Raw genomic sequence first — 65,229 nt, 5'->3', positions numbered from 1 at the left:
CACCCAACATAAAGATGCACACTCCTCCATGTGAAATAGAAAGATTCATCTTCACTTTTTTGTAGTAGTCGTGACCAACAGCCATCAGCAGTCGGCTCGTTGGTAAGGCGAGAGCTTCAAGCCCGCTTTCTGGTGGCACACCCCCAAACAAGCACCACTCGACGAGGGGGGGGGGGGGAAGCTACAGGCCCAAAACCTTCGACCCTTCTTTCTATATGGGGATGCCCGGGGCACCTCATCTTGTCATTTTGTTGCTCATTCCCCTTAGGCCGAAGTGTTTGGCCTTTACTTCAGAGCGCCCGCTCACGCTTCGCTGACCTATCGCGTGGTAAAGAGAAGAGAGTACGAAAGAATTGTAAATAGAGCAGACCGCAGAAAGATTCTAAATATGACAAGTCCCCCATGGATTCGATAATAAGGAAATGAAGAACGGGAACGAAACAAAATAAAGCATTTCTAGCGGATGAGCTTCTCTCCATTTTGTCTGGTAATAGAATAGGGCGGCTTGCTTTAACCAACACTCCACTTTTTGCTCTGTCCATGGAGCGTATGAATTTCCTTAAATGTAGATAGACCAAAAAGGGAATAAAGGGATAGGAATAGGAATTATAGTACCATTGGAAGAAGAGGCACCAGTGGGAACATCTCTACTGACGAACCATTTCAATAGTACGGGTGCTGCCGTGCCACGGGGCATGACCATGGAAGTAATGAAAAAGAAGAAGTTCTGTAGTTGGACCATCTGCTCTATCCGTTCGATTTGAGCTTCTCCAGAGAAGATGAGACGCTAAAAATGAAAGTGTTCGCAACGCATACCGAAAAAGGTACCTATGTTGCCGACCATTAATGACTAGTTCGAAGACAAAGAGCAGGGGCACGTGCCAAGAAAGATTTGTTACTTTCCCTATGGTTTTTGAACGTTTTCAATAAAACCTTCTCATAGAAGTATTTTCACAAAGTTTTCGGTAATATTAGTAGATGCTATTCGAACCCTTCCTTTTATTAAGATTCGAATTCTTATTCTTATTATTATCTAATTATTCTTTTTTTTCATGTATATGCGTCAGACACAATCTACTAATTGATCTATATTCTGATACCCTACTATATCATAGTCTCTACTACTAGTATTTTTAATACCTCAGGAGCTCATGAGACTCTTTTAGTGAAATTCATAAGTCTCAATTCCCGAGCGATCGCACCAAAAACTCGAGTTCCTTTTGGATTTCCTTCTTGATCAATGACAACCGTCATCATATCGTATTATCATACCGTTGTCATGTTTGAGTTCTTTACATGTACGTACAATTACAGCTCGTCTTACTTCTGTCTGATCTTTCTAGAGGCATTTTGGGCACTGCTTCTTTGATTACAGCAACAATAACGTCACCAATATGAGCATATCAGTGATTACCAGCTCCTAAGATTCGAATACATATCAATTCGATAGCCCCACTCCGTTGTTATCCGCTACATTCAAAAGGGTCTGAGTGAGATGGATCTTGGAAGTCTGGTTTTTGATTGGATAGTGATCTCGGGCATGAGTGGTTGATCTTCGCGGGTCGTGAATGGCCATGGAAAGGAGTATTGATGTCAATATGTTCGATCGAGAAGATTGGACGATGAAAGACGGATCCTTTGTGGTTTGAATAATAGGTTGTGGTCTCAATATTGGGCTATGGGCTGATTGCTTTCTGTATGAGCCTCTTGTGATTGGGCTCTCGTGGGCGGATTACCCGATGTGTACTCATCTTCCAACAAAGAGGAGAAGACATAACCAGAAGAATTGTGAGAAATAAGTTAATTTATCAAGTTGAGGCATTTCGATTTGGATTTCAAATAAGAAAGAAAAGACTCCTGCGCCCTCGAGAGCATTCTCTTTCACTTGCATTTCTTCCTGAAGTTGGCTCGAAGACCTGTCCAGCCTTGATTTTCCCAGTTATTACTCGAGCGCGCTGAGGCAACTCTGAACTAAGCTCAAGGGAGGGGTAGTAGGTATGCTTCAAACCCTCCGGCACCTTGAAGAACAATGGCACTAGATCGGGAAAGATGAATGACCAATGAGGACAGGACAATGGGGGAAGTTGGTAATAGAGAATCCTCCCTTCTTCTTTGCTTTCTTGCCTGAAAAAATCCAAAACTAACCATTGGAACCTCATGGGCTACCGAGTTAGGAGATTCATTTTCTTTATTACTTTTACTTTTTTTACTAAGTTATTCTAAAAGATAAGAGCTAACCGACCATCCTGATTGAATGTTTGAGTACTCGGAGTCTCTCGTAAGTATGGAAAGAAAGTCTCTTCTTTCCACAACTCCTAAATTTCCCATCAGCCTATCCAATCTAATTCCAGACAGAGTCAGTAGACCTTACTTTAGTGTAGGTAGTGTCAGATAATTAGGAAGTCTTGATAGTCTTTCGTATAATCTCTTCTTCAATCCTAGGAGCAAAAAAGGAATGTCCTTTAGGGACCTTTGGATAAAAAGATTTCCGACCTCTTACTTTCGTAGTTATGAATTGCGGAATAGAATCAATTATGAAATTCATAAGTATATATCCCTCATCCCTATTGGTATCGGTTTGGGACACTACCCAGAACCCTGCCAGAGCCCTATTTTTAAGAAGAAATTGACAGTCTTTTCTAGAACTAGAACTATGGTAAAATCCAGTATCGACAGGCCTAGTTCTTTTCCTTTGCTTATGCAGGGCAAGAATTTGTCGAGTTCAATCAGTACAATAAGAAATCCTAAGTATTTTTTTGGTCAGGCGACACCCAGATTTGAACTGGGGATAAAGGATTTGCAGTCCCCTGCCTTACCGCTTGGCCATGCCGCCAAATCCGATCCAAAATAGAGCAAAATCTTATTCATCCACATTATTTTACTAATTTTTATTCGTAGGAGGGGATTATTAAACCCTTTTTGATTTTTTTAGATCGTTGAATCCCTTTGTACTTATCCCTTTCCAATCCCTTTTAATAAATTCATTCCTGTTTTTTATTGGACCCAGTTTTATTCTGTTCGATTGATTGTATCTCAAAACACACATTGCTTAAATACCTTCTCTTTCTATTGAAAAGAGAAAGGATTTCCAGTCACAGCAAATTTAGGGAAAATTGGAAGCATTAACTATATTATTTGTTATTTTTATAAATTCTATTTGTTAGTAGTGAACGGTTCTAAAATGGGTATTGTATCCCAAATAGTGTTTCCTTAATGGCATAACAAAATCAAATTGATTTACGGCTAATCAGTATCAATTAAAAAAAAGAGAATTATGATATTGATATAGTGTGACCTGACCCCTGTTGCTCCAAGTGAAATTCTTTCTAGGGTTCTTAAAGATATTCTCCATTTTTTCCCTTTCCCTACAATAAAGTATAGTCTAAAGGCTAGCACGCACCATTCCTCGCTTATGATAATCTAAGGCCAAAAAGAAAGAAGGCTCACACCATAATAATACATACCCTTTTTCCTCGATCGTCAAGGTCATGGATTTGGATCGATTTCGGTTTTACGGGCTTCATACATTGTTAAGAAAAGTACTCGGCATTGGAAAGCATCACGTTCTGGCCACACACAAAAGAAGTCGGTGGAAGGTATGGAATTTCTCGGCTGAAGGTCAGAAAGAAAGCAATCGCCAGTGCTCTCGGTTCTAGCAACGAGTCTTTTTTCTGAGAATTAAGGAAAACAAACTAACCTTGTCTGTCTATGTTCACCTTGACATGAAAGACTCTTTTCCTAACCTGACTGTTCTACCTGGCTAGTTCACTTCACTTTTCGAGGGATCCTGGATTGGAGTTCACTTGTCTATGAGTGTCCGAACAGCTTCAGATGCTTCCAAGGCGCAGGGGTTCTCTCTCCATTCACTTTGAGCTGGGTTTCTTGTGATCTTTTTAGTAGTTTTTCCGTCCCATTTTTTGGCAAATTAAGTCTTACACAGCTGTCCCCAAGGATGTCCATTCCATTCGGCAGGGACTCCATCTCGCATTCGATCTCCCTCCTTTCCCTGAAAGAGTCGAGGTCTCTCTAGACTTCTCTTTTGCCTCTCTACCAGATTCAGAAAAAGGGAGGAAGAGGGCCTCTCGACGGGAGTGATTCCCCGAAAAGAGATCATTCCCAGCATCCTCGAGTTCGTAGTCAAACTCACCTTCATCCACCTTTCATGGACTAGCGCGGGCAAGCGCCAATGTCTGGAGCAGGAGATGGAAGCTTGGGTTGAGGAGGCTGTCAACGAGTCATCAAAGGCGATAGATTGGTTATATTCGGATTCGTTTGATTTTGATTTTCTTTTTTTGGTTGTGAGAGGTCTGAGTCCACAGCTGGGGTAGAGGCGTCAGATGACAATTGAAGTAGGGGTCTGCCTCTTTCAAAGGGAAGCAAGAGTCTCATAGGGAAGGAGATCCTGCACAGACCAATCCCAATCAGGAAGAGAGTCTTGTTGTCAATGAAAGCAATTTTTCTATGTCACATATCTGCCTATCTCGTGTTGTGAGCTATAAAGTACCCACCAGGGGGGGGTGGACCAAGAAAGAGGCAGGCGATTGGGTCCTTCCCATCCTCTGTGATGTCAGTCTCTTTGTCATTCTTTCACCCTTGCTGAGTAGCGAAGTGAGCATACTCAAGATCCAATTCATCAATCATTTGAGTTGGTACGAACATAGGAATCCAGACTCCGCTTGATTCGATCTTCAGTTTCGACCTTCATCAGTCAGGAAAAAGAAGAAGGACCCACTTATTCCACTTGGAGAGACCGAACCAGGCAACAAAAAAAAAGAAAAACTGAAGGAAGTTCTCTTTCCATTCCAACTAAACTAAGTGAAAAAAGTGGGAGAGCAAAACAGAAACACAGGAACAAAGAAACTATGTCCAAACCAACGAGTCCTTTGGTCGATTCTAAAGAATGTATCAGGAGTTGGGAGTTAGCCGTCTCATAGGAGTGATAGCTGGGTTTTTCACGGAGTTTCTTCATACGATTGAAAAAAAGAATGCTCTAGGTCGGAGAAAACAAGAAGAAGATTGTTCACTAGTCTGTCTCCCAACCTCTTTAAAGCAGCTACCTACCGTGATCTGGTCTTGGGACAGCATTGGCACCCTCATTTGCTGGATCTTCTAGGCACTCTAAAGCGCTTCCACGAGAGACAGATGGACTTTGAGTTATAGACGGAGAAGAGCCTTTAGAGGATCAAGAGTGATTCCTCAATAAAACAAATGGGATTTTGAGGGAGGGCTGAACGCGATGTACTGAAGGGTTCACTTTCGCTGATCGGCGCCAGTCTTTCCTGCTGTGAATTTCCCAGGTCGGGAGGGGCCCTTTCCTTCTACCTCACTGAACCCATTCACCAATGATTGGATCACTAAAAGCTAAAGACCAATTCCTTCCTTTTAGGTGGTCTAGGTGGCTGGGATACTATGCCCTTCTTTTTAGAGGCTCAAAGACGAGTTCTTTGAAGGAAGCAAAAGAACCCATGTGTCTCGGATGAAGTCTACCCTCTTTTTGTGCTGGGAAGAAGAATGAGATCCAACTCAAAGTCAAGGAAAGCGGCCTAGACCACTGACTTTTGATGGAAGGCTTCTGAACATGGATTGGTCTGATAAAGCCAATTTGTCGGCGAATCAAATATTTTCTGAGAGCACTAGACCTTCTCTCTTTCAGGATTGATTCCCACTCACTGCCTGATAGCAGGCTTGGCCCATGAGACCTATTGTCTTATTGTACTGGCTCACTTCACTACTTTGGAGGATGGGTTTTTCCCCTTTTTGGTTTGCAAACGCTCTAACCCATCGAGAAGCTCCATCCAAATTGGAGTTGATGTGAGCACTTCCCCAGAGGCAGAGGCTTTTTCTACAAAAGGGTGGGAGCATAAAATGTAGGTGAGTCAATTGCGTGTGGCCTTCAAGTATTTCGTATTGTAACAATATTAGATCGGCATCCAAACAAAGGTGCATGTACGGTTCCTAAGGGATACAATTTTGTCCTAATCATCGAGAAAGATGAAATAAGTTGATAGCGCGATCTCGTACTAACACATACTCTCTAAATATTTTAGAACTTGCATGCGGCCTTCAAGCCACAACCGTGGTATGAGTTCTAATCTCAGACTTTGGTTTGGGGGCTGCTGGCCCCTTCGCGTCGACAAGGAAACTGTGGACGACAATGGGTTTAGAATTCGAATAAAACGAAGACCCTATCGAACAAATAGAGGAAAGGGCGGAAAGGGGAAAAAGTAAAGTCTAAGCGACATATGGCACGAAAAGGAAATCCAATTTCGGTAAGACTTGATCTGAATCGTAGTTCAGATCCAAGTCGGTTCAGTGAGGGCAACCGCGAAAGTCACCGAATGGGTTCGGTCCGTCTTTTCCTGATCTTTGTTTGTCCCCCCAAAAAAGGCGTGAGAGGACGTTGCAGATGTCCGGGACGGACACGACTTCTTCTAACGCTAGAAGACCACAGGAAGAAACCCGGGACCAGAGCATGTCGTGAAAGACGCACACGGGGCGGGCGTGCTTCGACCGTGTCTCCGGGGCACAGTTGAATGTAGATATCATGAACGCGAGGATAAGGATACCAGGCCGAGAAACCCGGGCAAGTACTCCCCTAATGTGCCGATCGCTAGCGCATCCAGGGCCCCGGCGCCCAGCTCTGCTGGAGAGGCCGTCACTGATCTGAAAAGTGCGTCTGCGGTTCGGATAGACTGATTCCACGAACGCCTAGCCCCAGGAATCAATAAAAAAACAAGTGCTAAGTTTCATTTCAGATCAGTGAATAAACCAAAAAAGAGACCTTTCTCGCTCGACGCCACACTATGCTCCGCTTCAACAAATGAGAGTTTTTGGTGGAACCGGTGAACCACGTGAGCTGGTTAGATGCGTGGGGCAGAGGGCTCGTAGTACCTGATAGCGCAGCTATGCAGTGGAATGGAAGGAGCCTAAATCGACCCCCTTCTTTCTTTTTATTCAAAGACACAAAAGCAAGCACAAAAGAGATTGGACTCTCGGATGAGACTAAGCAACTACCGTTCTGACGCGCCCCTTACCCTATCTTGATTCAAACCGAAAACCCTCTCTAAGGTGGAGCCTAGTTGAAGCTGTCATTCAAAGAATAAATGGGAATCCAAATCCACTTTTAGGGATATAGATGAAGTCTCGCTCAGTAAAGAGAGTTGTAGATTCGTAGAAGAGGATCAGAGTACGCGCGCTACAAAAGGCAGCTAGCCAATGAAAGTAAGTGGAAAGAATATAGTACTTTTGTACTGACCCCTCCGGGCCCCCCGGTTGTTTTGGCGCGCCCTACCCCAACGTTAGACTATTGCCTTTTTAGCCTACGCTTGCTGCTTGCAGCATGGATTCGATAGATCTATCGAATCCATGCTTCCCCCACCCCGAAGCGAGACTCTATCCATATCTCAAAGAATAACGAGCTAGGCGGCCGGCGGGCAAAGAAAGGGGGCGGGGCGTTTACTTGAAAATGACAACCGCCTGTTCCAGCAGCGGGGGCCTTGCACGAAAGCAAACCTACGATTAAGTAGCAGTTGCTTTCGCTGATGGGCCCAGTGAGGTGGGGCATTGTCCCTCAGTTCTTACCAACCTCAGGTGTGTACATCTAACTTATTATCTTCTTTTTTCATGCAAGCCTGACCTCAGCTGTCCATTTCTTATTCATTCAGGGCACCCCTAGTGGACTTGGCGGTGCTCCTTTCTCAAACCAGAACAACTCTGAACGTTAGGGAAAATAAGGGAAGACCACCTGAGCGAACCGACCGAAGGGACTTTACTTATCCGAACCAAACGTTAGCGGCTTAAGCTAAGCCTATCACGAGCTGCGTTGTTGCTTGATCGGCGGGGAGGAAGATCTCAAAGTATGGGGCAAAGGATCAAGCGCTTTGACTTTGCTTTGTCCCCCGGGATCCACCACAGGTTGGGTTTGAGAGCCGTGTGATGGCTGACTATCTAGCACGGTTCAGAGAGCACGTGTATGTAGTCTGCGCTGGTGAATGGAAGCCCCCGCCGCAAAAAAGAAGCGGCTCTTCCCACGGCTCTGTCACCATTGACTCTATTTATTATTATGGTAAATCATTGTATCAAGATGTCAATCTTAGATCTTATTTTAGTTCGATACGTCCACCTACGAAACTCGCCCTTGGCTTTTGTCTCGGTAGGTGTATTATTCTACATTTTCCCAAAAGGACATTCATTCATTTCTTTCTTCCCGGGCGACCACCACGACTAAAACGAAAACAAGACAAGAAATCAAGACCTGTACTACAGGAAAAGGGCTGGTGGCCGACATTTGGGAAAGTTGGGCCGATCGGGTGTCTTCATTCAAGCGAGGGTACAGAGGAAGAACGAAACGAAGTGAGAGGACGGGGGGAAGGGAAAAGAGTCGAGTCGATCGACCGGGAGAAGCAAAACGAAATCCGGATTTGGCCGAAAAAGATGAAACATTATGGATACCATGACCGATCACCATCGAGAAAGAAGAATTTTGATAAATCACTTCGGGTGAGCGGGGCCTTCAAGCGGCCTCAATACGCCGGGGTTGTAAATGACATACCTTTCCTTATGGGAAATGCCGCCTCCTTACTAAAAAGGAATAGAATCAAGTTATTTTTACCAAAGAAGTCCTGCTCTGACGGCCCGACGAGTCATCTACTAAAAAGGACCCTCCCCGCTGTGCGCCCCTCCTTGAATTATTCGGTCATGCAATACTTTTTTAATACTAAGAATAAAATGCATTTTGACCCCGTCCTAGTTCTCAATCATTTCGTGGCACCGGGTGTGGCTGAACCATCTACGATGGGGGGAGCGAAGGGAGGAAGCTTAGATAAGAGAATACGCTCTCGCATCGCTTTTTTTAGAAAGCTCTACCAGCGAGAAAAAGTGTTTGGCCCGAGCCAAAAAGAGGTTGATCCACTTCATTCGCCAATCGAATGATCTTCGCTTCGCGTGAACAACAAAAACCACCATATCGCTCTTTCCTTTCTTCGGTGCTACCTTCTTTTTTCCAAGGGATGGGGTTGGGGTGTATAATAACCCTTTTTTTGAGTATGCCCGGAAACAACTCCTAGCTCAATTTAGGATCAAATGTAGGAACCTCATGGGTAAGGATAAGGTAATGGAATTGATAGAGAAATTCATAGACCTAGGTAGGATAGGAAAATTGATAAAGGGAATAGAGATGATGATAGAGATCATACTGAGAAAGAGGATAATTCCGTACGGGTACAACTCTTATTTGAACGAAGTGCAAAAAATGCGATCTTTTTTGTCTAATAGAACAAACACAAATACCTTAATTGAGTCGGTAAAGATCAAATCTGTTTATCAAAGTGCTTCTCTGATTGCTCAAGACATCTCTTTTCAAGTGAGGAACAATCCAATCTCATTTCGTTCCATTTTTAGTAAAATAGTGAAGGATATTCCATTAATAATGCCAAAAGGGGTGGAGGGGATACGTATTTGTTGTTCTGGTCGATTAGGGGGTGCGGAAATAGCTAGAACTGAATGCGGAAAGTATGGAAAAACATCTTGTAATGTATTTAACCATAAAATCGATTATGCTCCTACGGAAGTATCTACTCGTAACGGAATTTCAGGTGTCAAAGTGCGGATCTCATATAGTCAAAATAAGAAGGGACGTGCTATATCCGAAACGTACGAAATATAGTAAATATTTTAAATGCAGATGTAGTAGGGGTCGCGAACCGGATGGTACACAACTTGGTTTTGGAAGATATGGCACCAAAAGTTGTAGAGCTGGTCGTCTTTCATATCGAGTCATTGAAGCAGCACGTCGGGCTACAATCGAACAATTCCATCGTGCTATGAGCGGACAATTCCGAAGAAATTGTAAGATATGGGTAAGAGTTCTCGCAGATCTTCCTATTATGGGGAAACCCGCAGAAGTTCGAATGGGAAGAGGAAAAGGAAATCCGACGGGTTGGATTTCTCGTGTGTCCACGGGACAAATCCCATTTGAAATGGATGGTGTGAGTTTGTCAAATGCTCGACAAGCCGCTAGATTAGCGACACATAAACCATGTTCGTCAACCAAGTTTGTTCAGTGGTCGTAACGTAATTGGTTAGTGGGGAAAAACCGGGCCGGGACTCAAAAGAATTTGGCGAAGTGTTTGTTCCTGAACGAGGGAAGTGGAAAGACAAAGAGGGATAGGGAGCTTGCCCCCTTCTTTTTTGTAATCGCCGAAATTGTACGACGACCCTTCTTGTTCCAGGCATACGACCCTGAGACGTGACGGTGTCACTTTTTCGGCCCGGTAAAGTGACAATGATATAAATAAGAATAATAAAGAGAAGCGTGATGTTGTCGTGTTGTCAGCAATCAAATTATCGTAAATAGATAGTATGGTTGCGTTGTTTCAATTTTTGTTCGTACTCTGGTTGCTGTGGCTGCAGCTCGATCTTGGCAAATCTCTCAAATGGATGTCAAAAATGCTTTCCTTCATGGTGATCTACATGAGTTTTTTCTATATGCAGCCACCTCTGGGTATTGAAGTTCCTGATGGTCATGTTTGTCGCCTTCGAAAGGCCCTCTATGGGAAAAAAGCAACCACCTCGTGCTTGGTTTGAGCGGTTCAGCTCTGTGGTTCAAGCTGCTGGTTTCTCTTCTAGTGAGCATGACCCTGCACTTTTCACTCATACATCTGACCGCGGTCGTACCTTGCTTCTTCTCTATGTTGATGATATGTTGATCACTGGAGATGATCAGAAGTACATTGCTTTTTTTAATAAAAAGTTGAGTGAGCAATTCAAGATGTCAGATTGATTTTCTCTCCGTTATTTTCTGGGAATTGAGGTTGATAAAACTAATGATGGTTACTATCTCTCTCAGCATCGCTATACTCAGGATTTGATCTCACGCTTAGGTCTTACCGATACACACACTGCCGCTACACCCATGGAGCTCCATCTCCAATTGCGCCCTAGTGATGGTACTCCTCTTGAGGGATACCACTCGCTATCGTCATCTTGTAGGCAGCCTTGTGTACCTCACTGTGACCCGGCCTGACATTGCTCATGCAGTCCACATTGTCAGTCAGTTTGTCAGTGGTTACTTGAGGGAGATGCAAATACTTCATTCTTCCATAGTGCTGCCAATGGAAGACACATAAAATGTAATATTGCTTCTTTGGAACATGAAGGAAATGTTATACAAGATGAGAAAGAGTTGCAAGAACACATTTCTAGTTACTATAAGAGACTATTTGGTTCAGAGGACAGGGGGGACATATCTCTTGGTGGAAGCCCCTTGGTCAACAGAGCACATGCTATCGGAACTAGACAATGAAGAGTTGACTAAGCCTTTCACTATGGAGGTTTTAGAGTTAGTAGTTAAAGAGATGAAAACCAATACAGCTCCTGGCCCAGATGGCTTACCAGTAATCTTTTAGAAACATTTTTGGGAGATGGTTAAAGAGATGGTCAAAAGAATGCTTGATAGCCCGCATGCTGAGGAGTTGCAACTTAGAAGACTTAATTATGGGGTGGTTACTCTGATTCCTAAAACGAAAGATGCTGCAACTATCAAGCAATATCGGCCAATATGTTTATATTATGTTTGTTATAAAATTGTGACTAAAGTACTGACAAATAGGCTTGAGAGAGTTGCAGATAAGGTGGTGAGTAAGAGTCAGACGACATTTATGAAAAACGGAAATATTTTAGATGGGGTGGTCACTATCCATGAGGTGTTTCATGAGCTTAGGAGGACTAAACAAGAGGGGTCATACTAAAGCTAGACTTTGAAAAAGCATATGACAGGGTGAATTGGGATTTTCTACAAGAGGTTTTGCTTAAAAAGGGTTTTCTTTAGTGAGAAGTGGAGAGGTTGGATTAAACAAGTGGTAGAAGGAGGTGCAGTGAGTATCAATATTAATGGAGAGGTTGGCCCATATTTTAAGAGCTACAAAGGATTTTTGTAGGGTGATCTCACCTCTTCTTTTGAATTTGGTGGTGGTCACAGAAAAGGGGGTCACTCAAGTGTACAGCATTCTTTGTTCGTCCAGATCGCGGTACATGTTCGGACTGCTCTGGATTGTAGAGGAACGAATTTCAGGCTACTTTAGATGGGGTGGGCTGCACCCATTCTCGGTACGTACAAGGTGGGCACCCATTTTCGGTTAAGATGGGAAATCCTATAGGGGTAGAAATGCTACATGAAAAAAATCCGCTCTTGCTGTATTAGGAATTGAAAGTAAGTCAACTCCTTCCTCTTAGAGCAACTTGTCGCAGCTGTGACTACTCTTTCTATTTGAATTGAATGTCAGGGAATCACTTGTTTCACTAATGTGACTAGTCTTGACTGCAGGTTTTTTCTTTCTATAGAGAAGTGACTGCGCTAGAGATGCTTATTAAAGGTTTGCTTGGTGGCTTCCTTGCTTGACAGGCTTTCCTTGTTGATTGGCTTGGTCTGCTAGTTCCCGGAAATCACTTCCTCTAAGTCTTAAATAGCAGAACCTACTCTTTCTTCAAAGAATGTAGCATACCTAAGAAATGATTTCTCTAACGAGTCAAATCCGTTGTGATATAAGGAAATGCGCGGATCGCTTCTTCTACCCTTCTCTTATTCGCATTTCCTGCTTACTATTGAAAGAAAAGCTGTTACTGCTGCATATCCCCTTTTTCCTCTAATTCGAGCGAGTAAAGGCGCAGCTTCCTCATCTTTGCTTTATAGTTTGATATAATATAGAATTGGATTTTGCTTTCCTTTAAGGAGCTCTAGCTATCTTGCTGATCCACCAGTTCATACTATTAATGAAAGCTCTTTCACCCTGCCCGCGGGTAATCCCTTACTGAGCCTACTCAAGCAATCTCCCATTAGCCGCTCTTTACTTTATAGTCAAGCGATTGTAAACTCCTTATTTAGGCTAGCGACTTTGCTGATTAACAAGATTATCGCATTGGAGCTGTGACAGTTATGTAAACTACTTCTCTAGCAAGTAATGAATCTGAGGTCAAAGCCAATGAGTACGCCGGATGTTGCATTTTCGCAGTGAGGGAAGGTTGGCTTGACAGGCTTCGTTCTGGATGTTGTAATCTCTTCTCATGGTCTTTGTTCGCTTTATTATCCCATTGTGAGAATGGCTAGGACTGTGGATCCACACGCCCCCCTCTAGTCAGTACTTTCCGAGTAGCGCAAGGCTTCTTCGTTGGCAAATAAACGAATTAATGAACTAATTTCCTAATATGACGTGAACTTGAACTAGCATTGATCAAGTCCATGAGCTCATAAGAAGGAGTTCTTCACGTGATAAAGTCCACGGCTTAGCTTAATTCAATAAAAAAGAAAGCATCCAATCGACTTTAGGAGCGCCATATGTTTCTATCTGAAACGGTAAAGCGAGGCTCGCTATAAGGGTCATAGCTAGTTCAGGATTGGTAGGAAAGTAATACAAATGATTGTAATATGACAACCCCCAGGGGAGCTAGCCTTTGTGTTAAGATTAAAAAGAAGAGCCCTCTTTTCATACGACTCGGTGATTCCATTGCTCTATCCGGCCGCAAGATTCGATCGCGTACAGCACGAGCACGAGATGGGTTGGGGACTTAGAAATGAGCTATGCTCCAAGAATTGACCCCTGAACTACCTTTGCCCGCCTTTTCTTGTAGAATCCATTCCCCCTCTTTTATATATTTAGAATGCTTTTAGGGCTAGTGGAATGAGGCTGGAACCCATCAATATCGCTAAACCGGGAGAGTTGCTTGTGTTGGGTTCAAAGTTTCGCTCTACCAAGGCAAGATATAATATGCATCCAGCTTTAGCTGAATATCGTGAGTGTTCCGTGAAGTCTGCTAGCCATTGGCCTTACGTTCAGGATACTCCTTTCTGTCTTTGCGATGTTTGGTTATAAGAGAATGTTGCTCTTCAGAAAACGCGTATAGTGGCCTTCGTCGATGGGACAAACGCTCCAGTGTATGCATTACAAGGCAACTAGCATTTTGTCATGGAAGTTCGTGAAAGAATGTTCTTGTTTTTCGTTGGAAAAACCAACGCCGACGTCAAGATCAATCTCCTTTCAAAAGTGAGCGAGCAGAGCTGAAAAAGATGGAGTTACCTGGAGATGAGATTTCTTTCTACGGATATGAAGGATAGAAATATGCTATTTGCTGCTATTACAACGAATCGACCAATTCGTAGTAAGTGTTCCCGTCTTCCCGATCTACATGATTTTTTCCCAACCAACATCTCTCAGAACTTTGCTATAACGCCAAACTTGGATATAACGCCAACGCCTGAGCGAATTGCCGGCGTCACAATAGTTTTACAAATAGAAGAGTATTTGGGCCAAAATGAGTCCGAACAGGGAGCAGTCAATTTAGCTAGAACAGTATTGGGAGCCCGCCACCGAAATGGCGAAACTTGGCAGGGCATATTAGAGGATATTCGGGCGGGTGGTGGTATGGATAATTTTATCCAGAATCTGCCTGGTGCCTACCCGGAAACCCCATTGGATCAATTTGCCATTATCCCAATAATTGATCTTCATGTGGGCAACTTTTATTTATCATTTACAAATGAAGTCTTGTATATGCTGCTCACTGTCGTTTTGGTCGTTTTTCTTTTTTTTGTTGTTACGAAAAAGGGAGGTGGAAAGTCAGTGCCAAATGCATGGAAATCCTTGGTCGAGCTTATTTATGATTTCGTGCTGAACCTGGTAAACAAACAAATAGGTGGTCTTTCCGGAAATGTGAAACAAAAGTTTTTCCCTCGCATCTCGGTCACTTTTACTTTTTCGTTATTTCGTAATCCCCAGGGTATGATACCCTTTAGCTTCACAGTGACAAGTCATTTTCTCATTACTTTGGCTCTTTCATTTTCCATTTTTATAGGCATTACGATCGTTGGATTTCAAAGACATGGGCTTCATTTTTGTAGCTTCTTATTACCTGCGGGAGTCCCACTGCCGTTAGCACCTTTCTTAGTACTCCTTGAGCTAATCTCTTATTGTTTTCGTGCATTAAGCTTAGGAATACGTTTATTTGCTAATATGATGGCCGGTCATAGTTTAGTAAAGATTTTAAGTGGGTTTGCTTGGACTATGCTATTTCTGAATAATATTTTCTATTTCATAGGAGATCTTGGTCCCTTATTTATAGTTCTAGCATTAACCGGTCTGGAATTAGGTGTAGCTATATCACAAGCTCATGTTTCTACGATCTCAATTTGTATTTACTTGAATGATGCTACAAATCTCCATCAAAATGAGTCATTTCATAATTGAATAAAAACGAGGAGCCGAAGATTCTAGGGGGCTACAGCTGCGCTTTTGCAGCATTGAACATGGTTCCGGGTACTCAAGATATTGCGTTTGTGTTTGGAGAGGTGTAGATTGTAGATTCCAGCCGAGAAGACCAGGAAAAGATAAGGATAAAGAATGTCATATATCTCAGGAGCTAGATCACTTCCCGATGAACAAGTAAGAATTGCCTCAACAAAAATGGATGGAATTGGACCGAAAAAGCCATTCAGCTTCGTTATCGGTTAGGTATCAGTGGGAACATCAAGATGAATGAGTTAACTAAGTATCAGATCGACCAAATTGAACAAATGATAGCTCAAGATCATGTTGTTCATTGGGAATTGAAGAGGGGAGAACGAGCAGACATCGAACGATTAATTTCTATTTCTCGTTATCGTGGAATTCGTCATCAAGATGGATCGCCCTTACGCGGTCAACGAACTCATACTAATGCAAGGACTGCTCGCAAGCAAATTCGGAAATGAAAGAAGGCTACCGAAAGAACAAGCAACGGATTTCGCGCTCATCCCTTGCTAAAGCGCATACGTTTTATTGCACCTTGGTACTTGTCTGATCAATCACACTGTTCATTAGTTCACTTGATTTTTCATTCGATGTCTTGAACCGCTTACTAATCACGTATACGTATAGTAGGCCCCCTTCGCCACTCCACGTCTGGCCCGTCTTGGTCTCGCTCACTTCGCCCGCCTATCGTATCGGCTCGGCTTCGTCCGTCAAGCGACAGCTTCTGCCTCAGACAGCTTCACTATCGCTCATGACTGGTAGTACTCTATGTAGTAGTCGGCCTTTGTTAAGCTTCGCCAGAAGCGACTAGTCGCTTCCCGAATGCCTCTTTCTTGTACTAATTAATGTGTATGGTCTAGTCTTTCCAATGCCTCCTTCCTTGCCGCCAACACACACTAGATGGAGAGTAAGCAAGCTACCTTGCTTGCATTGCATTCGTTAAACGGTAGCTTCCGCGCCCTTCCTGCCTGCTTCAATTGATGTGAATGATCGTGTCTTCGACATCAATTTCAGTCTGATTAGATATGTCATTGAAACAAATCTGTTTTGTCTATGTTTTCTTTTTGGATGATGAGGATGAGCCAGCCGATCCTAACATAATTTTGGAGGAGCCGGACGACGAAGCCTCAAAATCAGATAAAGATGTCTCCGACGCGACCGGACTTCCACTAGATTTTTATAGGGGTCAGGAGGGAAAAGATATGCTGTTTTCTATCAGTCCCAAGCGGATACTCCCCAGCTTCCATGGTCCGCTTACCGAGGAAGAGATGCGGGAGGACCCAGGGCCAAAGCAAGTTGGGTTGGGGTATAGAGCCGTAAGCGCGGTGGGGGTGACAGAGGATGTGCTCGTACAGTTCATAGTTGGGTATGATATTCTCGTGGATTGTTGGGAACGTCCTCTATATTCGAAATAAGCCTTTCTAGGAGCATTATGATCTGCAGCTCAAATGGTCCCTTATGAAGTCTCTATTGGTCTTATTCTTATTGTGCGCCTTGTGAGCATGTTTGGATCCGCGAAGGCAATCGCTCAGATCTTCCCCTAACCCAACCCGGGAACGGACCGGAGGGAACTGCAGCATGAGGAATGTCCGCGTCTCGTCGCAAGGCTCATTTTGAGTTTTGGGTCATAGGGCGGGCAGTGCAGTCTGGGGCACAAGGGTCCTGGTACTACCCAGGTGCGAAGAACCCCGGAGGCGACTGCAATGAGCAAAAATGTCACTCACTGGCCTAAACGACGAGCAAACACTCGAACGTGAGAGCAAGGGATCACCCACCGAATGGACGAGCTCCAAGGAGGGAGGAGAGAGGGAGGCAAGAACCATGCTTTCAGAGAAGTGGCGGTCCGAATCCACTCCGACAAAATAAAATAACAGACTAAGCCGTGCCGTAAGGGGGGCATTCTCCACACGGGACGGGGCCAAGGCCTTCATGTATGGGTGACAGATCGGCCATAGGAGTACTCCGGGATATACACCAGGGCAACTAATGTCGAGCATACGATGATGCCGCCCGTTTTCATTTCGTGAAAGTCCCCGGCAGAGGAAAGGGCTGTAGGTGATGGCGCGTTCTGCTTCTTAGGGCGATGAAATCATTCCTATGGGATCGTGCGTGGCAGCTGGTATAGATGATGATGAAAGGCGGGCCGCTTGAACCGGGACCTATTCTCATAATAGGCAGCAAGCAAAGCTAAATAGGAAAGGGGGCGACTGATGACTGCCTTTTTCGTTAGAAATCAAAAAGGGTGGAATGTGGAGCTAATATGGCTGGCTACAAGTATAGCCAAAGAAAGATGAGACGAGACGGACTGTCAGAGGACGCAGCGGGACTACCAGGGGAAAGCCCGCCCCCGCTAGCTAACATAGATATCTATTCTCGGTGCGCATATTCGAGATTTAGAATCTCTTTCCGACCAGGCCAGGCCGAATCGGGCCACCACTTGGGATGGGAATGGCTCAGCCCACATGCATCATTTGATGAAAGCACTCCAGTCCAGTCGCCTCCGATCAGTGGCTTGTCAACCACCGGACCGTAGCTCCTCACCAAATGCCCCTGGGTTGGGGCAACAGAGCACATGACTAGTTCGCTCAAGGACCACACCCTCTCGAGAGCAGGATGCCGGCCGAGATGGAGTGCCAACCTAGACTTTCCTTGGGCTTGCCTTGCCCCAACATCTAAATAAAGGGCGGGCGCCAAAAAGGAAGCAGTGACGCCTTTTCGACGAAAGCTTAGCTTGGTAGGCGCAGCTTACTCACCCTACTCCCTTAGACAATGCAATGCTCTGAACACGAAAGTTTGCAGTTCGGCCCTCTTCTCCCATGCAGAGTCGCAGGCAGCGCCTCGGATAAAAGCACGGACGAGCCACATGCAGGGAAACTTGCACGTGTGGTTCTGGCCGGGGACCCCGGTATACTGTACTAATATGTGTAGGTCCCTGTAATTCGAGTGAGATTGTCATGGCGCAAAAGCAGATATGGTCCGGTATTCCCTTGTTCCACGTATTGGTTATGTTCCTTATTCCTCGTCTAGCAGAAACTAATCGAGCTCCGTCTGATCTCCCAGAAGCGGAAGCTGAATTAGTTGCAGGCTATAATGTAGAATATGCGCGGGATGCGATCCTTAATAGTTCACTGTTGGTGGAAGCCAATGTCTCGGGGACTCATTCTGACTTAAACAAGGGGTGGGTCTTTACCAACTTCTAAATCCAAGATTTAGGGAAAAAAAGAGGGGCAGGGCACTCTTCATTCTTCATTCGAAACTCATGAATGTCGGGTCGGAGGTTTTTGCCTTGTTATCAAAAAGGGGAGTTGGGTAAAGCAAACTCCCTCCTTGGACGAGCACGGGGCTTAGTCAAGTAGAACCGGGTTGCGCTGCTTGATGCTCCGATCGAAAACAAATCAGTGGGGCCATGCCGGTACGACAGAATATGCGTTAGAAAGGTCAATCCCTCCCCCCCCCTTTTGATTTTTTAATGAAAAACCGGGCCGAACTTCTAAAAAGCAGCCCACCCGCTTCCATAGAACAATATCGCGGCAACGTAGACCTAAGTGGATTTATTGGATCCTGGGGAACCATCACAAGTACGGCCGGCCTATAGAACGAGAATGCCGTGTCGTCCAGCGGAGCTTAGAAGAAGGTGACTCGGAGCCTAAGGAAGGTGACTCGCGCAGACAGCTGACTCCTTTTCAATAGAAAGGAATAGCCAAACCTACCCAGCTGGCTGGTCAATCTCAGTGATCTTATCGGCCGGCAAAGCGGAGACGGACGACCACGGTCCCGACCTTACCAGCACCGTAGGTTTACTAATCAATGAAGCCCCTCAACCTACTATCTTTTCTTACAAACTCAACCAAGCCTAACCAAACCCCATGCTCACGACATGTTATTGATATTGATTGAGTTGGAGGGAGTCAGAGACTACCACGGAATCCTTCCATAGTCACCCCGGTGACCTTCGTCACCAAAGCGTCACGACAGTTTCCAAGACCCCTCATATAATCTCCAGTGGGGATCAGTCGGAGCACGTAGGAATGCCGACCACTACATAAGCCACGTCTGGCTGAGGCGAGCAGCAAGCGGGCGAGAGTATTTTGAAGTACACGAACGTTGGGGTGGGACGCTAGTACTTAAACTAGGGTTGCTTCTTAGCGCTAATCTTGCGTTTTTCAACAGTTAGTTGTAGCGCGCCTTCCCTCCTTCTCTCATTTCGGAAAGATTTGGCAGTATTTTCTTATGATGACCTGGTCGAGAGAGTACGAAATATTGGTGTAAAAGATTGAGTGGGATGGTTATAGTAAGGGGCGAACCAAGTGCTTGCGCGAAGAAGCGAATCAATCAGAATGGAGACAAGGAAAGGAATCAAGGCCCGACCCGGTAGCGATGCCTCTCACGCGGATGGGAGTTACTTTTCTTTATCACCGTAAGCATTACGAAATGGACCCGCATTCCCCTTTGCTTTTCTTTTGCAACTAAGCTTAAAAGAAACATAGTAGTCTTTCAAGCCATTAGAAAACTCATTAAGTGCTCTGTTGAGTGAATGCCTGTTGAGAAGCTTAGGTCATACATTTCCAGCTAATTAGAATACAACCATGAAGGTGGGGTTCGAATGCCATACAACTATGTATTCTGGTAAGTAGGATTGGAATGTAGTCCCTTTTTATTGGATCCGCCGCTCCGTTAAGTGAAATTCAAAGTAGGTGTGGGTCTAGGTAGAGGAAGTCATAAATCAAGTATCAAGTATTGTTATAAATATCATATATAGTAGTTGCCAAACTCACAAGCATCACACACTTCGATCTACTTTATTGAATAACTTAGCTAGATAGAACTGACTCAAGCTTTTAAATGAAAGAAGCAATAATGGCATAATTTCTGTCTCAAGACCTCTTGCAGCTACAGCCAATGCAGCACCTCCTTGATCAACATACAACACATCCCATTACGCCTTGCTCCAGTCGCAGTATAAAGAGAGACTAGAACCTACCGGGGAGCCCTCGGCAGAGTCCCTATCGTTGTTGCAACAATTACACACAGAGTTCCGGAATTTCACATTTGTGAGAAGAAAGGGTATGTGTGTTTGAAAGGAGTGGTGCAAGAACGTATTCTGAGCCTCAGTCAACACAACTTGTTTCGCCTTTTCCGAACAGCATTCTTATCAGGACCTTCCTTTATATAAACCACTCGTAGATATATACCTGCCTGTGGCCTCAGATGAATACATCGATAGATAAGAAGGGAAATGCATCATCTAGAAAGGCTTACTGAGGTTTAGGGACGTTTGTGTGATGGATCGTACGCTTACTCACGACGACTTGGCTATTCAATAAAGGACGGAGTCAACGTGAGCCTTAGGGTCCAAAAATATTCCATTGGTGTCAGCTATTAGCGATTATTCAAAGTCGTAATGGTATAAATTATTGGTCAATTCCACTGATTCTTCTTTCCCGTTCCTTCACTAGCTATAGCGCCTTACCTCTTCTGTGACTTGTCCTGAGATGAGAAGTATCAAAAGTGCCGGGGTTTGGGCCCAGAGCTGAGTGAATTCCCTCTGGGTGAGCGCTATGGAGATAGGCCAGGATCAATGAAAATAACCGAGATCGATAGGTATCCATCGCTCAGAGAGCTGCTTTCTCCCCGATATCTGTATCTGCTTTCGGATGGCCAAACAAGCAAGAAGAAGGAAACTTCCATTTCGCATAGCTGCTAAAGTAGTAGTCTTTGTCAAATCATACTTCTGACCAATAGTATCAGTGGCTTTATGCGTCCGCAACCTAGTTTTGTATCTGCATAGTGAAGGAAAGAAAGAAGCATGTTAAGGTGACTTGAGGGAAAGACTGATCCTGATAGACAAGAATGGTATGGTTGGATTGCCAGTGAATAAGCAGCAAGGCTAAAGCAGGGATTGGATTTACTTCTTCTATTGTCAGTAGCATCATTTGCCTTCCACCCTCTCAAGAACTTCCTGAAGCCCTGAGACACTTGTTGCCAATAGTCTGGAATGGAACATTTGCAACAGTTCTTGTAGGCCATTTCTGTAACAGCATATCTCTAAACCCTTCTTGCGGATGGTTCAAAACGAAACTTAGTGGCAGCCCCTATCTTCCCCATTTTCTAGAAGTAAAGGACAATGATCTGACCCAGCTTGCAAGAGGGATAGTAAAACTTAGGAAATAAATCCTCAGAAGTTGAAGAAACCAGAACTCTATCCAAAACTTCTCTCACTGGCCTGTCTTGTTTGTTAGTCCAGGCCACCAACCCTTCTCAGTTCCTGTAGTTCAGTTTCAGATATGAAAGCATTAAAAGCTTCCATCCTATTAATATGTATTCTGCCATTGTTTCATGAGCAAATCAGATCATGTCCCGCAAAGGTAGATCAACACTCTGCACAAAGTTAGTGAGCTCTGACAAAAACATAGCTCTTAAATTTGGTTGGACCATAAACATCCACCCAAGCAAAATTATCACAAAGCCTCTATACTCAAACACCATGGAGAAATTGACCCTCCCCAACGAGGTCTGCATCCATGACATCCAGATTGACTCCAATAAGCATTCCACCTTTACTGCCACTGGCTGGCTTGCAAAACCACTTGAAAAGCTTTCTGCCACCAATTGCCATTAACTCTTTATCTGAGAACTGTTCTCTCTTAGTTTCTTGCACACAAACTATGTCCACCCACTCTATCACTTCATAAGGTTGCCCCCTTCTGCCTGGCCAGGCCCCTCACATTCAAGATTAGTGTCTTCATGGCGGTATCTGTTTTTTGTTATGCCTCCTCTTAGCTCTGCTTGTAGTGTTCTTGTCACCAACTGGTATACAAGTACTATGATTATCTAACTCTTCAACAATCTGAGTAATATCCTCATTCTCTGAATCAAAGCTTAACTCGACACTGGAAGACTGCTCCTTCTCATGAGCAGCTAACTTCTTTTTCTGAGCAGCTTCACAAAGCAATGCTTGAGAAAGTTCTCTTGCTTTAATAGAATTTATAGACCTGTCAATTTCCTCCTGTGTACTGCCCAACACTAGACCACTATCTACAGCAGATTTTACTAGACTAGCAGAATCAATGGAATTGCAAATAGCATATCTGTTAGTAGAAGACATACCTGGTTCATCAAGATTCTTGCGTGAAGCCATCCTTTCTGCATGTTGCTGAATAGGCATGCCATCCTTCGGGATCCTATCCTAGCACTTGTCCTCGTTGCTTTAATTCTTGCGTTTGCACCTCATTGAACTTCTCTTGTTCTTTGGTCATTCCAGAAAAAACCTCCATACCTTAATAATAGGGGCTTGTGTATAAAGGAAAGCAGCAAACCGGTCAAAGGCGAAGCTGTTCTATCTCAACTCTCTGACTTGAGGAAGATGTGGCGGATCTCAAGGCTGGCTCTATTCCAAGTACAAGTTCCGAGGTGAAATGCGTTGATGTGGCCAATCGATATACAGTATAGTTGAATGGTTCGACAAGTTCATATGCCGGAGCTACCTGTTCTCCGCGATTCAATTGGTTCTTCTGCCTTGCCTTCTTATCTATCGGTCCCAAGGTCAAAGAAATAGGTTCAGTGGTTCGACCTCCCAAAGGTTAAAGAAAGACATCGGTATTAAGACCACTCCCTCCGGATGATGATATGTCCCAACCATCTATAGCCCATGGTTCGTTACTCGGGAATTCGGAGAGGTCAGATGAGATAGATGGGTGTGTTCAAAATGGAATGATCCCCTTTTCTCATGTTTGCATTTTTGTTGTCCACAAACAAATAAAGAGTCCGAAAAGACGTACGCATAACAGACTTGGTACCTAGGTCAATGGGTTCAGTGGAGAATTGCGTTACTGTAATAGCGAAGGTATCTATGAAATGTAGTACCAAGGTCAATGAAATTGAAAGGCACCTCTGACAACAGAATCAAAAGGGATTTGGCGGCTATAGACGACTCAGAGGGGTTTTCATAAAGAGAAGCTTTCGGGCAGTACACCTATTTTTCTATAGAAGTGAATGGCCCCTTAGTTGGCTAGTCTGATCAATCGGCAGGCTCAGCCTCTACGTCGTATTCTGATATAGGAAGAAAAGAACCGAACTCCTGGAGGGTGAAAGAAGAATCTCAAGTTGATACTCTGCCAAGGGATCTGTCCACAACTGGTACTTCACATGCCTTAGAAGTAGATTTGAATGAGAATGAATGAAATGAGCAAACGTTACTAGGAAGGTGAACTCGCTATCAAACTACTGCCTGCGCTAGGGGAAGCGCAAAAGAAAAACCTGTTTCAAGCAAGATCTGATACCCTTGAAGGACTCCCAGGAATGAGAGAGCAAGTACAAGGACAATCTTATTTTCTAAGGATAGGCGGTATTCCATAATTAACATAGTTCGGTTAGAGTGGATTTGAAAAGCTACAGCAGATCGATAAGTTGCTAATTTAGCTAAGTCAACTCCACTATGGAATCTAGCTCTCCATAAGAGGGTATTCCCAATGAGACAAGTAGTTTATCGAAGGGACCCTCTGTCTGAAGATTGTAGTCCGGATTTCTCGGAATAGAATAATTGAATGAGCAGGTGCAGATGGTCAATCTCCATCTTGAAGCCGAGTCTCTCTGTCTTCTTATTTTATATAAAGATATAGAGAATAACTTGATCAATCGTAGAATGATTTCGTGATCTGATCTTCATTTGGGCGGCTTTCGCTCAATCCGTGGCTGTAGTGATAAGGCAAATCAAAGGGGTCAAAAAAGAAGATATAGAATTGTAGCTAACGGGGTTCGCTCGCCCTCGCCTATCACTGTAGTGTGTCAAGTTTCTCTCTTTCCAATCGGGATTTTTTAGGTGTGAAGTGAAGTTCACCAGAAACGCTAGCTATATGCTTAACACAGGGTACAAGAATGAAGAAACCATGAAACCAACCTAAAATCACTGCCAGCACTTAGTTAGTTAAAGCCCAGGAACCACTTGTGTTACACCGGTGAAGCAGAAGCTCCGAAAGCTGTCCGAGGAGCCAGCCATAGGTGGGTTCTTTACTGGCCATAGGTAGGTCCCTTACTGCTGGATCCTCTAAGCAGGGAAAGATCGTAGCTAGTATAAATTGGAAGAACGATCATACCGAACCCAGGATCCTGCAACTATTCTTCCTTCGTTCAAGACTCACTTTTCTCGCGGGTTGAATGAGCCTTGGCCATACACTTTTCTCCCTTTGATTTGCCTTATCACTACAGCCATGGATTGAGCGAAAGCCGCCCAAATGAAGATCAGATCACGAAATCATTCTACGATTGATCAAGTTATTCTCTATATCTTTATATAAAATAAGAAGACAGAGAGACTCGGCTTCAAGATGGAGATTGACCATCTGCACCTGCTCATTCAATTATTCTATTCCGAGAAATCCGGACTACAATCTTCAGACAGAGGGTCCCTTCGATAAACTACTTGTCTCATTGGGAATACCCTCTTATGGAGAGCTAGATTCCTTAGTGGAGTTGACTTAGCTAAATTAGCAACTTATCGATCTGCTGTAGCTTTTCAAATCCACTCTAACCGAACTATGTTAATTATGGAATACCGCCTATCCTTAGAAAATAAGATTGTCCTTGTACTTGCTCTCTCATTCCTGGGAGTCCTTCAAGGGTATCAGATCTTGCTTGAAACAGGTTTTTCTTTCGCGCTTCCCCTAGCGCAGGCAGTAGTTTGATAGCGAGTTCACCTTCCTAGTAACGTTTTCTCATTTCATTCATTCTCATTCAAATCTACTTCTAAGGCATGTGAAGTACCAGTTGTGGACAGATCCCTTGGCAGAGTATCAACTTGAGATTCTTCTTTCACCCTCCAGGAGTTCGGTTCTTTTCTTTCTATATCAGAATACGACGTAGAGGCTGAGCCTGCCGATTGATCAGATTAGCCAACTAAGGGGCCATTCACTTCTATAGAAAAATAGGTGTACTGCGCGAAAGCTTCTCTTTATGAAAACCCCTCTGAGTCGTCTATAGCCGCCAAATCCCTTTTGATTCTGTTGTCAGAGGTGCCTTTCAATTTCATTGACCTTGGTACTGCATTTCATAGATACCTTCGCTATTACAGTAATGCAATTCTCCACTGAACCCATTGACCTAGGTACCGAGTCTGTTATGCGTACGTCTTTTCAGACTCTTTATTTGTTTGTGGACAACAAAAATGCAAACATGAGAAAAGGGGATCATTCCATTTTGAACACACCCATCTATCTCATCTGACCTCTCCGAATTCCCGAGTAACGAACCATGGGCTATAGATGGTTGGGACATATCATCATCCGGAGGGAGTGGTCTTAATACCGATGTCTTTCTTTAACCTTTGGGAGGTCGAACCACTGAACCTATTTCTTTGACCTTGGGACCGATAGATAAGAAGGCAAGGCAGAAGAACCAATTGAATCGCGGAGAACAGGTAGCTCCGGCATGTGAACTTGTCGAACCATTCAACTATACTGTATATCGATTGGCCACATCAACGCATTTCACCTCGGAACTTGTACTTGGAATAGAGCCAGCCTTGAGATCCGCCACATCTTCCTCAAGTCAGAGAGTTGAGATAGAACAGCTTCGCCTTTGACCGGTTTGCTGCTTTCCTTTATACACAAGCCCCTATTATTAAGGTATGGAGGTTTTTTCTGGAATGACCAAAGAACAAGAGAAGTTCAATGAGGTGCAAACGCAAGAATTAAAGCAACGAGGACAAGTGCTAGGATAGGATCCCGAAGGATGGCATGCCTATTCAGCAACGTGCAGAAAGGATGGCTTCACGCAAGAATCTTGATGAACCAGGTATGTCTTCTACTAACAGATATGCTATTTGCAATTCCATTGATTCTGCTAGTCTAGTAAAATCTGCTGTAGATAGTGGTCTAGTGTTGGGCAGTACACAGGAGGAAATTGACAGGTCTATAAATTCTATTAAAGCAAGAGAACTTGCTCAAGCATTTCTTTATGAAGCTGCTCAGAAAAAGAAGTTAGCTGCTCATGAGAAGGAGCAGTCTTCCAGTGTCGAGTTAAGCTCTGATTCAGAGAATGAGGATATTACTCAGATTGTTGAAGAGTTAGATAATCACAGTACTTGTATACCAGTTGGTGACAAGAACACTACGAGCAGAGCTAAGAGGAGGCATAACAAAAAACAGATACCGCCATGAAGACACTAATCTTGAATGTGAGGGGCCTGGCCAGGCAGAAGGGGGCAACCTTCTGAAGTGATAGAGTGGGTGGACATAGTTTGTGTGCAAGAAACTAAGAGAGAACAGTTCTCAGATAAAGAGTTAATGGCAATTGGTGGCAGAAAGCTTTTCAAGTGGTTTTGCAAGCCAGCCAGTGGCAGTAAAGGTGGAATGCTTATTGGAGTCAATCTGGATGTCATGGATGCAGACCTCATTGGGGAGGGTCAATTTCTCCATGGTGTTTGAGTATAGAGGCTTTGTGATAATTTTGCTTGGGTGGATGTTTATGGTCCAACCAAATTTAAGAGCTATGTTTTTGTCAGAGCTCACTAACTTTGTGCAGAGTCTTGATCTACCTTTGCGGGTCATGATCTGATTTGCTCATGAAACAATGGCAGAATACATATTAATAGGATGGAAGCTTTTAATGCTTTCATATTTGAAACTGAACTACAGGAACTAAGAAGGGTTGGTGGCCTGGACTAACAAACAAGACAGGCCAGTGAGAGAAGTTTTGGATAGAGTTCTGGTTTCTTCAACTTCTGAGGATTTATTTCCTAAGTTTTACTATCCCTCTTGCAAGCTGGGTCAGATCATTGTCCTTTACTTCTAGAAAATGGGGAAGATAGGGGCTGCCACTAAGTTTCGTTTTGAACCATCCGCAAGAAGGGTTTAGAGATATGCTGTTACAGAAATGGCCTACAAGAACTGTTGCAAATGTTCCATTCCAGACTATTGGCAACAAGTGTCTCAGGGCTTCAGGAAGTTCTTGAGAGGGTGGAAGGCAAATGATGCTACTGACAATAGAAGAAGTAAATCCAATCCCTGCTTTAGCCTTGCTGCTTATTCACTGGCAATCCAACCATACCATTCTTGTCTATCAGGATCAGTCTTTCCCTCAAGTCACCTTAACATGCTTCTTTCTTTCCTTCACTATGCAGATACAAAACTAGGTTGCGGACACATACCCTTTCTTCTCACAAATGTGAAATTCCGGAACTCTGTGTGTAATTGTTGCAACAACGATAGGGACTCTGCCGAGGGCTCCCCGGTAGGTTCTAGTCTCTCTTTATACTGCGACTGGAGCAAGGCGTAATGGGCTGTGTTGTATGTTGATCAAGGAGGTGCTGCATTGGCTGTAGCTGCAAGAGGTCTTGAGACAGAAATTATGCCATTATTGCTTCTTTCATTTAAAAGCTTGAGTCGGTTCTATCTAGCTAAGTTATTCAATAAAGTAGATCGAAGTGTGTGATGCTTGTGAGTTTGGCAACTACTATATATGATATTTATAACAATACTTGATACTTGATTTATGACTTCCTCTACCTAGACCCACACCTACTTTGAATTTCACTTAACGGAGCGGCGAATCCAATAAAAAGGGACTACATTCCAATCCTACTTACCAGAATACATAGTTGTATGGCATTCGAACCCCACCTTCATGGTTGTATTCTAATTAGCTGGAAATGTATGACCTAAGCTTCTCAACAGGCATTCACTCAACAAAGCACTTAATGAGTTTTCTAATGGCTTGAAAGACTACTATGTTTCTTTTAAGCTTAGTTGCAAAAGAAAAGCAAAGGGGAATGCGGGTCCATTTCGTAATGCTTACGGTGATAAAGAAAAGTAACTCCCATCCGCGTGAGAGGCATCGCTACCGGGCCGGGCCCCGATTCCTTTCCTTGTCTCCATTCTGATTGATTCGCTTCTTCGCGCAAGCACTTGGTTTGCCCCTTACTATAACCATCCCACTCAATCTTTTACACCGATATTTCGTACTCTCTCGACGAGGTCATCATAAGAAAATACTGCCAAATCCTTCCGAAATGAGAGAAGGAGGGAAGGCGCGCTACAACTAGCTGCTGAAAAACACAAGATTAGCGCTAAGAAGCAACCCTAGTTTAAGTACTAGCGTCCCACCCCAACATTCTTGTATTTCAAAATACTCTCCCCCGCTTGCTGCTCGCCTCAGCCAGACGTGGCTTATGTAGTGGTCGGCATTCCTACGTGCTACGACTGATCCCCACTGGAGATTATATGAGGGGTCTTGGAAACTGTCGTGACGCTTTGGTGACGAAGGTCACCGGGGTGACTATGGAAGGATTCCGTGGTAGTCTCTGACTCCCTCCAACTCAATCAATATCAATAACATGTCGTGAGCATGGGGTTTGGTTAGGCTTGGTTGAGTTTGTAAGAAAAGATAGTAGGTTGAGGGGCTTCATTGATTAGTAAACCTACGGTGCTGGTAAGGTCGGGACCGTGGTCGTCCGTCTCCGCTTTGCCGGCCGATAAGATCACTGAGATTGACCAGCCAGCTGGGTAGGTTTGGCTATTCCTTTCTATTGAAAAGGAGTCAGCTGTCTGCGCGAGTCACCTTCCTTAGGCTCCGAGTCACCTTCTTCTAAGCTCCGCTGGACGACACGGCATTCTCGTTCTATAGGCCGGCCGTACTTGTGATGGTTCCCCAGGATCCAATAAATCCACTTAGGTCTACGTTGCCGCGATATTGTTCTATGGAAGCGGGTGGGCTGCTTTTTAGAAGTTCGGCCCGGTTTTTCATTAAAAAATCAAAAGGGGGGGGGAGGGATTGACCTTTCTAACGCATATTCTGTCGTACCGGCATGGCCCCACTGATTTGTTTTCGATCGGAGCATCAAGCAGCGCAACCCGGTTCTACTTGACTAAGCCCCGTGCTCGTCCAAGGAGGGAGTTTGCTTTACCCAACTCCCCTTTTTGATAACAAGGCAAAAACCTCCGACCCGACATTCATGAGTTTCGAATGAAGAATGAAGAGTGCCCTGCCCCTCTTTTTTTCCTAAATCTTGGATTTGGAAGTTGGTAAAGACCCACCCCTGGTTTAAGTCAGAATGAGTCCCCGAGACATTGGCTTCCGCCAACAGTGAACTATTAAGGATCGCATCTCGCGCATATTCTACATTATAGCCTGCAACTAATTCAGCTTCCGCTTCTGGGAGATCAGACGGAGCTCGATTAGTTTCTGCTAGACGATGAATAAGGAACATAACCAATACGGGGAACAAGGGAATACCGGACCATATCTGCTTTTGCGCCATGACAATCTCACTCGAATTACAGGGACCTACACATATTAGTACAGTATACCGGGGTCCCCGGCCAGAACCACACATGCAAGTTTCCCTGCATGTGGCTCGTCCGTGCTTTTATCCGAGGCGCTGCCTGCGACTCTGCATGGGAGAACAGGGCTGAACTGCAAACTTTCGTGTTCAGAGCATTGCATTGTCTAAGGGAGTAGGGTGAGTAAGCTGCGCCTACCAAGCTAAGCTTTCGTTGAAAAGGCATCACTGCTTCCTTTTCGGCGCCCGCCCTTTATTTAGATGTTGGAGCAAGGCAAGCCCAAGGAAAGTCTAGGTTGGCGCTCCATCTCGGCCGGCATCCTGCTCTCGAGAGGGTGTGGTCCTTGAGCGAACTAGTCATGTGCTGTGTTGCCCCAACGCAGGGGCATTTGGTGAGGAGCTACGGTCCGGTGGTTGACAAGCCACTGATCGGAGGCGACTGGACTGGAGTGCTTTCATCAAATGATGCATGTGGGCTGAGCCATTCCCATCCCAAGTGGTGGCCCGATTCGGCCTGGCCTAGTCGAAAAGAGATTCTAAATCTCGAATATGCGCACCGAGAATAGATATCTATGTTAGCTAGCGGGGGCGGGCTTTCCCCTGGTAGTCCCGCTGCGTCCTCTGACAGTCCGTCTCGTCTCATCTTTCTTTGGCTATACTTGTAGCCTATTAGCTCCACGTTCCACCCTTTTTGATTTCTAACGAAAAAGGCAGTCATCAGTCGCCCCCTTTCCTATTTAGCTTTCCTTGCTGCCTATTATGAGAATAGGTCCCGGTTCAAGCGGCCCGCCTTTCATCATCATCTATACCAGCTGCCACGCACGATCCCATAGGAATGATTTCATCGCCCTAAGAAGCAGAACGCGCCATCACCTACAGCCCTTTCCTCTGCCGAGGAATTTCACGAAATGAAAACGGGCGGCATCATCGTATGCTCAACATTAGTTGCCCTGGTGTATATCCCGGAGTACTCCTATGGCCGATCTGTCACCCATACATGAAGGCCTTGGCCCTGTCCCGTGTGGAGAATGCCCCCCTTATGGCACGGCTTAGTCTGTTATTTTATTTTGTCAGAGTGGATTCGGACCGCCACTTCTCTGAAAGCATGGTTCTTGCCTCCCTCTCTCCTCCCTCCTTGGAGCTCGTCCATTCGTTGGGTGATCCCTTGCTCTCACGTTCGAGTGTTTGCTCGTCGTTTAGGCTGGTGAGTGACATTTTTTCTCATTGCAGTCGCCTCCGGGGTTCTTCGCACCTGGGTAGTACCAGGACCCTTGTGCCCCAGACTGCACTGCCCGCCCTATGACCCAAAACTCAAAATGAGCCTTGCGACGAGACGCAGACATTCCTCATGCTGCGGTTCCCTCCGGTCCGTTCCCGGGTTGGGTTAGGGGAAGATCCGAGCGATTGCCTTCGCGGATCCAAACGTGCTCACAAGGCGCACAATAAGAATAAGACCAATAGAGACTTCATAAGGGACCATTTGAGCTGCAGATCGTAATGCTCCTAGAAAGGCATATTTCGAATATAGAGGACGTTCCCAACAATCCACGAGAATATCATACCCAACTATGAACCGTACGAGCACATCCTCTGTCACCCCCACCGCGCTTACGGCTCTATACCCCAACCCAACTTGCTCTGGCCCTGGGTCCGCCCGCATCTCTTCCTCGGTAAGCGGACCATGGAAGCTGGGGAGTATCCGCTTGGGACTGATAGAAAATAGCATATCTTTTCCCTCCTGACCCCTATAAAAATCTAGTGGAAGTCCGGTCGCGTCGGAGACATCTTTATCTGATTTTGAGGCTTCGTCGTCCGGCTCCTCCAAAATTATGTTAGGATCGGCTGGCTCATCCTCATCATCCGAAAAGAAAACAGAGACAAAACAGATTTGTTTCAATGACATATCTAATCAGACTGAAATTGATGTCGAAGACACGATCATTCACATCAATTGAAGCAGGCAGGAAGGGTGCGGAAGCTACCGTTTAACGAATGCAATGCAAGCAAGGTAGCTTGCTTACTCTCCATCTAGCGTGCGTTGGCGGCAAGGAAGGAGGCATTGGAAAGACTAGACCATACACATTAATTAGTACAAGAAAGAGGCATTCGGGAAGCGACTAGTCGCTTCTGGCGAAGCTTAACAAAGGCCGACTACTACATAGAGTACTACCAGTCATGAGCGATAGTGAAGCCGTCAGAGGCAGAAGCTGTCGCTTGACGGACGAAGCCGAGCCGATACGATAGGCGGGCGAAGTGAGCGAGACCAAGACGGGCCAGACGTGGAGTGGCGAAGGGGGCCTACTATATGTATACGTGATTAGTAAGCGGTTCAAGACATAGAACGAAAAATCAAGTGAACTAATGAACAGTGTGATTGATCAGACAAGTACCAAGGAGCAAGAAAACGTATGCGCTTTAGCAAGGGATGAGCGCGAAATCCGTTGCTTGTTCTTTCGGTAGCCTTCTTTCATTTCCGAATTTGCTTGCGAGCAGTCCTTGCATTAGTATGAGTTCGTTGACTGCGTAAGGGCGATCCATCTTGATGACGAATTCCACGATAACGAGAAATAGAAATTAATTGTTCGATGTCTGCTCGTTCTCCCCTCTTCAATTCCCAATGAACAACATGATCTTGAGCTATCAATTGTTCAATTTGGTCGATCTAATACTTAGTTAACTCATTCATCTTCATGTTCCCACTGATACCTAATCGATAACGAAGCTGAATGGCTTTTTTCGGTCCAATTCCATCCATTTTTGTTGAGGCAATTCTTACTTGTTCATCGGGAAGTGATCTAGCTCCTGAGATATATGACATTCTTTATCCTTATCTTTTCCTGGTCTTCTCGGCTGGAATCTACAATCTACACCTCTCCAAACACAAACGCAATATCTTGAGTACCCGGAACCATGTTCAGTGCTGCAAAAGCGCAGCTGTAGCCCCCTAGAATCTTCGGCTCCTCGTTTTTATTCAATTATGAAATGACTCATTTTGATGGAGATTTGTAGCATCATTCAAGTAAATACAAATTGAGATCGTAGAAACATGAGCTTGTAATATAGCTACACCTAATTCCAGACCGGTTAATGCTAGAACTATAAATAAGGGACCAAGATCTCCTACGAAATAGAAAATATTATTCAGAAATAGCATAGTCCAAGCAAACCCACTTAAAATCTTTACTAAACTATGACTGGCCATCATATTAGCAAATAAACGTATTCCTAAGCTTAATGCACGAAAACAATAAGAGATTAGCTCAAGGAGTACTAAGAAAGGTGCTAATGGCAGTGGGACTCCCGCAGGTAATAAGAAGCTAAAAAAATGAAGCCCATGTCTTTGAAATCCAACGATCGTAATGCCTATAAAAATGGAAAATGAAAGAGCCAAAGTAATGAGAAAATGACTTGTCACTGTGAAGCTAAAGGGTATCATACCTTGGGGATTACGAAATAACGAAAAAGTAAAAGTGACCGAGATGCGAGGGAAAAACTTATGTTTCACATTTCCGGAAAGACCACCTATTTGTTCGTTTACCAGGTTCAGCACGAAATCATAAATAAGCTCGACCAAGGATTGCCATGCATTTGGCACTGACTTTCCACCTCCCTTTTTCGTAACAACAAAAAAAAGAAAAACGACCAAAACGACAGTGAGTAGCATATACAAGACTTCATTTGTAAATGATAAATAAAAGTTGCCCACATGAAGATCAATTATTGGGATAATGGCAAATTGATCCAATGGGGTTTATGGGTAGGCACCAGGCAGATTCTGGATAAAATTATCCATACCACCACCCGCCCGAATATCCTCTATTATGCCCTGCCAAGTTTCGCCATTTCGGTGGCGGGCTCCCAATACTGTTCTAGCTAAATTGACTGCTCCCTGTTCGGACTCATTTTGGCCCAAATACTCTTCTATTTGTAAAACTATTGTGACGCCGGCAATTCGCTCAGGCATTGGCGTTATATCCAAGTTTGGCGTTATAGCAAAGTTCTGAGAGATGTTGGTTGGGAAAAAATCATGTAGATCGGGAAGACGGGAACACTTACTACGAATTGGTTGATTCGTTGTAATAGCAGCAAATAGCATATTTCTATCCTTCATATCCGTAGAAAGAAATCTCATCTCCAGGTAACTCCATCTTTTTCAGCTCTGCTCGCTCACTTTTGAAAGGAGACTGATCTTGACGTCGGCGTTGGTTTTTCCAACGAAAAACAAGAAAATTCTTTCACGAACTTCCATGACAAAATGCTAGTTGCCTTGTAACGCATACACTGGAGCGTTTGTCCCATCGACGAAGGCCACTATATGCGTTTTCTGAAGAGCAACATTCTCTTATAACCAAACATCGCAAAGACAGAAAGGAGTATCCTGAACGTAAGGCCAATGGCTAGCAGACTTCGCGGAACACTCACGATATTCAGCTAAAGCTGGATGCATATTATATCTTGCCTTGGTAGAGCGAAACTTTGAACCCAACACAAGCAACTCTCCCGGTTTAGTGATATTGATGGGTTCCAGCCTCATTCCACTAGCCCTAAAAGCATTCTAAATATATAAAAGAGGGGGAATGGATTCTACAAGAAAAGGCGGGCAAAGGTAGTTCAGGGGTCAATTCTTGGAGCATAGCTCATTTCTAAGTCCCCAACCCATCTCGTGCTCGTGCTGTACGCGATCGAATCTTGCGGCCGGATAGAGCAATGGAATCACCGAGTCGTATGAAAAGAGGGCTCTTCTTTTTAATCTTAACACAAAGGCTAGCTCCCCTGGGGGTTGTCATATTACAATCATTTGTATTACTTTCCTACCAATCCTGAACTAGCTATGACCCTTATAGCGAGCCTCGCTTTACCGTTTCAGATAGAAACATATGGCGCTCCTAAAGTCGATTGGATACTTTCTTTTTTATTGAATTAAGCTAAGCCATGGACTTTATCACATGAAGAACTCCTTCTTATGAGCTCATGGACTTGATCAATGCTAGTTCAAGTTCACGTCATATTAGGCAATTAGTTTATTAATTCGTTTATTTGCCAACGAAGAAGCCTTGCGCTACTCGGAAAGTACTGACTAGAGGGGGGCGTGTGGATCCACAGTCCTAGCCATTCTCACAATGGGATAATAAAGCGAACAAAGACCATGAGAAGAGATTACAACATACAGAACGAAGCCTGTCAAGCCAACCTTCCCTCACTGCGAAAATGCAACATCCGGCGTACTCATTGGCTTTGACCTCAGATTCATTACTTGCTAGAGAAGTAGTTTACATAACTGTCACAGCTCCAATGCGATAATCTTGTTAATCAGCAAAGTCGCTAGCCTAAATAAGGAGTTTACAATCGCTTGACTATAAAGTAAAGAGCGGCTAATGGGAGATTGCTTGAGTAGGCTCAGTAAGGGATTACCCGCGGGCAGGGTGAAAGAGCTTTCATTAATAGTATGAACTGGTGGATCAGCAAGATAGCTAGAGCTCCTTAAAGGAAAGCAAAATCCAATTCTATATTATATCAAACTATAAAGCAAAGATGAGGAAGCTGCGCCTTTACTCGCTCGAATTAGAGGAAAAAGGGGATATGCAGCAGTAACAGCTTTTCTTTCAATAGTAAGCAGGAAATGCGAATAAGAGAAGGGTAGAAGAAGCGATCCGCGCATTTCCTTATATCACAACAGATTTGACTCGTTAGAGAAATCATTTCTTAGGTATGCTACATTCTTTGAAGAAAGAGTAGGTTCTGCTATTTAAGACTTAGAGGAAGTGATTTCCGGGAACTAGCAGACCAAGCCAATCAACAAGGAAAGCCTGTCAAGCAAGGAAGCCACCAAGCAAACCTTTAATAAGCATCTCTAGCGCAGTCACTTCTCTATAGAAAGAAAAAACTTGCAGTCAAGACTAGTCACATTAGTGAAACAAGTGATTCGCTGACATTCAATTCAAATAGAAAGAGTAGTCACAGCTGCGACAAGTTGCTCTAAGAGGAAGGAGTTGACTTACTTTCAATTCCTAATACAACAAGAGTGGATTTTTTTCATGTAGCATTTCTACCCCTATAGGATTTCCCATCTTAACCGAGAATGGGTGCCCACCTTGTACGTACCGGGAATGGGTGCAGCCCACCCCATCTAAAGTAGCCTGAAATTCGTTCCTCTACAATCCAGAGCAGTCCGAACATGTACCGCGATCTGGACGGACAAAGAATGCTGTACACTTGAGTGACCCCCTTTTCTGTGACCACCACCAAATTCAAAAGAAGAGGTGAGATCACCCTGCAAAAATCCTTTGTAGCTCTTAAAATATGGGCCAACCTCTCCATTAATATTGATACTCACTGCACCTCCTTCTACCACTTGTTTAATCCAACCTCTCCACTTCTCACTAAAGAAAACCCTTTTTAAGCAAAACCTCTTGTAGAAAATCCCAATTCACCCTGTCATATGCTTTTTCAAAGTCTAGCTTTAGTATGACCCCCTCTTGTTTAGTCCTCCTAAGCTCATGAAACACCTCATGGATAGTGACCACCCCATCTAAAATATTTCCGTTTTTCATAAATGCCGTCTGACTCTTACTCACCACCTTATCTGCAACTCTCTCAAGCCTATTTGTCAGTACTTTAGTCACAATTTTATAACAAACATAATATAAACATATTGGCCGATATTGGTTGATAGTTGCAGCATCTTTCGTTTTAGGAATCAGAGTAACCACCCCATAATTAAGTCTTCTAAGTTGCAACTCCTCAGCATGCGGGCTATCAAGCATTCTTTTGACCATCTCTTTAACCATCTCCCAAAAATGTTTCTAAAAGATTACTGGTAAGCCATCTGGGCCAGGAGCTGTATTGGTTTTCATCTCTTTAACTACTAACTCTAAAACCTCCATAGTGAAAGGCTTAGTCAACTCTTCATTGTCTAGTTCTGATAGCATGTGCTCTGTTGACCAAGGGGCTTCCACCAAGAGATATGTCCCCCCTGTCCTCTGAACCAAATAGTCTCTTATAGTAACTAGAAATGTGTTCTTGCAACTCTTTCTCATCTTGTATAACATTTCCTTCATGTTCCAAAGAAGCAATATTACATTTTATGTGTCTTCCATTGGCAGCACTATGGAAGAATGAAGTATTTGCATCTCCCTCAAGTAACCACTGACAAACTGACTGACAATGTGGACTGCATGAGCAATGTCAGGCCGGGTCACGGTGAGGTACACAAGGCTGCCTACAAGATGACGATAGCGAGTGGTATCCCTCAAGAGGAGTACCATCACTAGGGCGCAATTGGAGATGGAGCTCCATGGGTGTAGCAGCAGTGTGTGTATCGGTAAGACCTGAGCGTGAGATCAAATCCTGAGTATAGCGATGCTGAGAGAAATAGTAACCATCATTAGTTTTATCAACCTCAATTCCCAGAAAATAATGGAGAGAAAATCAATCTGACATCTTGAATTGCTCACTCAACTTTTTATTAACAAAAGCAATGTACTTCTGATCATCTCCAGTGATCAACATATCATCAACATAGAGAAGAAGCAAGGTACGACCGCGGTCAGATGTATGAGTGAAAAGTGCAGGGTCATGCTCACTAGAAGAGAAACCAGCAGCTTGAACCACAGAGCTGAACCGCTCAAACCAAGCACGAGGTGGTTGCTTTTTTCCCATAGAGGGCCTTTCGAAGGCGACAAACATGACCATCAGGAACTTCAATACCCAGAGGTGGCTGCATATAGAAAAAACTCATGTAGATCACCATGAAGGAAAGCATTTTTGACATCCATTTGAGAGATTTGCCAAGATCGAGCTGCAGCCACAGCAACCAGAGTACGAACAGAAATTGAAACAACGCAACCGTACTATCTATTTACGATAATTTGATTGCTGACAACACGACAACATCACGCTTCTCTTTCTTATTCTTATTTATATCATTGTCACTTTACCGGGCCGGAAAAGTGACACCATCATGTCTCAGGGTCGTATGCCTGGAACAAGAAGGGTCGTCGTACAATTTCGGCGATTACAAAAAAGAAGGGGGCGAGCTCCCTATCCCTCTTTGTCTTTCCACTTCCCTCGTTCAGGAACAAACACTTCGCCAAATTCTTTTGAGTCCCGGCCCGGTTTTTCCCCACTAACCAATTACGTTACGACCACTGAACAAACTTGGTTGACGAACATGGTTTATGCGCCGCTAATCTAGCGGCTTGTCGAGCATTTGACAAACTCACACCATCCATTTCAAATGGGATTTGTCCCGTGGACACACGAGCAATCCAATCCGTCGGATTTCCTTTTCCTCTTCCCATTCGAACTTCTGCGGGTTTCCCCGTAATAGGAAGATCTGCGAGAACTCTTACCCATATCTTACAATTTCTTCGGAATTGTCCGCTCATAGCACGATGGAATTGTCCGATTGTAGCCCGACGCGCTGCTTCAATGACTCGATATGAAAGACGACCAGCTCTACAACTTTTGGTGCCATATCTTCCAAAACCAAGTTGTGTACCATCCGGTTCGCGACCCCTACTACATCTGCATTTAAAATATTTACTATATTTCGTACGTTTCGGATATAGCACGTCCCTTCTTATTTTGACTATATGAGATCCGCACTTTGACACCTGAAATTCCGTTACGAGTAGATACTTCCGCAGGAGCATAATCGATTTTCTGGTTAAATACATTACAAGATGTTTTTCCATACTTTCCGCACTCAGTTCTAGCTATTTCCGCACCCCCTAATCGACCAGAACAACAAATACGTATCCCCTCCACCCCTTTTGGCATTATTAATGGAATATCCTTCACTATTTTACTAAAAATGGAACGAAATGAGATTGGATTGTTCCTCAGTTGAAAAGAGATGTCTTGAGCAATCAGAGAAGCACTTTGATAAACAGATTTGATCTTTACCGACTCAATTAAGGTATTAGTGTTTGTTCTATTAGACAAAAAAGATCGCATTTTTTGCACTTCGTTCAAATAAGAGTTGTACCCGTACGGAATTATCCTCTTTCTCAGTATGATCTCTATCATCATCTCTATTCCCTTTATCAATTTTCCTATCCTACCTAGGTCTATGAATTTCTCTATCAATTCCATTACCTTATCCTTACCCATGAGGTTCCTACATTTGATCCTAAATTGAGCTAGGAGTTGTTTCCGGGCATACTCAAAAAAAGGGTTATTATACACCCCAACCCCATCCCTTGGAAAAAAGAAGGTAGCACCGAAGAAAGGAAAGAGCGATATGGTGGTTTTTGTTGTTCACACGAAGCGAAGATCATTCGCTTGGCGAATGAAGTGGATCAACCTCTTTTTGGCTCAGGCCAAACACTTTTTCTCGCTGGTAGAGCTTTCTAAAAAAAGCGATGCGAGAGCGTATTCTCTTATCTAAGATTCCTCCCTTCGCTCCCCCCATCGTAGATGGTTCAGTCACACCCGGTGCCACGAAATGATTGAGAACTAGGACGGGGTCGAAATGCATTTTATTCTTAGTATTAAAAAAGTATTGCATGACCGAATAATTCAAGGAGGGGCGCACAGCGGGGAGGGTCCTTTTTAGTAGATGACTTGTCGGGCCGTCAGAGCGGGACTTCTTTGGTAAAAATAACTTGATTCTATTCCTTTTTAGTAAGGAGGTGGCATTTCCCATAAGGAAAGGTATGTCATTTACAACCCCGACGTATTGAGGCCGCTTGAAGGCCCCGCTCACCCGAAGTGATTTATCAAAATTCTTCTTTCTCGATGGTGATCGGTCATGGTATCCATGACGTTGCATCTTTTTCGGCCAAATCCGGATTTCGTTTTGCTTCTCCCGGTCAATCGACTCGACTCTTTTCCCTGCCCCCGGCCTCTCACTTCGTTTCGTTCTTCCTCTGTACCCTCGCTTGAATGAAGACACCCGATCGGCCCGACTTTCCCAAATGTCGGCCACCAGCCCTTTTCCTATAGTACGGGTCTTGATTTCTTGTCTTGTTTTCGTTTTAGTCGTGGTGATCGCCCGGGAAGAAAGAAATGAATGAATGTCCTTTTGGGAAAATGTAGAATAATACACCTACCGAGACGAAAGCCAAGGGCGAGTTTCATAGGTGGACGTATCGAACTAAAATAAGATCTAAGATTGACATCTTGATACAATGATTTACCATAATAATAAATAGAGTCAATGGTGACAGAGCCGTGGGAAGAGCCGCTTCTTTTTTGCGGCGGGGGCTTCCATTCATCAGCGCAGACTACATACACATGCTCTCTGAACCGTGCTAGATAGTCACCCATCACACGGCTCTCAAACCCAACCTGTGGTGGACCCTGGGGGACAAAGCAAAGTCAAAGCGCTTGATCCTTTGCCCCATACTTTGAGATCTTCCTCCCCGCCGATCAAGCAGCAACGCAGCTCGTGATAGGCTTAGCTTAAGCCGCTAACGTTCGGTTCGGATAAGTAAAGTCCCTTCGGTCAGTTCGCTCAGGTGGTCTTCCCTTATTTTCCCTAACGTTCAGAGTTGTTCTGGTTTGAGAAAGGAGCACCGCCAAGTCCACTAGGGGTGCCCTGAATGAATAAGAAATGGACAGCTGAGGTCAGGCTTGCATGAAAAAAGAAGATAATAAGTTAGATGTACACACCTGAGGTTGGTAAGAACTGAGGGACAATGCCCCCCCTCACTGGGCCCATCAGCGAAAGCAACTGCTACTTAATCGTAGGTTTGCTTTCATGCAAGGCCCCCGCTGCTGGAACAGGCGGTTGTCATTTTCAAGTAAATGCCCCGCCCCCTTTCTTTGCCCGCCGGCTGCCTAGCTCGTTATTCTTTGAGATCTGGATAGAGTCTCGCTTCGGGGCGGGGGAAGCATGGATTCGATAGATCTATCGAATCCATGCTGCAAGCAGCAAGCGTAGGCTAAAAAGGCAATAGTCTAACGTTGGGGTAGGGCGCGCCAAAACAACCGGGGGCCCTGGAGGGGTCAGTACAAAAGTACTATATTCTTTCCACTTACTTTCATTGGCTAGCTGCCTTTTGTAGCGCGCGTACTCTGATCCTCTTCTACGAATCTACACCTCTCTTTACTGAGCGAGACTTCATCTATATCCCTAAAAGTGGATTTGGATTCCCATTTATTCTTTGAATGACAGCTTCAACTAGGCTCCACCTTAGAGAGGGTTTTCGGTTTGAATCAAGATAGGGTCAGGGGCGCGTCGGAACAGTAGCTGCTTAGTCTCATCCGAGAGTCCAATCTCTTTTGTGCTTGCTTTTGTGTCTTTGAATAAAAAAGAAAGAAGGGGGTTGATTTAGGCTCCTTCCCTTCCACTGCATAGCAGCGCTATCAGGTACTACGAGCCCTCTGCCCCACGCATCTAACCAGCTCGCGTGGTTCACCGGTTCCACCGAAAACTCTCATTTGTTGAAGCGGAGCATAGTGTGGCGTCGAGCGAGAAATGTCTCTTTTTTGGTTTATTCACTGATCTGAAATGACACTTAGCACTTGTTTTTTTTATTGATTCCTGGGGCTAGGCGTTCGCAAAATCAGTCTATTCGAACCGCAGACGCACTTTTCAGATCAGTGACGGCCTCTCCAGCAGAGCTGGGCGCCGGGGCCCTGGATGCGCTAGCGATCGGCACATTAGGGGAGTACTTGCCCGGGTTTCTCGGCCTGGTATCCTTATCCTCGCGTTCATGATATCTACATTCAACTGTGCCCCGGAGACACGGTCGAAGCACGCCCGCCCCGTGTGCGTCTTTCACGACATGCTCTGGTCCCGGGTTTCTTCCTGTGGTCTTCTAGCGTTAGAAGAAGTCGTGTCCGTCCCGGACATCTGCAACGTCCTCTCACGCCTTTTTTGGGGGGACAAACAAAGATCAGGAAAAGACGGACCAAACCCATTCGGTGACTTTCGCGGTCGCCCTCACTGAACTGACTTGGATCTGAACTACGATTCAGATCAAGTCTTACCGAAATTGGATTTCCTTTTCGTGCCATATGTCGCTTAGACTTTACTTTTTCCCCTTTCCGCCCTTTCCTCTATTTGTTCGATAGGGTCTTCATTTTATTCGAATTCTAAACCCATTGTCGTCCACAGTTCCCTTGTCGACGTGAAGGGGCCAGCAGCCCCCAAACCAAAGTCTGAGATCAGAACTCATACCGCGGTTGTGGCTTGAAGGCCGCATGCAAGTTCTGAAATATTTAGAGAGTATGTGTTAGTACGAGATCGTGCTATCAACTTATTTCATCTTTCTCGATGATTAGGACAAAATTGTATCCCTTAGGAACCGTACATGCACCTTTGTTTGGATGCCGATCTAATATTGTTACAATACGAAATACTTGAAGGCCACACGCAATTGACTCACCTACATTTTATGCTCCCACCCTTTTGTAGAAAAAGCCTCTGCCTCTGGGGAAGTGCTCACATCAACTCCAATTTGGATGGAGCTTCTCGATGGGTTAGAGCGTTTGTGAACCAAAAAGGGGAAACACCCATCCTCCAAAGTAGTGAAGTGAGCCAGTACAATAAGACAATCGGTCTCATGGGCCAAGCCTGCTATCAGGCAGTGAGTGGGAATCAATCCTGAAAGAGAGAAGGTCTAGTGCTCTCAGAAAATATTTGATTCGCCGAAAAATTGGCTTTATCAGACCAATCCATGTTCAGAAGCCTTCCATCAAAAGTCAGTGGTCTAGGCCGCTTTCCTTGACTTTGAGTTGGATCTCATTCTTCTTCCCGGCACAAAAAGAGGGTAGACTTCATCCGAGACACATGGGTTCTTTTGCTTCCTTCAAAGAACTCGTCTTTGAGCCTCTAAAAAGAAGGGCATAGTATCCCAGCCACCTAGACCACCTAAAAGGAAGGAATTGGTCTTTAGCTTTGAGTGATCCAATCATTGGTGAATGGGTTCAGTAAGGTAGAAGGAAAGGGCCCCTCCCAACCTGGGAAATTCACAGCAGGAAAGACTGGCGCCGATCAGCGAAAGCGAACCCTTCAGTACATCGCGTTCAGCCCTCCCTCAAAATCCCATTTGTTTTATTGAGGAATCACTCTTGATCCTCTAAAGGCTCTTCTCCGTCTATAACTCAAAGTCCATCTGTCTCTCGTGGAAGCGCTTTAGAGTGCCTAGAAGATCCAGCAAACGGGGGTGCCAATGCTGTCCCAAGACCAGATCACGGTAGGTAGCTGCTTTAAAGAGGTTGGGAAACAGACTGGTGAACAATCTTCTTCTTGTTTTCTACGACCTAGAGCACTCTTTTTTTCAATCGTACGAAGAAACTCCGTGAAAAACCCAACTATCACTCCTATGAGACGGCTAACTCCCAACTCCAGATACATTCTTTAGAGTCGACCAAAGGACTCGTTGGTTTGGACATAGTTTCTTTGTTCCTGTGTTTCTGTTTTTCTCTCCCCCTTTTTTCACTTAGTTTAGTTGGAATGGAAAGAGAACTTCCTTCAGTTTTTCTTTTTTGTTGTTGCCTGGTTCGGTCTCTCCGAGTGGAATAAGTGGGTCCTTCTTCTTTTTCCTGACTGATGAAGGTCGAAACTGAAGATCGAATCAAGCGGAGTCTGGATTCCTATGTTCGTACCAACTCAAATGATTGATGAATTGGATCTTGAGTATGCTCACTTTGCTACTCAGCAAGGGTGAAAGAATGACAAAGAGACTGACATCACAGAGGATGGGAAGGACCCAATCGCCTGCCTCTTTCTTGGTCCACCCCCCTGGTGGGTACTTTATAGCTCACAACACGAGATAGGCAGATATGTGACATAGAAAAATTGCTTTCATTGACAACAAGACTCTCTTCCTGATTGGGATTGGTCTGTGCAGGATCTCCTTCCCTATGAGACTCTTGCTTCCCTTTGAAAGAGGCAGACCCCTACTTCAATTGTCATCTGACGCCTCTACCCCAGCTGTGGACTCAGACCTCTCACAACCAAAAAAAAGAAAATCAAAATCAAACGAATCCGAATATAACCAATCTATCGCCTTTGATGACTCGTTGACAGCCTCCTCAACCCAAGCTTCCATCTCCTGCTCCAGACATCGGCGCTTGCCCGCGCCAGTCCATGAAAGGTGGATGAAGGTGAGTTTGACTACGAACTCGAGGATGCTGGGAACGATCTCTTTTTGGGGAATCACTCCCGTCGAGAGGCCCTCTTCCTCCCTTTTTCTGAATCTGGTAGAGAGGCAAAAGAGAAGTCCAGAGAGACCTCGACTCTTTCAGGGAAAGGAGGGAGATCGAATGCGAGATGGAGTCCCTGCCGAATGGAATGGACATCCTTGGGGACAGCTGTGTAAGACTTAATTTACCAAAAAATGGGATGGAAAAACTACTAAAAATATCACAAGAAACCCAGCTCAAAGTGAATGGAGAGAGAACCCCTGCGCCTTGGAAGGATCTGAAGCTGTTCGGACACTCATAGACAAGTGAACTTCAATCCAGGATCCCTCGAAAAGTGAAGTGAACTAGCCAGGTAGAACAGTCAGGTTAGGAAAAGAGTCTTTCATGTCAAGGTGAACATAGACAGACAAGGTTAGTTTGTTTTCCTTAATTCTCAGAGAAAAGACTCGTTGCTGGAACTGAGAGCACTGGCGATTGCTTTCTTTCTGACCTTCAGCCGAGAAATTCCATACCTTCCACCGACTTCTTTTGTGTGTGGCCAGAACGTGATGCTTTCCAATGCCGAGTACTTTTCTTAACAATGTATGAAGCCCGTAAAACCGAAATCGATCCAAATCCACGACCTTGACGATCGAGGAAAAAGGGTATGTATTATTATGGTGTGAGCCTTCTTTCTTTTTGGCCTTAGATTATCATAAGCGAGGAATTGTGCGTGCTAGCCTTCAGACTATACTTTATTGTAGGGAAAGGGAAAAAATGGAGAATATCTTTAAGAACCCTAGAAAGAATTTCACTTGGAGCAACAGGGGTCAGGTCACACTATATCAATATCATAATTCTGTTTTTTAAATTGATACTGATTAGCCGTAAATCAATTTGATTTTGTTATGCCATTAAGGAAACACTATTTGGGATACAATACCCATTTTAGAACCGTTCACTACTAACAAATAGAATTTATAAAAATAACAAATAATAACAAATAATATAGTTAATGGTTCCAATTTTTCCTAAATTTGATGTGACTGGAAATCCTTTCTCTTTTCAATAGAAAGAGAAGGTATTTAAGCAATGTGTGTTTTGAGATACAATCGAAGAGAACAAAACTGGGTCCAATAAAAAACATGAATGAATTTATTAAAAGGGATTGGAAAGGGATAAGTACAAAGGGATTCAACGATCTAAAAAAATCAAAAAGGGTTTAATAATCCCCTCCTACGAATAAAAATTAGTAAAATAATGTGGATGAATAAGATTTTGCTCTATTTTGGATCGGATTCGGCGGCATGGCCAAGCGGTAAGGCAGGGGACTGCAAATCCTTTATCCCCAGTTCAAATCTGGGTGTCGCCTGACCAAAAAAATACTTAGGATTTCTTATTGTACTGATTGAACTCGACAAATTCTTGCCCTGCATAAGCAAAGGAAAAGAACTAGGCCTGTCGATACTGGATTTTACCATAGTTCTAGTTCTAAAAAAGACTGTCAATTTCTTCTTAAAAATAGGGCTCTGGCAGGGTTCTGGGTAGTGGCCCAAACCGATACCAATAGGGATGAGGGATATATACTTATGAATTTCATAATTGATTCTATTCCGCAATTCATAACTACGAAAGTAAGAGGTCAGAAATCTTTTTATCCAAAGGTCCCTAAAGGACATTCCTTTTTTGCTCCTAGGATTGAAGAAGAGATTATACGAAAGACTATCAAGACTTCCTAATTATCTGACACTACCTACACTAAAGTAAGGTCTACTGACTCTGTCTGGAATTAGATTGGATAGGCTGATGGGAAATTTAGGAGTTGTGGAAAGAAGAGACTTTCTTTCCATACTTACAAGAGACTCCGAGTACTCAAACATTTAATCAGGATGGTCGGTTAGCTCTTATCTTTTAGAATAACTTAGTAAAAAAAGTAAAAGTAATAAAGAAAATGAATCTCCTAACTCGGTAGCCCATGAGGTTCCAATGGTTAATTTTGGATTTTTTCAGGCAAGAAAGCAAAGAAGAAGGGAGGATTCTCTATTACCAACTTCCCCCATTGTCCTGTCCTCATTGGTCATTCATCTTTCCCAATCTAGTGCCATCGTTCTTCAAGGTGCCGAAGGGTTTGAAGCATACCTACTACCCCTCCCCTGAGCTTAGTTCAGAGTTGCCTCAGTGCGCTCGAGTAATAACTGGGAAAATCAAGGCTAGACAGGTCTTCGAGCCAACTTCAGGAAGAAATGCAAGTGAAAGAGAATGCTCTCGAGGGCGCAGGAGTCTTTTCTTTCTTATTTGAAATCCAAATCGAAATGCCTCAACTTGATAAATTAACTTATTTCTCACAATTCTTCTAGTTATGTCTTCTCCTCTTTGTTGGAAGATGAGTACACATCGGGTAATCCGCCCACGAGAGCCCAATCACAAGAGGCTCATACAGAAAGCAATCAGCCCATAGCCCAATATCGAGACCACAGCCTATTATTCAAACCACAAAGGATCCGTCTTTCATCGTCCAATCTTCTCGATCGAACATATTGACATCAATACTCCTTTCCATGGCCATTCACGGCCCGCGAAGATCAACCACTCGTGCCCGAGATCACTATCCAATCAAAAACCAGACTTCCAAGATCCATCTCACTCAGACCCTTTTGAATGTAGCGGATAACAACGGAGTGGGGCTATCGAATTGATATGTATTCGAATCTTAGGAGCTGGTAATCACTGATATGCTCATATTGGTGACGTTATTGTTGCTGTAATCAAAGAAGCAGTGCCCAAAATGCCTCTAGAAAGATCAGACAGAAGTAAGACGAGCTGTAATTGTACGTACATGTAAAGAACTCAAACGTGACAACGGTATGATAATACGATATGATGACGGTTGTCATTGATCAAGAAGGAAATCCAAAAGGAACTCGAGTTTTTGGTGCGATCGCTCGGGAATTGAGACTTATGAATTTCACTAAAAGAGTCTCATGAGCTCCTGAGGTATTAAAAATACTAGTAGTAGAGACTATGATATAGTAGGGTATCAGAATATAAATCAATTAGTAGATTGTGTCTAACGCGTATACATGAAAAAAAAGAATAATTAGATAATAATAAGAATAAGAATTCGAATCTTAATAAAAGGAAGGGTTCGAATAGCATCTACTAATATTACCGAAAACTTTGTGAAAATACTTCTACGAGAAGGTTTTATTGAAAACGTTCGAAAACCATAGGGAAAGTAACAAATCTTTCTTGGCACGTGCCCTTGCTCCTGGTCTTTGAACTAGTCATTAATGGTCAGCAACATAGGTACCCTTTTTCGGTATGCGTTGCGAACACTTTCATTTTTAGCGTCTCATCTTCTCTGGAGAAGCTCAAATCGAACGGATAGAGCAGATGGTCCAACTACAGAACTTCTTCTTTTTCATTACTTCCATGGTCGTGCCCCGTGGCACGGCAGCACCCGTACTATTGAAATGGTTCGTCAGTAGAGATGTTCCCACTGGTGCCTCTTCTTCCAATGGTACTATAATTCCTATTCCTATCCCTTTATTCCCTTTTTTGGTCTATCTACATTTAAGGAAATTCATACGCTCCATGGACAGAGCAAAAAGTGGAGTGTTGGTCAAAGCAAGCCGCCCTATTCTATTACCAGACAAAATGGAGAGAAGCTCATCCGCTAGAAATGCTTTATTTCGTTTTGTTCCCGTTCTTCATTTCCTTATTATCGAATCCATGGGGGACTTTTCATATTTAGAATCTTTCTGCGGTCTGCTCTGTTTACAATTCTTTCGTACTCTCTTCTCTTTACCACGCGATAGGTCAGCGAAGCGTGAGCGGGCGCTCCGAAGTAAAGGCCAAACACTTCGGCCTAAGGGGAATGAGCAACAAAATGACAATATGAGGTGCCCCGGGCACCCCCATATAGAAAGAAGGGTCGAAGGTTTTGGGCCTGTAGCTTTCCCCGCCCCCCCTCGTCGAGTGGTGCTTGTTTGGGGGGTGTGCCACCAGAAAGCTGGCCTGAAGCTCTCGCCTTACCAACGAGCCGACTGCTGATGGCTGTTGGTCATGACTACTACAAAAAAGTGAAGATGAATCTTTCTATTTCACATGGAGGAGTGTGCATCTTTATGTTGGGTGTTCTTCTGTCGTGCGACCCGATGGCTTATGTGCGACCTGTGGCCCACGCCTCCTATTCTATTTGTTCAGGGCAGGCGGCGTGAACTCTGATTCGATCCGGGTATTCAATCCCGCCGCTGAGATGCTCACTTGACTCCTTAACCTTGATAGGAAGATGGCTTATTCCAAAATTCGTGCATAAGGGTAAGGAACTTTGGATGAATTAATGCGAATGGGTGTAAGCCTCGCTGCTCGGAAACACCCAGTGCTGACCACACTGAGAGACACGAAAGCGCAGGTAATGCCAGTTGGCGAAGTGGCGTTAAGCATCCCTAGCGGTACGCAAAGAGAGGTCGTGATGATATCATCTACGTCCGTACCGCTCCTCGTGGAGTAGATCCCGCATCCAACCAACCCTTTTTTGACCAGGGAACGGGAGAATTCCCACTACCGCTGGCAGGCCAGCCGGGCCATGAGCGCGGTGGGAACGGGCTTCCCAAAAAGCGAGCCCCGGCCCGGGTCAGCATAGAATGGGGGGGACGGCCCTAATGTTGTGTTGGCCGGGTTGCGGGCGGATAAAAGCGGACGTGGGGACTCGGGTCGGGGCACAGCGTAACTAAGAGAGCCATTCCATTTAGGGAGAGACAGAATGGGCGGGCACAAGTGGTCTGGTGTCCGAGCCGATTGGTCAGACAACGACTACTGCACATATTAGATTCTATAGCCGCCTATCCCGGAATGGACTGGGATGGAATAGAAAGAACGCGAAGCAGCAAGCAAGGGATGAGCGCTTTGTTGCTAAAGTGCATACGTTTTCTTGCTGGGTCGGTTTGTTTTTGGGGGGTGGGGCAATAAGCTTGCTTCTTCACAAGCTTATCCCCGCCCCCTTTCCTGTCCGTCCCGACCGGCAGCAGTTGGGTCTCCCCATCTCTCCTCAACTTCCCCGGTCTTCGGCCCGAGCTGTATGAGGCAGAAACTCGTCCCACGTACGGTTCGGAGGCCGAGCCCCACCCCTGCAATAATGGTGCGGCTTAGGTCAACTAATACGAATAAGATACAGTTCACTCAACGATTTCCCTTGGGTCCCGAACTCCATATGGGGAAGGAACGTTGTTGTTTGCGAGGTCTCGATCATTTACATGGACCCACTTCTCATTCCATTTGTGGGAATTTGATGATTTATAAACCGTCCCCAACGAGCGAAAGGTTCATGTTTGAACATGATGAATCACTTCGTGCCGACCTGTTGCCCATAAACTTTCCTGCCTCATATGAGAATGGAAAACTGGAAGATTTTCTGCATCGGTGGATGAAGAATCACGAACATAAGAATTTCTGGTTTAGCATGTTCCCAGAAAGAAGATACTTTTTTTCCATTCGAGAAACGAGGAGCACGACTGAAGTGGCTATACATACAAATCCATTTACGGATCTATATGCTCCGATTGGAACTGGAAGTTCCAGAACTGGCGGCTGGTATACCACCATAATGAAATTGCCTTTTATTTTTAGTATTCGGATAGGATTTCTGTTGGCTTCATCGGGAGGCTCGCGTAGTTTGTTAAGTCAACTCCAAAAGGATAAGTTGCATTGGAATCGAGAAAGTTTCGTTCATAATTGCATAAAAGGAGTAAAAATAGTGGCTGCGGCGCGTCGAGGGTCAACCTTTGATATCGAATAACCTTTCGAGCCTTCCCCAATGGATCTCTATCCTCCTTTGAAACCAATAGAAGTTCACTGACCATCCCTGTCAAACATAACCCAAGGTAGGATCGAGAGGAGAAGAATAGGACTCTTGCTAGTATCATAACCTCTCGATGGGAGAATGAAACCATTAGATTAGTGGAAAGAAGAAAGAATGGGAAGAAACCAGCCAACTTACTAAGAGGAAGAAATGATGACCACTTTTTGTATTATCTCGAAAGTTTTCATTGGATCTAGAAGTAATCACAACTTCACTTTTCGCCGGAGATTTCATGGTAGTTTTTGGAAATTTCAATTGATTAATGAGGTCAGGAGACTCTATAATTCGAATGATATGTGGAGAGAGTGGGGTGTCTTACCCGAAGAAATCGATACCATGGTGTCGCATATACACGAAGGTTATTCTTCATTTCATCCCAAATTGGTATACAAAACCTATAAATATGGTAGGGGTGGTATGACTTTGCAGGAACATTTCGCTCTGGAAAGGCAAGATGAGCTTGGCTATTGTTGTGCCAGGCGCCCACTCATCAATGCTGGTGATTGGCCTTGTATGGCTGCGCCATCTCTTCCAATAGATGTACTACTTTTTTAAAACGTTAGCTAATATCTTAACGCGGGAGTTTCTAGTGATAAGAAACAATCTTCCGTCTAGATTATTTTATTATAATGAAATGTTGGATTACCACCAAAGGTTCTGGGATGGTCAAAGTGGTGTAGAGAAAATAGTCTGTGTGGATTTGAGTCATAGTATCCGGTATGTTTCTACGGAACGTCTATGGAATACCTTAAAGTGTCTACACAATCTGGGTGTGATTTCCCACATCTTAAAGGAATTTCTATCTCTCCCGATATATAATGCTGCCACTAACCTCCAAATTCCTCATTCGAATTGTATACCATTGATAGGTGAATTGAGCGACGTGCTCCTACATCTCTTTTTTCAACATCAATTCGATAGGGAGGTCCTGAGCCGGTATGAAGGTGTTCTTCATACAAGATGGGACACCAATGTCCTTCTAGCTTCAACACGCTATGATTCATATCATCTTGATCGTCCTCAAATTGTGGACATCTTAAGGCACGTAAATCTAAGTGGATTTATTTCCGTGATCGAACGTGGTGGCGGGGGCATGCACGTGAACCCTGAGAAATCTCAGATATTCCTCAGTGCAGATGGTGATGTTAGTATCCCTCAACTAAGTGAAGGTGAGACTGACTATGATAGTGAATGATTCCGGGGAATTGGATAGAGTAACCTATTCATAATAATGATGAGTATCCTCGGGGGCATGTCCTACTTTGTGAAGTAAGGTTCCAAGAAAGGGAGAGAAGAGATAGATGGATCTGAACCTGGAATCAAAGGGATCTGCGAAAGGGATTTTGAAGAATCTTACGTCCTTGAGAAAAGTAAAAAGATAGGCAAGGGAAGTAATGTCAAACCTGAAAAAGAATATGGCACGAGAGATTGAATATAGGGAGGAATGAATCGGGCATCAAGTAAACTAAGGCATCAAGGAAAGTAAGACTTGAGGATGGAAGGGAGGAAGGAACCAATAAGCCACCGTCAGTGTACCAGTCATTGGGACAGGTGCCGTGTGTTCAGTCTACCTGCCTTTAGTACGACCCGGATGAAAAGATGCTTACTTTTCTTAAAGGTTAGGCCAAATGATTCTAAGCTTGAGGACCCATTCTATCCGGGCCTAAATGCTGGAGTTTCAGAATTCACTCTACTTCTTACTGACTTTCGTCGAATATATCCTATGTGCTTAACACATTGACGTCGGCGGCTAAGCTTTCTTTCTAATGGTAAGCCGGGGATCTAATAGTCCACTTCACCCTATCAAACTTGACCTCGATATAGGTTGCTTTTTGATGACTAGTTAATAGAATAGACGGTATCTATTATTTTCTACCTCCTCTACCTAGATCTCCTTTTCCTAAGGAGGGAGAGAAGACGGTTCTCCGGGACGGAAGACATCTCTCACTCGTACATATATGGATGGGTTTTCTACATCAGAAAGGGATGAAACTAAGCAGCAGAGATTGCTAAAATAGCAAAGGGGATCCAGATTATTTCAGAACTCCAACTGAATGATGCTATACTCGAATCTGATTCTGCTGCAGCTTGACAAGGACCTGTGAAAATGCTGATATCTCGAATCCCTATCTTATTAAAATGGGGTAGCTTTACTGAAGTACTGCAAGAAAAGTATGGAAAAAAGCATAGTCGGTACTTCTTAATGCGGTACGTAAGCTGGTTATCCTGACTAACAATCATGCCTTGCTTGGATTTAGGGATTAGGAATTCTTATTGGGAAAGAGATTGGATTGGCATTCAAGTAGGAGTAGATCCTATTGGTCCAAAGTAGGCATTCTTGTATCAATTAAAGTAGCTATCTTCATGAAATAAGCGCTAAGATTCTAGTTCAAAGATAGGAGCATTAAGCTCTAAATCCAGTCAGTCCAGCTGGAAGTTTCACTAACTACTTAGGGAACTGGGGACCAGACCAGAGTTATGATTGGTGTATTCCATTCCTACTGTAATTGAGACTTGCCCTCGCTCACGGGTGATTCCTTATAGCTTGATCCATGTGATGGCTGTTCTCTGCAATGAACCACAACATGTCCATGGACTTCACAGAGAATTGAGTGAATGCACTAAAAACCAAGAAATGACATAGCGAGAACTGAGCAGCTCGAAAAGCTCGGACTTCGTATATAGAAAGTAGAACTAAAAGAAGATGAGTAGAGATTGAATCGAGCATAGAAATAAGAGAGTTTTGCTTAGCACTGTTCGGTTCGTCTTTCTTTACAAGTCAATCTATGCATAATTCTATTTCTTGCAGCGCTGAATCCGCTTTTGAAATACAGATCAGGGGGCGGTATTCTTATTCCTTGGCTCGCCACTTATGAAACAAAACTAGATATTTCTTATTATTTTCTTAGGAGCTGAGCTCCGCATGCGGTTCGATTAAGATGCGACAGAACCTTATCCATTAGTCTTGGCTATGCCAGGGATGGAGGGAGTCATCAGTCGCACAAGCTTATTGCTAAAGCCAAGACAGGACATAATAGTTTCTAAGTAATGCCATTGTACCCGCTTTCATCATGCCCAACTCAAAAACCATTTATCCCATACTTCTTCTTTTCTTGTTCCTTCGTATGAATAACAGGAATCCCGGTTCGGATGGTTGACCAACATTATGATTGTGTATGAACTAGGGCTTTGGCTCAACACCTGCTGTATTTCTTGCCCATCCTTTTGTGGTATCGAAGCTGTTCATTGAGATCCATAGGTTCACGTTACAACCCACCAATAGTCGATTCTAGAGCGAAAGGCGAAAAAGATAGGACGGGGACCCTTCGGAAGAAGGTATATGCCCGTAGTATCAAGAAAATATTCATGGTTGCAAGAGCGAGGTTAGTCATCCTCACCATCACCATCAAATACCGGTACTCGCTTTTTCTACAAGCTTGATTTACGAACTCGACCTTTCGCAGGAAGGAAGTTCCGTATACCATCAACGGAGTCAAACCTCTAGAGGGTCACATATATCTAAATACTAGTTCCGATCATACCAGTACTTACTTCCGTGGAGATACGAGAAAGGGGGAGAAGATGCGATTATGTATCATAAATACTAAGGCCAGACAGACTAAAAGGGGCTTTTGGATACGAAGAAGGTTTTCACGTCTTGCTTTGAGTGGTATGCTTCCTCACTGTTGCTATTCTGCCCTTTCCCGGTAGTCAACCACCAACGAACGCAAGGAGATCTGGACCTGCATGTAATGTTTTTTTTGCCAATACTCTAAAGCAGCTTCCTTACATCAACATGGGATTGCAAAAGGGAGGGAATTGAAAAAGGCGACTCCTCCTTAGTAGGAATAGTAGCTGAGGCTGCTTCAACTCATAACGAAGCTATTCCAGCACATAAGTCCGGGATGATCTGAGGTCGCTGGTCTCACATGGAAGAGATACGAGCCTCCGCTGGATAAACACCAGAACTGGTATCGACTTCTTTTGTTCGTAACGAACAAGCAACGGATTGGGGATTGCCAATAGAAAAAGATACAACCAACCAGCAGCTTTTGGAAACCAGGATCACCCCCATTGTAAAGAGAACACGGCACCCCTTTCTGTGGGGGCTCGCAAAGGTATTATACTGGATGTGCGCAGAGAGCTAATGAAACTCCATTCCTTTTTCTCTATACTCAAGGATCTGCTATAGCTTGCTTTTCCAAGAGTATTGTATTGACCTGATTCCCCAGGAAAGAGTTGATGACATCTCAACGCAAGAAGGTAGAGAAGAATCCCTAGCGAAGATGTGCCGAGCGCGAGGAAGCCTGTCTTCCCCGAGATTATTTATTCCTCTTATTTCTTATATGAATAACTGAAATCAATCCTCACTTGTATTAACTTCATGAGTGAAGAGATAGAGAAACCCTCAATACCGGCACTGCTCCTATCAAAATCAAATAATTGGATTTGTTTCCCCACTTCCTCCACGGGATTCGTACATCGGATGAGGATTCCTACAACGGTACAACGGATTAATCCATTCAAATCAATGAAACCATTAGGTACGCCCCGGGATCTACTCTATTTTTAGATTTGCTAATGCCGAGATCCGATGCGAAAGCAAAGCGAAGGTTGTTATTCAATAGTTGTTGCCGGTAAAGGAACAGCGGAACGGGTATCTTTAGCAAAGCAATTTGGATTGGTTGAATCGTATTGAGTTCCGGTCTCTTATAGGGTCTTTCTTTGTCCTACTTATAGTATCTTTCCTCCAGCCTATCGAAACTCGTGTTTTTATTAACCAACAACACATGCACTTTGTTAGAACTAAAGAAAAGGTTATTCAATCCACTAGTGCAACTGAAGTGAAGGAATTACCTATTCTGAACCTCCACAAGAAAGAGCTCATAACCACTGCTTGTGAACAGTTCTCCTCAACTGAAGGCGCACTACTTTTACTATCAGTCTTGTCTCTCGAGGGCACTCTTTCGATCTCGAACAAACTTACTTCTCCGGAAGAGAGATATTAAGAAAACCCGATTTCCAGTCCTGTCTTAAGAACCCGACTCCAAAGAAAGAAAAAAGAAAAGCGAACTAAAAGAGAACAACAAAAGAGAGATCACTTTCGACGATTGAACAGCACTTTGATATCCAGATTGGAACTGGACTTGAACCTTCATATCCAGATTTCACTCCACTTTCACTTTCATATCAGGAACGTCGACTTGCACTTTCAATAGTGAATTATTCACTTTCCGGAATTGGCTCATATTCACATAGGCCAAGAAAGACGAATAAGACCTCAAACTCCCTATTTCACGTATAATCGAGAGACTCATAATATCAGTGCCTTGGGTAAATGCCTACCAAAGGGAGAAGATTACCGAACTTTTTTCTGTCTTCTTCGCTTCCTAAAATATTTAGGGAACAGGCTGGCTTTCATGTTCATAAGTTCTCTTTGTCACATACATCCATCGCTTTCGTCTTTCTTGGCTTACTCAGGTGATCTAATTAATGGGCAAGCCCCACTCAAAGCAATTCAGTCCCGGAGCTCTTTCTTCTAAATGCGGATTCAATAGCACCGGTGATGAAAGCAAAGGATATTCAATCCACTTGTCGTCTTGTGGGCCTGCTTCTTTCCGTTCTTTCTCTTCTTTTGCAGAGGTGTGTGTTGCGCCATGCATACAAATCGTTTTTTAGCCAAAGGGTGACTTTACCACTCGCTTCTGGTTCCAATGGATATGGGTTAGATGGATGGAGTCTTCCTTATTGAAGTGGGCAAGGCAAGCAGCTCCTCTCGAATAGGCTGATCGGTGATACGTGATTTTGGAATAAAAGCTAGACGACTCAGCCCTCTTCTCATCTCAAATCTCGACCTCTGCCACTACTACTGCTTCCCTAGCCAAGCCATACTTCTCATTCTTTGCTTGAATCCATCAAAAAACAAATTCCGTCGAGTTTCCTTGCATTGGTTGATTGACCTTGAAGTCCATATATAGATTCCCGTAGTTCATCTCAACTTGACCAACCATTGAGAATGGAACAAATAGGGGAGATGGAATTCTTCTATATTGTCTTTCAACCCTTGATCTTGCCTTGGCTTCGCCTTCCACCTTCAGCTAAGCACCTAACCCGTGGGACGGGACCTTCGGTCTAGCCTTTGTTCGGGTATGGGACCGACCTGGGATTCTTCCATCCGAGTGAGTACCGCCCTTCTGATTTGGTTTGAGTACGGGACCGACCTTCTCTTTTGTTTGTAATTGGGCTTGCCCGAAACAAAGGGACTTTGGTGTGAGAACCCACCCGAGTTGGTAACCCAACGTTTTCACCTACGATTTCTCCCTCATCTTCTTTGCCTAGCCTTTAGCTTCTTTCTTGTCTGATCTTAGATTTCACTGTTAGGAAATAGGGCATTACCTGTCACTCGGCCTTTCTAAGAAGGCCTTTCGCTTAGTTGTCCTTTCTACTAGAACTTCCCTTTAGCAGTTCTGGAACATCTATAGTATGCTTGAATGTCGGCAATTTTTCTATATTCTCTTCCTCCTCGTCCATTAGTTCAGTTCCTTTCCTTAGTGAAATCTGCCCCCCTCCATCTTTCGAGAACAACAAGAGGGCATTCTCAAGCAGGCGTATTCTTCTTCACTTCCTAAGAAGGCATTTTCTTGCTAACAAGCCATTCTGGCAAACAAAAGAGCTACTTCTATCAAAGAGGAGCAAAGGCTAAGCGGAACTCCTCCCTTCGTGTCTACTTCCTTTCCAAGCTTGTTGCGGGGAATCTGGGCTCTTTTTCAGCACCTAAGGACTGCTACTTTGATGAATGAGGCCTGACGGTCTTAATTCCTAATGCTACTCCTACTGCTATTGCTATTGCTACTGCTTTTGGGAATTGGCATCTTTCTTCATAGGGGCCTAGCCAAGGAAAGCTTTCCCATTAAATGAATGTGCTTGCGTACTCTTCGATTCCTGCGGGAAGTGTGGGACTAATTGAATTTCATTCTTGTCTGCTAAGAGAATTATTCTTCCTTACAGCTTGCATTCGATGCATCCACCGTACTAAGAGCTCCTTCTTGAAGAACCGATTCTGTAACAACCCCAAAGGAGAATCTATCTAAATAAACCTAAATAAAACTCCCATTATGATTTGAGATTGCCTTGCTGTTGCGCCCCTTGCCTTTCTTACTGGATTTCCAGTTGATGGGGAAGGCTTGGCAAAGAAGCTTGTGTCGGAAGAGAAGTGGAAAACTAAGCTATTCGGGCTTAACTTAAACCTGGTTGCCCTAGTAGGAGTCAGAATAAGGTTGAGGCTTGAAGACAAGCAACTGACATCTCGGATCTTGCCATTGCCAGGAGCATGGATGCCCAGAATGCCCTCAGTCTATGTCTGTCTATATAGGCTTTAAGGAAAAAGGCAAGTAAGCCGTAAGCCACAAATCAAGGCTTTTAAGGACCTTCGACAGCTTATAAATAAGCTAATAACAGATCTTTTGCGTCTTTCGAGATGCGAAGAGAAGTAAGAAGGTTTACTATTGGGATAACGAAGATATGACCATATTTCAGATCGATTTTCAACAGACGAGATCGGATAGTAGAATAGAGAGAAGGATTTGCTGCTTTCTTAAAATGACAGAGAGTCAGGAGAGGGTCTATGTTAATAGAGCTCTTTAGATAGGGAGAGGAAAGACGTAACTAGACCGCGGAAAGAATAGAATCTTTTACCACTACATCCGCTGGAGAAGAAAACTCAGCAAAGGAGATTCCTATCCTTTCTCTAGTTGAAGACTAATCTGGATATTCCCGAAGATGCTTGACTTCGAGTTCTTGGAGTGACAGCTTTCTTTGTAAACAAGGGTCCCTTACTCTATTACTTTTCCACTTCATTGATCTGAAAGAAGTGACAGAAGAAAGCTACGGGCATATACCCCTGCCCCGGGGGAACAGGTGCCACCTCAACAGCTATATTCTAAATCGTTAAGCCTCGCAACCCTTTCCTTTGTATCGGACCTTTCCCGCTTTCCTTCCTCACTCAAACTTCAAAAAGTCCTTCCATGAATCTAGGGAAGGAAAACCACCTCTGACTTCACCAAGTCTCCCTTTCTTTGGTCGAAGGCTTCAGGTCAAGATCCTTTTTCCTATCTATTGAAGATGCAAAGAGAGATGCTTCTTCCTCTTCAAGTTGGAAGTGCAAGAAGAAATGCGGTAAATAGGAGTTCCATCTACCACACACTAGCCCCACACTCCAGCTAACTTCAGCATCCATACTCAGCTAGGAGGAAGGTGTCGGGGACACTATGAACACACATGTACTTGGTTGACTTCACGTCCCGTCTCACAACCGGGTAAGATCAAATAAACAAACAGCTTGCTTGCCCAATCCCTATTGAGAGGATTTCTTGAGCTTGAACTTCCTTTTGTAGCTCCGCTCACAAGGACTTCTTTTCATCCGCAATGAAGCTTATACCACCACTTGGTCAGTAAGGCCTGATTCAAAAAAAGATCAATCACCCCCTTCCCTACTTCAATGGAAAAGGGGGAATCGCCCTTTCACAGCCGCCCCTCCACAAAATTTATACCTATCCTTTCGCCTAAGATGATCACAAACAAAGACAGAGAATTGCGTAGATAGGAGGAGGAAACGAACCAACCCGAAAAAACAAACAAAAGGGAATGAGAGAAATGATCGGAACGATTGAGGAAAGAAAGAGAATGGCGGCCCCTTTCCTTTCGCCCAGGTGGCATCGTCGTCGGGGACAGGCTTCGAGGGTTCTTCCATATCTAGATATAGAGATAGATGATGATAGAGATCTAGATCTTTCTATAGATAGATCCTTTGAGAAATTTCTATTGATCCGCTTTCAAGATCTATGAACAAGAGAGATCCAAAAAATCTCCATGTAAAAAAAAAGAGATGAATAGATAGGGCTGAGCCGATAGCAGGACTGGGTACGATGATGGGGCGAGAGAGGGAAAAAACCCTTCGGGATGGATCGGGAAAAGTGACCTCCGGCTCAGCCCACGACTTCCTTCCCTTCGCATAGCTCAGGTGACTCCCTTCCCCCTTTTTTCCCAGAATGAATTAGCCCGACACGACGAATCCTGCCCTCCTGTCTTTATTTCTCATTGAATGAACCACTGCCTGGGACGCCCCTATTCCTATGAATTCAATGATTTAAGGGCCCCGGGAGGAAACTTCGGAAAGAAAGCCTACTGGTTGGTCTGGTTGTCCCCCGGCGGTGCCCGGGCGGGCCTCGGTTCAATCTTGCCGATTCTACCTAGACATGGCTCAAAATGAAGGGGTAAGGCCAAGTGTCCTTAAAACAAAACTCGAAGTGCACACTTCGGAGCACGGTCTTCCGTTAGGTCCTTTACGGACGACGAAAGCCCCTTGGCTATACTCTACTCTTCGCCTCCGGCTGTTCTGTTCTTTTCTTTTGGCCCGGCGGAGCTGAGCTGGGTTCCATTACACTCTATAGGAAATGCATAGACAGTCCACGCAGCAAACCGAGGCCCTGCATGCGCCGTACGTACCGCCTACGAATAATAGGTAGCCCCACCCCAGGCAGAGTTTGTGAGCCCTGTAATAGGCGACCATTTCGCGCGGTTCGGGGGGCACTTGAATAAGCCACCGGCACCCGGCTGCGTCTTTACCCCTATCCAATTTTTGGGCCAATTCCCCCTTTGTACTACCAAAAAATGAGATTCTTGCCGAATCCGAGTTTGCTGCCCCAACCATTACAAAACTAATACCTATTCTGTTTAGTACTTTAGGTGCTTCTCTAGCGTATAATGTAAATCTCGTAGCGGATCAATTCCAACGAGCCTTTCAAACTAGTACTTTTTGTAATCGACTCTATAGCTTCTTCAATAAACGCTGGTTCTTCGATCAAGTTTTGAATGACTTTCTAGTCAGATCGTTCCTGCGTTTCGGATATTCAGTCTCATTCGAAGCTTTAGACAAGGGTGCTATTGAGATGTTGGGCCCTTATGGTATCTCGTACACATTCCGACGATTGGCCGAGCGAATAAGTCAACTTCAAAGTGGATCTGTTGTGCGAAGAGTGCGTTATGAACCGTGGCCGCCTACCTGCTTTGGTTGGTGGGGGCGGCTCCTCCGTTGTGGGTAAACGGGAAACCCGACTCTACGAACCCGAGGAAAGGCTGCACAGCTTCCGTAGGGGCGTTAAGACCGGAGCTTTTTGTAGTGCTAGCAGGAATGCAAGTGAATGAATCCAATCCCATCCCCTTTAAAATCGGCGAGGTAATACCTTATTGAAGTAGGGCACGCTACGGCAACACAGGACTGACGGGGTGGGGGCTTGCTGTCTACTTGGCGAGCCTTCACTGCCCCCTTCTGTAACTTCCCTTCTTTCGTCCGTCCACGAGGCAGTCAAAAGAAAGAGAGAAAGGGGTGGCTATAACGCAGGAGTCGTGGCGGTTGTATGCCACAAGGTCCCTATAGACAAGGGGACAAGTGAATCATCGCTTTTGGGTGCAGGCAGCCCTCTACCATCCATCCCATTGCATTCCTCTCATAGAGTACTGTACCATCTCAGACCAGATACATCTATGGAAAGAAAGGATTTCATAGAAAATCTGCATTTTTCTAATTTTTTATCCCCATGCATTCCGTTATTCCCGTAACTATGGATTGATTGTCCCTACCTAACTAAATGGTAGTGGTCTAGGGAGCGCAATTGCTAGAGCACGGGAGAATGAAGAGTAATGATTTAAGCAAGAGCAGCCGGACGGACTACTATAGTCAGTCTAGTGACTACTATAGTCTTTTCTTTCTTTGTAGTTAAGTAATAATGTTTGGTATAGCAGCCTTTCCGAGCGAGTCTCTGGGATCTCCTGTAAACCCCCATGATGTGGTAAAGGGAGGATATTAGGGGAAGCAGTGAGTGGAGATTCCCCTGCGGAGAGCCGGATGAGGGGAGACCCTCACGTCCGGTTTGGAGGGCGGGGATATCTCGACCTACTATCATTATACCTTTGCAATGTTACTTGGTTGAACTCCATTTGTGACCTTTTCTCGTATGTGGGACTCTCTATCTTCTTGGGTAGATTCTAGATCGTCTTTCATTTTGTTAGTGAGTAGTTTTCTTATTAATAAGTCAAGTCAAGAGTAATAAGAGAACTATAGGAGCTTGCCAGGACGGCTTGGTAAGCAAGCTACCTGTTATGTAGGCGCCAACTCCCAGTTCTTTCTCTTCTTTCTTTTTGATTTTTTATTCTCGTTTTTTTACTAAACGTATAATCTCCTTTCCGGGGAAGGGGTAACATAGACGGAGGCACATGTAGACAGATACAGACTTTTTCAATCTTTTGCCTAAGCGGAGTAGTTGATCTCTCCGAGGTAAGGGCGAATCGAGACCGAAAGCTATTAATAAAATAGCATAATCTGAACACATAGCTGAACACATAGTTTAAGTAGAAACTGTTAAAGCTCCCTGGTCTCGAAACAGCCGGCTTTGGTTCAGCTCTCGGGGCCACCTTACACACTAATAAAATCGTCAGCTTCCTTCCCCACTCATCGCCCTCACTTTAAGACAAAAAATCCAATTCGATTCAAAGATCGGAATCATACCTCCTGCGGGCAAGGTCGGCTCAAGAAATGGAAGTTGTGAGATGGAAAAAAAACCACGAAAAAAGAACTGAATTAGGGATCAATCCATACGCGGCTTGCCTTCTCCCCTTCCCCATAGTAAGCCAGCCAATAGAATAGTACCCTAACTTAAGAAGTTCTCTTAGCTAGCGCATGTCCATGAATGTGACCACCGCATGCTCCTGCATGAGTTTCATGAATGGTTTGTTTTCGAATCCTATCTCTCTGGGGAAAGGTATCTTTTTTCAATTCGAACAACGGTGTCCCTACCTGGCAAACTATCCTCGTTTTCGAAGTCCCTAGTTTTGTCCTCTGCTGTAGTATTCCGGTTAGTAGACGGCTTCCTTCATCGGAAATCTAGTCAGTGCTTTCCATTAGGTGTGCAACGAAGGATAGCCTTGCTTTTCTTCTGATTCTGATTCAGTCCAAAGATAGAGACAAAAGAAAGGTAATTATTGAATCGGACTTGGCTCCTTTTTCAGCATGGGCAAAGGTTTGGCAATTCCACCATTAGCAAAGGTTTAATCGGTTGACGGTATCCTTGGCGAAAGGCACCTGGTGAGAGTAGCTGCTGCTGCTGTGCTACCTCCAACTATGAAGTTCAGCATATGAACAATACAGAGTACTTTGTTTCCAAAAACAATACAGAGAACAAGACCACAAAAAAACAATTTAAAAGAACTACTTTTAGGCAGCAACATCTGGACAACAGGCTTAAAAGCTTCCAGAAAAATGATAGCACAGACAGCCGAAACAATTTTCCTAATATTTCTTTAACTTGACCTTTTTGCGGTACATCTAACAGCATATAGGGGAATGCCTTTTTTATATTACATTTGCACCAAACCAAGCTATTCTTAATACTAATTCCTTTGCATAGATACTTTCCAAAGTGCTGAGAATAGCAACAGAGAGAAAACGCTGCAGAAGATATCACAATTGAATTACTAACCTGGTACTTGTTCATAGATTTTCTAGCATCTTCAATAAGCTTTGATTCTTACTCAAGTAGTTTGGTTTGCAGTGTCGTTTTTTTTCTTGACTCTATAGTGTAGTTAGCATGCCTTCCGTTCCTTGCTTGCTTATGGACTTTTGAATTAAAGACGACCTTTCAATTCATTATTGACTGGATAAAGTAGTATTAGTTAATATACGCTGATTCAGACAAATCAAAAATAAGAGACAGTCTTTTTCAATACTGTATGCTGGGACAGACCTGTAGGTGAGCACAAGCACAGCCAGCCTTCCACCTCTTTATACTTATGTTTAGCAGTGTACCTGGTCTTACTTCTTTTTCAGTTTACGCTTGTGTCCCAAGCTTGTAAGTTCGAAGAAGAGTATTGTATTGACCTGAATCAAGTTGTTTGCCTACCCGCCGTTATGTCTTAGCTAGGAATGAGCTGTGAACAAAATAGAAATAGTTGTTACTTGAGTCGATAATGACTTTGTGTCGGTTTGCTATTTTCTATAAATTGGACTGGTACCATGTATTGTAACATAAGCTTTTGTATAAGAGCTGAGATGTAGTTAAGATTACATTGGATCCTCTATCTGTTTTGTTGCTTCCTTCCATTATCTCCAACAACTGGTATCAACACTAGGAACCTTCACGGTCAGGGTTGATTTTCTTAGACCACTATGAACACTTGTAATTGGTTCTTTCTACTTCAGGCTTGGTTCTCTCTAGTTAGTGGAAGAGTGTACAACATAGGGATTGGTATCAGTCACACATTTAGGAAAGAAAGTGAAAGGGGAGGGCAAGAGCGGTTCGAAGGTCAATGAAATGATAAAAAACCACCAGGTCGAGTTCGCTTCTCCCTTCCTTTTGGTGTTTAGGATGTGAAGTTTATATAAGAAGAGAGGAAAGGGGAACTGCGCTAAATGGATAATTTCATCCTGGTGATGGGCTATTCCAATGGGCATGCATCTGAGATATGGGCTTTGAGCGTAGGAACGCCCACCTTTACAAGAGCTCAGTTCTAAGATTGTTTGCGCGCAGACACCACTACTATTCTGTCTTTTCTTGTTATGCATCCGGTCCTAGAAATCTTTTTTTTCTGACCGAAGGAAGAGAAATAAAAACGTCACTTCGCTCACCTTGGGGGACCTAATTAGGAGCTGATTGATTTCTTTAATAGATATGAAGATGCCTTGAATGAACCCAAGCAAGCCGAAATAGAATACTATAAGTATGAAGTGGACATCTATGGTTTAATTGGAAACATCTCTTTTCTATTTAGATTTTGCCAGTGCCTCCCTTTGTGGCAGAGCGAGCGCCTTGACTAAGATAGATTGACTCTTTCATTCTTTTTTTATTTTATTCTGGTTCCAATCGTTTGAGGAAAACCCCCTTTGGCATCAATGAAACTCTGTTATATAGGAGTTCAAAAACCTCATTTCGTTTGAGAGATAGTGGAATTTCTTCTTTCAACACGTACATCGACGAGGGTGTCGATGACTTGAGTGAGGAATGCTCATGTGCTAGAGGCCGTACCTTTGGAGTAAGACCTCAACAAGGGGGTGTGCAGTTTAAATGTAAATGACGAGCATGGAGAGGCCAAGGTCATTTGTAATTAGGTGTGGCTGATGCAAGAAGACTGGCGAGCTGTCCATGGTGAGAAAAGTTGTGATGCTACTGCAGGGGGCATCCTGGTGTAGTTGAGGGTGCAGAACTTCTGTGCGGGTACAACTCGCACTTAAAAGACCTTCCGTGTAGATGAGTTCTCTTGAGTGAGACTAATCGAGTTACGAAGAAACCTTTGCGATGGTGCTATGCAGTTGGGTTCTCTATGGAGGAACTTCGTTGTGGGGACCAAGGGGTCTTCTTAAGAAGAGTTGCTTTGATGAAAATAGTGTAGCCATGATGGCAAGTCAAGGTGGGGCCCTGTGAAGGCAAGACTTGTGTATGTTGGCGTGATGACGAGAGAAAGGAAATGCCCAGGAACAATAGCTGTCCGTAGCAAACCCTGCAATGACTTCGACCAGCGGACCAGCCTATCCAATACCCTATGCCATGACCTTAGAAGTTCGTACCCTATGATATTCAATGACACCCGTAGACATTTGATCATTCATACCTCATAGTACGCTTTCTTTCTTTTTTTTGGACTTTGAATTCCAAGCGAAGGAAGCTCAGTGAAAGATAGACTGGGATTTGACAGCAAGAAGAAAGCAATCATAGTACGCGGCACACACCGCTGACGAATGAGATTGACGTCCCAAACCAACACAGGTTCAAGACTAAGTGCAGAACCAAGAATGACGTGGATAGAAAAGTGAGTGCTTCCTCAAGCTTCATGAAGGAAGGGTCCAAGGACCTAAGCGACAACCTCTACGAAAAAGAAAAACCTATATATAGATAGTGGTATGTGTTCACTGACACTAAATAGACTTGGCTCGGGGCAGAACTGAGTGGCTAGGCTAAGTTCCCTAGTCTTCTATTGGCCTACCCACCCCTACGACATGGAGGCGCTTACCCTTCTCCAACAAGCGTTCCACCACGCGGCGATTGATTACCGCTTTCCGTCTCAATCCGTTCCAGACCAAACCCCTTCTCTGATCGGGGGAAGGTCATTCTAAAACATCAGATCTCCCATTGATGCTGATCAAAAATAAGTTTATCCACCTAGAATATATGATAGGTACCAAAAGATTGGATGTCATTTCTAAACACCAGGCGGGACGAGCAACCCTATACCACGTGTAGCCACACTCTAGTGTCCTTTTCTACTTAGTTGGACAGATCACTTCAGAAAATCATATAAAAATCAAGCAAGAAAATGGATGCGCTAACGCGCAACGGCTTTCGCGCTAGTTGCTCAAAAAATCGTATAAAAATCAAGCAAGAAAAAGGTTCTGGCAGGCTGCGTGGGACTGTAAATCCTCTTTCGCTGGCTGGGCCCTTTGGACTCGAAATCCAAACGGAGTGAGTGGTTCGATTCCACTCTCAGAACGAGACTAAACGAAATAAAATGCAAGTGAAACGAGACGAGACTCAAATTGTAGGCTTCTTTCCTAAAAGCGGTGGTTCTCGCCTCCCCGTGCCCAAAGCGGGGTGGGCGACAGCGCTGCAGTTCTTTTCTTTATCGATCGGGTAGATCCATATGTTCTGAGGGGGGGACGAGGTGTAGCGTAGTCTGGTCAGCGCATCTGTTTTGGG

General features: G+C 44.2%; 2 protein-coding genes, 3 non-coding genes and 5 pseudogenes across 5 annotated transcripts in view; 6 read left to right on the top strand and 4 right to left on the bottom strand.

Moving 5' to 3' along the window:
- Positions 1-818, bottom strand: part of LOC119310789 — a 2,920-nt pseudogene extending 2,102 nt beyond the window's left edge.
- A 1,944-nt stretch (positions 819-2,762) lies between these two features.
- Positions 2,763-2,833, bottom strand: TRNAC-GCA. Its single transcript has one exon. It is a non-coding gene; the product is annotated as a tRNA-Cys (tRNA).
- Positions 2,834-6,097: 3,264 nt separating this feature from the next.
- On the top strand, positions 6,098-9,768 carry LOC119313075 (annotated as a pseudogene).
- A 4,266-nt stretch (positions 9,769-14,034) lies between these two features.
- On the top strand, positions 14,035-15,281 carry LOC119313078 (ATP synthase subunit a-like). Its single transcript, XM_037588897.1, has one exon. The coding sequence runs from the start codon at positions 14,076-14,078 to the stop codon at positions 15,234-15,236; it is 1,161 nt and encodes a 386-aa protein (XP_037444794.1). The 5' UTR covers positions 14,035-14,075; the 3' UTR covers positions 15,237-15,281.
- Positions 15,282-32,508: 17,227 nt separating this feature from the next.
- Positions 32,509-33,298, bottom strand: LOC119310787 (ATP synthase subunit a-like; the record flags this gene model as incomplete). Its single annotated transcript, XM_037586409.1, has 1 exon — positions 32,509-33,298. A coding segment is annotated over one exon (777 nt), but the record flags the coding sequence as incomplete, so codon positions are not given.
- Positions 33,299-37,809: 4,511 nt separating this feature from the next.
- On the bottom strand, positions 37,810-41,575 carry LOC119313077 (annotated as a pseudogene).
- Positions 41,576-44,930: 3,355 nt separating this feature from the next.
- On the top strand, positions 44,931-45,001 carry TRNAC-GCA. Its single transcript has one exon. It is a non-coding gene; the product is annotated as a tRNA-Cys (tRNA).
- Positions 45,002-46,908: 1,907 nt separating this feature from the next.
- On the top strand, positions 46,909-47,849 carry LOC119310786 (annotated as a pseudogene).
- A 709-nt stretch (positions 47,850-48,558) lies between these two features.
- On the top strand, positions 48,559-49,614 carry LOC119313079 (annotated as a pseudogene).
- A 15,576-nt stretch (positions 49,615-65,190) lies between these two features.
- Positions 65,191-65,229, top strand: part of TRNAP-UGG — a 75-nt gene continuing 36 nt past the window's right edge. The window contains exon 1 of the tRNA in view: positions 65,191-65,229. This exon is cut by the window's right edge and continues 36 nt beyond it. This is a non-coding gene — a tRNA (tRNA-Pro).

This window comes from Triticum dicoccoides, chromosome 5B (assembly GCF_002162155.2).
Source record: "Triticum dicoccoides isolate Atlit2015 ecotype Zavitan chromosome 5B, WEW_v2.0, whole genome shotgun sequence".
Taxonomy (NCBI): domain Eukaryota; kingdom Viridiplantae; phylum Streptophyta; class Magnoliopsida; order Poales; family Poaceae; genus Triticum; species Triticum dicoccoides.
Note: the sequence above shows the minus strand (reverse complement) of the source record. Positions and strands in the feature narration are given on the sequence as shown.

Bases quoted from the DNA above. Each gene is read 5' to 3' on its own strand.
- LOC119313078 (XM_037588897.1), top strand. From the start codon at position 14,076: ATGAGATTTCTTTCTACGGATATGAAGGATAGAAATATGCTATTTGCT.